Source organism: Miscanthus floridulus, unplaced genomic scaffold (genome assembly GCF_019320115.1).
Source record: "Miscanthus floridulus cultivar M001 unplaced genomic scaffold, ASM1932011v1 fs_748_1_2, whole genome shotgun sequence".
Classification (NCBI taxonomy): Eukaryota; Viridiplantae; Streptophyta; class Magnoliopsida; order Poales; family Poaceae; genus Miscanthus; species Miscanthus floridulus.
Genome location: NW_027097215.1, coordinates 2,267 through 65,306, shown reverse-complemented (window position 1 = coordinate 65,306; position 63,040 = coordinate 2,267). Strand labels below are relative to the sequence as shown.

General features: G+C 42.6%; 1 protein-coding gene and 2 pseudogenes across 1 annotated transcript; all 3 read left to right on the top strand.

Moving 5' to 3' along the window:
* The first annotated feature begins 7,286 nt into the window (after window positions 1–7,286).
* LOC136532959 (uncharacterized) lies at window positions 7,287–10,092 on the top strand (annotated as a pseudogene).
* A 33,233-nt stretch (window positions 10,093–43,325) lies between these two features.
* Window positions 43,326–46,003, top strand: LOC136532956 (receptor-like protein EIX2). The gene has a single exon (XM_066525532.1). The coding sequence runs from the start codon at window positions 43,326–43,328 to the stop codon at window positions 45,873–45,875; it is 2,550 nt and encodes an 849-aa protein (XP_066381629.1). The 3' UTR covers window positions 45,876–46,003.
* A 6,306-nt stretch (window positions 46,004–52,309) lies between these two features.
* LOC136532958 (uncharacterized) lies at window positions 52,310–55,115 on the top strand (annotated as a pseudogene).
* The last annotated feature ends 7,925 nt before the right edge of the window (window positions 55,116–63,040 follow it).

Genomic DNA, 63,040 nt, shown 5'->3' with positions numbered 1-63,040 from the left:
ATTCCAAATTACAGGTCACTTATGCATCCTATATATTATGCCTATATAGATGGAGGCCACTAGCAATCATAATTTGCTATAAAGCGCTTAGAACGTTGAGCCACGTACGTCAGCTTAAAATTAGTGCCGTCGGATTTCCATTAGTCTCTCAGTATTTGGCTTAATCTGGCCGTTTATCATGGGTCGGGATTCCACACTAGTTTATCTCTAGGAATCCCCTGCAACAGATAGGAAGCTGAATAGAAGACCTCCGGCTACTGATAGGAAGCTGAATAGAAGACGTTAAAATTAGTGCCGTGGCTTAATCTGACCGTTTATTATTGGGTCAGGATTAAGGATGAAAACGGACGGAATCGAACGGAGAACTCCTCAACCGTTTTCTACTTTTACATTTGAATACGAAAACGAAAACGAAAGCGGACAAACTGAACACGAAAACGAACACGAACTTACGGAATATCGAGAATTTCGAAAACGAAACAATTCGAGCGGAATTATATCGAACACGGTCGGTATACGAAAACTCAATACGGAATACCGACCTGTAGACCAAGTGCATGACTAAGTGCATACATGATCAAGTTCAAGTACATATAATAATTAACAAGTGCATATTATAGAAACATGAACTCGAACTGAGTCAGAATAATTTTATTAATCTTTTTAGAATAGATGTAGTATTTTATTTTAAAGATTTATTCAGATTTTTCTTTTGAGTAACAAAGATTTATTCGGCTGATGCAAAAACTATCAAATGATTGACTTTGCAGGTGGGGGTTAAACCGATGAGCTTGATGGGCTATGGCCCAGGTGGGCTTTCGTGTAGATGCTGCCGGTTTCCTGACATTTAGCACCATCTCATGAGGTGAAGAGAGACGAGGCTGAGCGCCGTCTATAAGAGAGGGCAGCTGGCCACCAGTAGAAAGAACACAGCTGCGTGGTGAACTACCTGTAATTGGGCTGTATGACTTGTGCAGTTGGCCAAATTCGGTTTTAAAACCGAATTTTCAATTCGGAATATTTCAAATTAAAAGTAGAAAAGTAGAAAACGGTCGGAAAAATGTCTAAACCGTTTTCTACTTTTACATTTGAAATACGAAACATCTGAAATGCGAAAGTGAAAACGGTAAAGTCGGACAAGAAAATGCGGATTCGATCGGATTAAATATAAAAAAACGATGCGGTTCGGTTCGGGATATTTCCGTTCCGTTTTCATCCTTAGTCAGGATTCCACACGAGTTTATCTCTAGGCGGCCCACGCTTCCTCTCCTGCAACTGATAGGAAGCTGAATAGAAGACGCTCTATCTTCCACGGAGCCACCCCAAGGCCAGCAGCTACCCGTCGTGCGCGCGCACCGATGACGGTTGCATCATCCTGCTGTTCCAGGATGACCAGGTGAGTGTGCTCCAGCCTCCAGCTGTGGTAAGGACTGAAGCACGGCTCTCCATCGTGGTCAACCAGGACCAGCTGGTGGTGATCACCATTGCCAGGGGCAAGAGCGTGATACACCCGGGTGGTGCAACTGGCACAGCCCGACGGGAACACGATGTCCATCGCGTCCTCTACAACCTGAGCAGCGACGCGGTCATCTTCCCCACGCACGCCAGCGCTGGTGAAGGCCAAGGCGGCCGCGGCCCGCGGGGACGTACCCAGGTTCATGTTCCAGGACTACATGAAGCTGCGTACAGCACAGGTTCGAGGGCAAGGAGCCAACTATAGTGTGTGTTTGGTTAGACGGTTGATGTCATTCGGCATGGATCCATCCGGAATGATGTGGAGCTATGCTTTTTCAGGGAATAAACTCGTTCTACAGATTGAGCTGCTACTTGTGGTCAACAGATGACGGACGGGATGAACCGGTAACTCAAAGCAACGCTACCGGAATCCTCAAATTTGCCTAGTGTTTTTGGGTTTGTCGAGTGTATTCCCTCGGGCACACAGCGAACAAGTTCTTTGCTGAGTGCCGCGACAAAAGCACTCGACAAAAAAAAACACTCGGCAAATAGGACGTTTTGCCGAGTGTCAAAAAAAAATACTCGGCAAAGAAATAAAATCTGTTTTCTGGAAAAGAAAAAGAAGAATTTTTTTTGCCGAGTGCTCAGATCTAGAACACTCTGACAAAAAAAAAAGAAGGAGAAGAAAAAAAATGAAAAAACAACTTTGCCGAGTGCCCGATCTGGAACACTCGTCAAACAAAAAAAAATTCCTTACTTAACCGCATCCCCAGCACCCCCACGCCTCCCGTCCCCACCCCTTCTCTCTCCTCCCTTCCCCTAACGCCCCCTCTCCACGCCGACGGCGCCGCCTCCCTCCCCCACCTTCTTCCCCGGCGCGGCCCCTCCCCTCCTGCTTCCCGACGCCGCCTCCCCACTGGCGAGATCCGGCCGGTCCCACCCCTCCTTCCCCTTCTTCTTCCCCGCCGGCGGCCGGCCCCTCCCCTCCCTCCCCTTCTTCTTCCCTGCCGGCGGCCGGGCCCTCCCCTCCCTCCCCTTCTTCTTCCCCGCCGGATCCGGCCCCTCCCCTCCCCTCCTCCCTTCTTCCACGCCATTGATCCGGGCCCTCTCTTCTTCCCCGCCCCTCCCTTCTTCTCCGGTTCCCCCCTCCCCTACCTTCTTCTCCGGCGTGGCCTCCCCACCGGCCTATGGACGTAACCATACCTGCCAGAATGTGCAGACCAGGTCAGTGTTCCAGGGTCGCAACAGGAGTTCATGACAATGGGAGACACGGGGCCAACAACTCTGAAATGGGAAAGACAAGGGAGTAAGCAATGTAGGAAGATGGAGCAGGACATTAACGTGGGCACAAATAACTGGGAACACAAATCAGAACAGGGGGGTTAATCACCAGAAACGCACAATTGAATTGGAGAATTGATCAGAGAATTAATCATCTTAGAACGCTCATCTGAAACCCCTCATCTACTTGGCACTGCGGTGCTAAACGGAGGACCCACAAAGGGCTGGGATCTGAAGGGAGGGAGACGCAGGGAACCATCTTTGTGGGGGCAGTGTGTGCTTGGCAGCGCCATTGATAGCGGGCAGCGCTGCTGGGCGGAGGTGGGCCGAGGCTGGTTGTGTGTGCTCCGAAGGAAGTTGAAGGGATGAAGGGATGGAGTCGCAGGAGTTGGGGCTGCTGATTGCTGGGCGTAGGTGGTGGGGGGCAGATGTTTCGATAAACATCAGACGGATGGAAAATAAAAGAGGACAGAGATCGGACGGCTGGAAAAGAAAGGTGACATAGAAGCACGAGAAGTGAGCTTTAGCTAACATTTATTGCTTAGTGAGTATGAACTATATAGATATATTAGATTAGATTAGATTAGATTAGGAGTTGGCCAACTTTTAAATGAGTCTAGAATCCAATGAGATTGGAATCGTGTGGATCACTTCTTCCTCCCTCATGACAAAGGCGATCTTGAAGATAAAAGTCCACGGTCCGGATCGTGGGGATCTACTTGCTTGGCACTATGAAAAATCAGGTATCTTCACAGTGCACAGTGCTTACCAGCTTGCTGTACATTTGAGGGACAGAGAAAATAATACCTGTTGCAGCAGCAGCGTGAACCCTTCAGGGAATAGATCTTTGTGGAAGTCAATCTGGAAGCTTAATGTACCACAGAAAATAAAAGTCTTTCTATGGCGAGTCGTGAACCATGGCTTGGCAACGAGGCTAAACAAATGGAAACGCTCCTTAGAAAAGGATAATATGTGTGAGTTGTGTGGGCTGCAGGTTGAATCTGAATTCCATGCCTTGGTGATGTGCCATCATGCAAGAAACCTGAGATCTGCTTTGAGAAAGATTTGGGCTTTGCCAAGTGAGGAGCTGCTATCCTATACTGGACCAGATTGGTTACTCCAATTTATGAGTCATGTTCCCAAGCAAATGGCGGAGCTGACGGCTATAATGTTATGGAGGACATGGTTTTTGAGAAATGAGGTGGTCCATGGTGCTAAACTAATTCCTGTGTCTGTATCTGTCAGTTTCCTACTAAACTATGCTGATTCTTTGCAATTAAGCCAGTGCAAGATTGTGAAGGAGGATATGAAAGGAAAAAAATATATCCTGTCAGAATCTTTACGAAGCAGGGTTGACATAGAAAAAAGAAAAGCTCGGCAATTATTAGAAAGATAGAAGCCTCCTGAACAAGGATGGGTTAAAGTTAATGTTGATGAAGCTTTTAACCAAGAAACTGGACGCGGTATTATCATGCAGGACAGTACAGGTATGGTTATAATTTGTGCTTGGAAAGCCATTTTTGATGGGATGAATGCTGAGGAGGTTGAGGCTTTAGCTTGGTTAGAAGGGGTGCGTCTAGCAGCGGAGTGGTCGCAGAGTAAAGCAATTATTGAATCTGACTGCTCAACGGTTGTTCTAGCTGCTTGTCGTCCAGGTGTGGATAAATCACAGTTTGCTTTTATTGTAAATGATATAAAATATTAGTCTAGTTTGCTAGCAGGGGTGAGTTTCCAATTTGTGAGGAGAGAGCAAAATGAAATCGCTCATGAACTCGCGCAGCTGGCGAAACGCACGTCACACTCTGCAGTGTGGCATGCGCAGGTTCCCCAATGCGTGAAGTCGTTGATTGCGAAAGAATGTAACCTGTTTCATGAGTAATCAATAGAGCTCTCTCCTTTTTCGCAAAAAAAAATGATTAGGTATTAGATTAGACTACATAGTCCGGTTGATACATAGTATAGCACTTAATACATAAAAATTAAGTAGGACTCCAAATCTACTTGGTACGATATTATTCCTAGACCTATTATATCTAGAATTCTATCCATATTGATAACTATCCATACTTCCAACATTCCCTCCACTACTACTGTAACAGTTTTCCTAGGCAGACAAAAACGATTTTCGGAGACAAGCAGTCAGTCCGCCTCCACTGCCACACCTGCGTAAACAATGATCTACAGAGGCGGTCACCTGCCCGTCTCCATTAATAAAATTTAAAAAAAACAGTGAGCCCGTCGATGAGGCCTGCCGAGCCCATCAACACGCCGCCGCCACCGCCGCTCGCCAAATCTGCGCGTCGTCATCGCTCGTCGCTTGATCCGCGCGTGCTATCGCCGGATCCACGAGCCATGCCTGCCGCTTTGGGCCCCAGTCCTGCGTGCTACCGCCGGAGGGGCTTCCCTCGACTGCTAGATGAGGAGCGCCTGTGTCGCCACCAGAGGAGTGCCACTAGCTGTCGCGCACATGCAACTCGCCGGCCACCACCTCCTTGCATAGGATCCCATGGCCTCCTCAATGGATCTGGCCATGGTCGCCATCCTCCTCGATGGATCCGGCCATGGTCGCCTCCGCGAGCGCCACCTAGGGACCAGGGGGACTCCACCCACCGACGCAAAGATATGGTGAGGGGAGAGGAGAGCGGGTGAAGGCTGGTGTGACGCTTGCAGATGAGGAAAACAGAGAGAGAGAGAGAGAGAGAGGAAGTGTGCTCTAGGGTTTCCATTTTTCATTATATACTCAGAGACTGGTAATGGGATGATATAAGGTCTGGAGATGGCTAGCGGGCTAGGCCTGATTTGCTGAGGCGAGCCCTATAAATGCTCACCTTCGAAAATCGATTTACAAAGGCGGACCTCTTAAGGTCTCTGGAAATGGGCCATTTTTAGAGGCGACATGTTAAGAGGTCCACCTCTATAAATCCATTTTCGGAGACGGGCAACTTTCGACCGTCTCTGTAAATAAAATAACCACCTCAGTAAATCGATTTTGTGAAACGGGCAACTTTTGGGTGTCTTCGTAAATAAAATGACCGCCTTCATAAACCATCAGCTATTTTAGGAGACACATAACCTTTGAAAATAACAGAGGTGTGTCTCCCAAAATCATTTTTGTTGTAGTGCCACTCGGTTGCAGCGGGAGAGAAGCAAACGACTACGACTGAATTTGAAGTCTTGTGCCACCGATTTCTTCGCTTTTCTAACAGCAACTATGCCTCTGAAAGATGGTCCGACACCTATGATGGTGCCTCTGCCCCTTTTTTGTGTTATCCCTTCTCTCTCCTCTATTCCCTCCCGCAGTCATAGCGGGAGTGTCATAGATGGCAATGATGACATGAATGCTTTGACAGGAGCGGATGCATAGTTGTCGATGTCGAGGTAGCCGATCATGTATAGTAGTTGAAATCGATGTAGCTGCACAGAGCGAAAGGCCAAAAAATTATGTAATATTGTAGACGGAGCTGCAGTCATATTAGAAGCATCTTGCACACATGTCAGAGGATGTCATTCTTGGTGTCTTGCATATGTCAGAGGACGTTGTCGAGGCATCTTGCATATATCAGAGGATGCCAGTGAATACGTGAGAGGACGTTGTTGAAGAATGTCTTGCATATATATGTCAGAGGACATTATAGTGTCTTGCATATGTCAAAGGACATTATTGTTGGGGAGTCTTACATATGTTAGAGGATATGATAGTCTTCCATGTGTTAGAGAACAAGGTATATTCCTGTAAGCATTGCCATCATTATTGACGTGTCTTGCAGAATTTCTGTTAGAGCACACGAGATGTCCATCTCATGGACGAAGTGGCGGCTCCGTGTTGATGAAGACCAATGGTGATGTAATAATATTGGCGATGAATCTCGACGAAGACTTGGGCCTGTTATCGATGTATTCCTATGCAGGGTTGATGTATGTACCACCCCTTCAATCTTCTCTTCTCTATTCTTAGGGAAAATTGGATCCTTACCATCAAAAGAACGCATCTTTAGATATATACCATTAAAAGATTCAATTTTAGATATCTAACATCAAAAGGTTACAACGTTACATCTATATACCATTTGTTACTGTTCCATTACTTTGCACGTTGGTTTGACTAGTTCATTTTTTACCATGTTCCGATTTTGCCCTTGGAAAAGAAAGAACGCATCTTCTTAGTTCATACTGGTGCCGCTTCGTCGTCTCCTGCGGTCTTCGGCTCTTCGTGGAGAAAAACAAGCGTCGCGGCACACTCCCTGCCGCCGTCGCGCTCCTGGCGACGAGTGCTTCCACGCACCTCCACAGCACTGCTCCCCGTGACGCATCTCCCAGCAGCCGCGGCTTTCCCGGCGGTGTGCTCCCCAACGTCGACTACCTCCTCGCCTCCCCAGTTGTGCTCTCGGCGACGCACCCTAGCGTCGACTGCCTCATCTGTGCCTCCCTAGCAGTGGGTATTCTCATCATCATCTTCTTCTTCTTCTTCCTGCTATTTTTTTGTTGTTGTTCTAAACCCTAAATTTCCCCTTTCTTACACTGCTGAAAAATTGACCTGAAAATTGAGTTGTATGGATCCTGCTAAGGTTCCAGAAGGGTAACGACCTCTTTCTCTCCTTCCAAAACTCTAAAATTTGCAGCTATTATCACCTTAGGGTTTGGTAGTATAGTGAGCACATGACATAGGACTTTGCAAAGGGAATAAAATTAGTGATGCTAGAATTGTTGCTCGTTGATGTTGCAGGATTGATCCAAAGAGTGCGTGTAGAGTAGAGATCAATGTCAATGGTTACTTCACTGTGCGGGGTGGTAGAAAGGAGTATAATCGGGGCAGGACAGTAAGCTGGGTTGTTGATTCAGAAAAGTACACAATCATTGATCTGGAGAAAGATTTTGCTCCGTATTTTACATGGGACAGCGATCAACAGGCCAACTTCTGGGTAGTAACGGGGAATACTATGACATCCAAGTTGTCTTCAGATGTTCAGCTTCTTGATTTGTTAAGGGCATCAGAAATAGTGAAATTGTTTATGGTAGTGGGTACACGCGAGCAAAATATTACAGAGGAGGAGATGCCTGCTGTAGTTCACATAGGAGATGATGTGATTCCTACTGCAATGAACATAGGAGAGGAGGTGAACCCTACTGCAGTTGATAGTGATTTGGATGTACTAGATGGAGAGTTTACATGGGCAGAAGCACCTCAATATGGGGAAACAACAGGAGGGCCACAAATCCCCGAAGAGGAAGAGAAGGAGCATTTCATGACTGTTGGGTGTGATCCTACTGGAGATGATCTGGCTGGAGCAGATGAGGAGTGGAGGTATTTCAAGACTATTTCAGATGATGAGGTGCAGAAAAGAAAGAGGGCAAGAACTATTCTGGAAATTAGAGAATTTGATACTGAAACTGTTCTTGATGATGAGGCTACCATTCGTAATGATTTTTTTGTGCCTCATACATCACATGATAAGGAGAATCCAATCATTAAGGTGGGAGACACATTTATTGACAAGGATGCTTTTGTTTACAATATCAAACAATATGCCATCAAAAATCAGTTTGAGACTAGGCTTGAACATAGTGACAAAGAAAGGTATAGAGCAAGGTGTGCAGATAATAATTGCAATTGGAGAGTGTATGCAAAGAAACTACATGGCAGCAACACATTCATGGTGGTCAAGCTCTCCGGATTCGATGAGCACACTTGTCCCAATACAAGTAGTGGACGAGAGGCTTCAACAGCTTGGATATCTGAAAAGCTGAAAGATATTGTAAAGGAGGATCCCACTCTGCCTACAAAGAAATTACAGAGAAGACTAGAGAAACACTACGATATTGAATTGTCATATTTTAAAGTGTGGTCTGGAAAGAAGTCTGCAATGGATGATCTTCATGGTACTTGGGAGGACACCTTTGACATGCTATGGAGGTTCAAAGAAGCACTTGAAGAATGTTGCCCGGGAAGCATTGTTGAGATTGATTGCAAGAAGATTAATGGAGAAATGTACTTCTCAAGGATGTTTGTAGCAATTAGAGCATGTATTGATGGATTTCTCACTGGTTGCAGGCCATACCTTGGGGTTGATTCCACTCACCTAACTGGGAAGTATAAAGGGCAGCTAGCTGCAGCAACTGCAGTTGATGGACATAACTGGATGTATCCAGTTGCATATGGGATCTTTGGAAAAGAGACAAATTCCAATTGGACATGGTTCATGGCGCAGCTAAAAAGAGTAGTTGGAACACCCCCTGGGTTAACAATCCACACTGATGCATGTAAGGGGCTAGCATATGCTGTCAACAAAGTCTTTAAAGGTGACGCAGAGCATCGGGAATGTTTTAGGCACCTCATGGCTAATTTCAGAAAAAAATTCAAGGGTGACGTGCTCAAGTTTATGTGGCCTTGTGCATGGGCATGTACAGATCGTAGGTATGATACACTAATGGAGAAAATTGCAACAACTAGTCCTAAAGCAATTCCCTTTCTAAATACACATCATAAGCTGAAATGGAGCAGGTCCAAATTCTCCAAAGAATGCAAGGTTGATTATGTGAACAATAACATCTCTGAATGTTTCAACAATTAGATTAAAGATGACAAAGACCTTCCAGTTGCCGATCTGATGGATAAGATAAGGGAGAAAATAATGGGGAAGATTTACACAAGGCAAGTGATTGCTAGTAGACTGGAAGGATATATCCTTCCAAGTGTGTTACATGAGTTGAACATGAAGAGTCGTGGACTGCACTATGAAATCCAGAAGAGTGGTGCAATGTCAGGTGAGATACCAGGAATAACTAAAGAGGGGAAGAGTTGGAGAGTTGCTGTTGACATCCAGCAAATAACTTGTGGTTGTGGACAATGGCAGATTCTGGAAAACCCTGCACTCATGCAATAGCTCTATTTGGAAAAGTAAGGCAGCTTAACATTGAAAACTTTGTGGATGACTACTATTCACTAGAGAGGTTCAAGGCAGCCTACCACTTTGTGGTCACCCCAATGGGTGACAAGACTCAATGGCCAAAATTTGATCCTGGGTTTAAAATGATTCCTCCAAAGCTAGAAAGACCTGCTGGTAGACCAAGGAAGAAAAGAATTAAGGCTAGTGGAGAGGCAGGGAAAAGAGGCCCATATCAATGCAAAAGGTGTTTTCAGTTTGGACACATAGAGAAAGGTTGTAATGCTACTCAAGCTGAATTAGAACAAGAGCTTCCACCACCTCGTCCAAAAAATTCCAAAAGGAAAAGGTATTGTAAATTGTAAATTTGTAATATAAATGGTTGATACATGCTGAAATATGTTCCCAGCCTAACTTGTTTTGTGCCTCCTAGGAAATCCAAGTCTGAAATTGAGTCATCTGCTAATGATCCACAAGTGACTCCCAGACCAAGTGCAACAACAGCTAGCCTAGGTCCTATAACAAGAAGCATGTCTTCTCTTTCTCCAACTAGCCCAGGTCCTACAACAAGAAGCATGTCTTCTCTTTCTCCAACTAGTTCGTGTCCAAGAAGGATGGCATCCATCTCACCAGGAGGAATTAATAGGAGGATTATTATTAGCTAGAAAATGGTTGTGTTGAGTGTGTCAACACATGGTTGTGTTAAGTGTGGACATGGTTGCGTTGGCTGTGGTCTTTTGTGCAGCTCCATAGGTCTAACTTTTGCTGGAGCATCAACATGGCTGTGTTGGCTATGGTCTTTTGTGAACTCCATGAGTCTAACTTTTGTTGCCAACTACAAAAATCTGGTTGTATGCAACATAATGTTATATTATTGAAATGACAACCATATGAGATAATGGCCTTTTGTTAATACCACTCAAAAGTTGTGTTTATATGTTGCTGAGATGTTGTGTTTTTATCCTACTGAATTTTATTTACACATGCTCTCATAGACTGCAGCAAGATGGCCCCTAATATGCAAGGGCAAAATGGTCAGATATAACTTGGAGTTAACAGAACTAGTGAGCTACCAACGTCAATCATGTTTTAATGGTACATATCTAAAACTGAATCTTTTGATGGTATATATCTAAAGATGCGTTCTTTTGATGGTAAGGATCCAATTTTCCCCTATTCTTACCAATGATTATGCTAGCTATTTTTCAAGTTTACTCCGTTGCTTGTTTTGCAACAAATGCATTTGGAATGTATAGATTGTATGTCTTCGATTAGTGCCGACAACCTTTCTAAATTGTTTTACAATAATTTAGGACGTCGTCCTTGGGTTTTTTTTACTTCCTCCATCCCCAAATGAATCAATCCCTAAAATCCGTCAAAGTCAAACTATCTTAAGTTTGACTAACTTCATTGAACATGACCACACAAATGAAGATCAAATAAAGAAGCGACCCACTGGTCCTCTCTGTAAACTTAATCCATGCATCTTATCTTATCTTACTATTACTAATTAGAGGCCCCAATGGAGGCACCACATTAATTCTCACCAGACGCGCTAAGAAAAAAGATAAATCCTATAATCTCACAATAATCAGAAACATCTGGCCTTTGATTTGGTAGACTCTAATCATCATCACGAATAATGGCCATTGGATCTGTAATTTATTCAAAAATTACCCACCACTGCCATTATGAAAAATATATAAAGTAACCCCCTAATTTTGCATGTAAATTACCCACCTCTGCCATTACAAAAGATAATTCAAAATTACCCCCTAAATTTGCGTTTAAATTACCCACATTGGCCATTATGAAACCTAATTTAAAATAACCACCTAACATTACGTCTAAATTATCCAACTTTGTCATTAAGAAAGATAATTTAATCCTCGAACTTTGTATCTAAATTACCCACGAATACAATTATTAAAGATAATTTAAAATAACTCCTAAAGATTTTATAAATTATCTACCTTTATCTTTATGAAATATAACGCAAAGTAATATTCTAAGTTTGCATTTAACATATCCATATATGTCATTATGAAAGATAATATAAGGTATTTCTTACCTTAGTCATTATAAAAAAATAAACAAAATTCTTTGAATGTACACATAAATAGTAATCATGAAATAAAATAATTATGATGCATATATATATTTCTAATTCACAGACTTCTATAATCGTGAAATAAAATAATTATGATGCTATATTCCACCATGTACATCAATATCCATGAAGTACGATGCATATATATATTTCTAATTCACAGACTTCTATAATCGTGAAATAAAATAATTATGATGCTATATTCCACCATGTAATCAAATAGACATGTCTAAATTATGATAAATAATTATTTTAACAACTTATGAAACATGGAAAAAATGTTCACTTAACAAACCACGTCGAAATAACACTTTATATTTATACTCCTTGATAATAAATTTTATTAATTATTATTCTAAATATGTTTATATATTTTTACTAAAACATTATGTCATATCAATATTATTAATTTAATTTTATGCACTATGATACATAAATAATAATACACACAATTTATCCTATGATATAACAAATTCAACATGTTTAGTATCGGAATGCAAGCCGAGTTTCAACTTACGTGGAAAACAATACTACTAGGACCTAGACTCTTTTTAATAAACAATTGAATAAAAGATAAGGAATACTAGAATTGCTAACTAACATGTGAAAAATCGCAACAACTTGATTAAAAGTTAAAAGATAAACTATAGATTTACTATTTCACAAAAAGGGTTGTAACAAGAGTTTATATATCTTAAGACTAGATTTTGACTAAATACATATTACACTAGAGAAAAAAAATATAAATACTAGAAATTCTAACTACAGGTCCCACTGGAGCCTGCATGTTAATCATCATAAGACTTGATAAGAAAACAATAGATCCTAGAAATTCTCATAAAAATCATAAACATCTTACCATTAATTAGGTTAACCTAATCACCACTAATAATAATAATAATAGCTATTGGATCTATTCTATTTTCTAAATAATTATTCACTTTTGCTAATGTGTAAAGCAATATAAACTAACTCATGACTCTAATTTATATTGTCCACATATGTCGTTAAGAAAAATGATCTAAAGTAGACTTAAATTTGCATTACCGATGTTGTAACACCCCGATGTTACATTGTAATGTTTTGCTTAAACATTTCGTAAGCCTCTGGAATTATGTGCATATGTGTATGACATAAAGTATACCTCGATGTTCGGCACTTGAAACATTCGTACGAAACATGAGTCCGTGGTTACGTTTCATATAATATTGTGTAATCGCATTGTTCTGGGATCTAAAAGGGCTAAAGAACGTTTGGCTAGCGGCAATAAAACTAGGTGTGGTCGGACAAGGATAGCAGGCTAGTACCTCGAGTAGGCTGGGTTTGGATTCCGATGCAGAACCGTTCGTTTCAACGTCGTTCGCGTAAGTTTCAGAGGTGGTCGACGATGCCACTTTTGGCAAACTCTGTGGAACGATTCGCTTAAGAAGTAGCGTGATGTAATGACTGCAGTCGATAGCTTAATGAACCTTCTTGTGCATCGAGCAATTAGTTTAGCGATTGGAGCATTGCGTACAAGGTTTCTCACTGCTTTAAAAAGCATGCAAGACACCTGGCTTAGCCCTAGGCGCGGTCACCACCCGCTGTTGGCTTTCCAGCACCCACTGCCGCGCCCGGCTGCGCCCCACTGCTCCGTGCACGCGCACGGCCTGCGCGTCCTGGCCGCCCGCCCCGCTGCTGCTCGCCTGCCGCCACAGCTGGCTCGCCCTGCACGCCGAGGCACAGGCCACGTCTCCTTGCCGCCAGGACGTGACGCGCACGTCCTGCTCCGCACTGCCTTGGCCGAGAGCGCGTCGGGCCCACGCTACACACCGCCCGTCACCACGCCGGTTCTACGCCGTTGACATCGCTTTGGCTGCTTATGCGCTGGACGACAGTCTGCCCGCTGTCACCTCGCGTCGCACTCGCACTGTGTCCCTTGTCGGACGCTGCCCGCTGCATTGCCATGCCATTGCCTCGTCGGCTTGCTGCCACGCCATGCTGACTAGCACCTAGAGCCACGCCCTGCTGCTCCCCATGGGTGTGCACGTCAGTAATTGCATTGACGACCACCGTAGGTCCGAGCCAAGCTGCGCCATGACCTCCCTTATCTCCACTGTCTCCTTGGCCGCCAAGGCAATTCTCTTCAATTCGCCTTAACCGTAGCAGTAGACTCCAATTCGTCTTAGGCTCGGCTTCGTTAGGTATCTGGCTACGTCCCGTCCCCACCTTACTATGTATGTCCTTGCACAGGGCCAGAATTTCGTAATTCCGCGTCACTAGCTCCATAAGGCCGGGCGGACGCCCTCCAACGGCGAGTCAGCCACACAGTGCATTTCGTAGCGATTCAGTGCACCCACAGTCTCGCCGTATCCTCCTAAGCACCCCACGCACCTCAGCCGTAGCATCGCAGCAGGCCAGCCCCCACCGCCGCGGTAGTGCCACCATCGGGCACCGTCGCACCGCCGCAAGCGCACGTGGTCAGCTCTGTTCAGACCACCTCCGACCGAACCATCAATGTGAAGGTATCCGTGGGAACTCCCTGGTGCTCGCTAGCTCGTGTGCTGGCCTTGCCGTTGCTATTGCTTATGGGAACGCGCCCGCCTTTGCAGGTCAAGGGCCACCGTTGGGGAGGGAGTTCGTGACTGCGCCTCTGCTCGCCGTGTCGCCTCCAGTAGCTTCTACTTGTCGTCAAGGTACCTATCGACCCCTTATGTAGGCAGTAGAGGTTCGGGTGAGGCCGGCGTGATCACTCAGTGCCCGCGCCGTCGCGCCGGTGCGCGCCCTGGGGGCTAGGGACTTAGTCGCGGTGAAGATGTAGAAATGGGAGGGTGTAGCTGTAAAACGGTAAACTGAGGTAATAGTGCTCTGGTGCTTGCGGAGATTACCGAGTGCATCGGGGGTGTCCGTGCATATTTGCCGACGCGCACAGGCCTTTCCCCGTCGCGGGCTGTTGGCCGGCTGGGCCACGCCTCCACGTGGGCAGCGCGGCAGCCTACTGTCGTGCGCGAGCGGGATGGCGCGCTGGGCCGAGCCGCGCGCTTGTGGGCCAACGTAAGAGGATTTGGTTTTCTTATTTTCCTGAGAATAGAAATGTTTATTTATTTTCCGTTATGAACCCAACTTTGATAAATCGTAGTAAATTGCATGGTTGTCCAAAAATAGTAAAACTAAGTTTGTTAGGTTCGCAAAAATACCATCTATCAGTTAGTGTAGTTAGGTCATAGCTAGCTGTTATGATTATAGGCTCATAAATTCTAATTAGAAGACTTAGCATTATGTAGATTAATGTTTGTAGGAATTCTTGTGGCAAATCAGTAATAGTTTTAGCTTTAGAAATTTTACAGTATGTTCACTAGGATATTATGTACTTGCTGTAAAATTGGTAGCCATCGAGCGAGTTGCTTAATAGCGTAGTTATTATCCTTGCTGTAATGTATGTATCGTAAATTGGCATCAGGAGTAGGAATATTCGTAGTCGCTGTAAGAATGTATGTCACGATCATACTTGTTAGTGGTGCTGGTACGTAGCTTAGACTTTAGTGAGTAGATATCACTTAGCAGTTTAATAGAGGTACTTTTGCATTGAGAGTTGTTGTTGCCGCAGTGTTAATCATTGCATCATCATTTCATGTAGATCACGAATAGGTAGACTTTGTACCCGCCTGCGAGCCAGAGTACGACGAGGTGATCGAGGAGTACGAGGAGGAGCTCTTCGCACAGGAGGGAGCCCAGGAGCCTGTTGGTATTGACCTTACTGACCTGGCACCTGCCCAAGGCAAGCCCCGGTGCATAACCTCTATTTTTAAATGATCACTGAATATATTTATATGATATGCATTTACGTTACAGGCATTTTATGGAAACTACATGCATAAATATATCCACCAAGAGTCCTACTAGTATAGGTCGAGTAGCTGCTATGCTCAGGAGGTCGGTAGTGTGAGTAACCTGCCGTTACTCGCAAATAGGTGATTAAACTATGATATCATGATGAAATAATGGAAAGGAAAATGGTGACCAGACAGGGATGTGGATTTGGTACTGGTGGGTGTGAGGGGTTGTGTCCTGCGGCCATAGGGCATAGCCCGGTTACACTTTTTCTCTATCTGTGTCGATTAAGGACGGGTCGTTGCATATGACTCTAGGCAAGTCACAGACTATTGTCCCGAGCACATACTTGGGTATGGGCACAGGGAAGACTTGCTGCTCTCTTGTCGTGGATCCGGCTCTTTCCGGACCGACTGATGGGAAGAGGAGGTCGTGGAGGTCCTTGCACCGCACTGAGTCCAGGACTCAGGGGCAGGGGTTTGGAGTCCAAGTTTGGACGGGGACCTAGACACCCGGGACAGGAGAGTGGTGGGTTAGTCCTGCTTGTGCCTGGGGTACAAGCGGGGTGTGTGTCTTCAGGGCACCCAGCTGGGCACATTGATTTGCGAATCGTCGGGTTATCCGGTACGGCTTGTCTGCGGTTTAGCACCGTAGTAAGAACTAGAAGTGAAAAAAGGAGAAGGAACAGTATGGATTGCTCAACTCTTGCTTGAAAGTAGAACAGGTGCTTATATAGATTGTCTAGATAAAAACTTAATACGGCTGATGATAATAATGTATCAATAAGGACTAACTATTAGTATTGCTTTTTGCTAAAAGAAAATCAGTAACCATAGAGCCTAGCATATTCCTTGGAGTCGGGAAAGTATTCCCACTGGTCGGATAAATCTTGCGAGTACATTGTATACTCAAGGTTTATTTACCCCTGTTGCAGGTGATGCTTGAGTACCTTGTGTGGAGGATTCTTCTGGTGGGCTCAGACGGAATCCTCGTTATCTTATCGTTAGATGTTATCTTTTAATATTCCGCTGTTTATCGTTCCGCACTCTGTATTTGGTATTGTAATAATGTACTTTTTAAGAAACTCTAATGTATGAAATGGACTTGTGTTGTAACTCGTTCTCATTGTTGGATCCTTGGGAAAAATGTGGATCTTTCGGGTTCTCCCTCGGGGTGTGCCCGACGAACACCGCTCGCTGTAGTTGCTTTCGGGGTGCTTAGTGTCTGGTGGAAGACGAGCGCCTCCGTAAGTACACTATTTCGGGCGGTTCTGCCACAAATGTTCTCTTTTTATGATCCATAATTTACATAACTCAACTTTCGTCTCATTATTAGAAAAATTAATTACCCCCACAAATATAAATCTAAATTATCAACATCTCCTATTACAAAAAATTATTTAGATAACAAACAGAGCATATATATATTTCTACATTACCCACCTCTATCAATATTAGTATAGCAAGATTTGATTAGAGTAAATATATGTGTCGTGCCAACATTCATGAGTAATAAAATATATATGTTATGTTTCATCCCATAAAAAATAATTTCTTAACAACTCATGTACTAATGATACTAACAAATTATTTAAAAACATATAACCATAACTATAATTTATATAGACGGTTACTTTAGATATATTTCTGTATTTTTACTAAAATGTTTGACATGTCCATATTGATAGTATAACCATAACTCCAAATATGATTCCTTGATAGGAAAATTTAATCATCTTGAGAAGTAGAGAGCACTGGTGCTATATTTTCCTAACCCTTTAAGAATACTTTAGAATAAAATGTCAATCAATATAAGGTATAAGTATTAAAATTCTCTTGAGGTTAGCATAGCTACCCCTGTTTGAGATCTCATTTCAAGTTCTATGATTTATCTTAAGTGATATGGTAGATGTTTCAAATAATGGCTTATGCTATTGTAGTACTTAAGAACATACTCTATGGCCTGAAATCCTTATTTTAAAAAGTGTAAAACGGAGAGTTAATGAAAGATACAATAAGAACAATAGTTTCAACTTAACTTGAGAAAAAAAATCCATAGAAGTTGATAAGAATAAAATTTGAAAAATCAAAATTTAGATTTATGGCTTCATAAGATACATGATGCAACAAGAGCCACCATGATTAATGATAAGGTTTCAAAGTAACTGCATATTTAAAATATATAGGAGGTGTCATGCAAAGGAAAAATATGAATATATGGATAATATATATATATATATATATATATATATATATATATATATATATATATATTAGTTCCTTGAAAAAAATAGTAGTTAATAAGTTTATGATAACTAGATAAGACTACAGAGTATCTACTATGTATATTATGTTAGAAAATAAACAAAGATAAAAACATACAGTTTAATATAAGTAATTCTTTATTAATCTGATATACTCCCTCTATTACAAATTACAAGACATCTTGAGTTTTCTAAATACATACTTTTGTTGTACACTTAGATGTATTGCCCAGATACATAGTAAGAAAGATATATCTAGAAAAATCAAAATATCTTATAATTTAGAACGAAGAAATTATTAAACAGTATCTACTACTTATATCTCATAAAATTCTAACCCGTGCGATAGCATGGGTTGATGGACCAGTACATATAATTACGGGAGATTCAAGAACATACAACTCATGAGATTTGGACTTAAAACTGCATACATACTCTGGGCAGAGGATTGCAATGCTGGGTGTTCTCGATCGGGCACCTTCTAGTTCGCTTCATCAGCGCGTGCACCACCGCGTTTAGCCGCTGCTCGGCGAACAATGGCCAGGCCACCATCGTTTTCACGGCATGCAACACAGCCCATGCAGCATAGCCCATCAACGTTTCCACGGCATGTAGCACAGCCCATTAACGGTCTTGAGCGGTGGGATGCTGTGCAGCACGACTGCATAGAATTTTTTTCCGTGGCAGAAAAAAAATTATATGCAGTCGTACTGCACAGTACCTCCATGCAGCACCGCTCCATTGCCATCCATTCATCCTCATCGATGGTGGATATTAATCGCCTTGATATTTTCAACACAGGTATAAATGATTGTCTTCCAGACTGGTTTTGCGGGACCGTTTCAAAGACCATTTATTTGGACATCTCCAACAATTAAATCCACGGAAGGTTGCCAGCAAATATGGAACACATGTTCGTACAACAACTCTTACTTGGTTCAAACCAATTAACTGGTCCAATTCCTCCCATGCCAATTAGCCTGACCATGTTGGACTTGTCAAGAAACCTTTTTTTCATTAGGACCTTTGCAGTAAATCTTGAAGCTCCTTACCAGTGATTATGCTTGCTATTTTTCTAGTTTACACCATTGCTTGTTTTCCAACAAGTGCATTTGTAATGTATTGTATGTCTTCGTTTAGTGCCGACAACCTTTCTAAAAAGTTTTGCAATGATTTACGGCATCATCCTTGGGTTTTTTGTACTGTTTATTTTTGCAATGTTTTACACTACCCTAGATCGACACATCATTGCCGGTTCAAAACCCCCTTTCACTGCCAGATTTTGAATCGTCACAACCAAATTGACAGTGATGGAGGGTTCACATCACTATCGGTTTTTTAAGCAGCAGTGATAATGAACTTCACTGCTTGTTCATTACCCAAGCTGGCAGTGTTCTGTTGAGCCAACACTGCCGATTCGTGGTACCAACCGATAGTGTTGAGGAAAACAACATAGTCGGTTCATCACCCGAGCAGGCAGTGTTGTTCCTGTGATCACTTCCAGTTCAGGGCTCCAACCGGTAGTGTTGATTTGGGCAACACTGCCGGCTCAGTACTTGAGCCAGCAGTGCTATTCCTATCATCACTGCCAGTTTTTTGGTGAACAAAAAATAAAAATTAGAGACTTAATCATGAACAATAATTATAGCTCCAAACAATAAGTTTGGTCATCAAAATTGAAATCAGTAGCCCTATTGAAAAAAAAAACTCTACACTAGTCCATACAAAACTAAAGCATTACATATATCCAATCATCAAAACCACCATGTAATTTGCTAGGAATTATAATGTGTTCATACAGACACCAACCATTTGGAAGATGGATTCACCATGATTTGAATGCCTTCCTAAAGATCCAATTGAAAATTGCTCTCTAAATGGAGAAATGACTAGAATGAGAAGCAATCGAGCCATCAAAACAATTGAAAAACTACAATTTCAAAGGAGTGGATGATTGTTACTAACCTTAAAGCAAGAAGATCATGCCCATGCTTGAAAATCCAAGACCTTCATTGAGCATTTTGGTGAAGAATAGCCGCAACAATGGAGGGAGAGTTGGGGAACGACACCTCCTTGGCCGAGTGTGCTCGGGATGGGAGGAAGGAGGGAGAAGGACGTAGGCTTTGTAGTGTGCACAACACCACTGCTGGTTCAAACCAAAAGCCGATAGTGATAGCACAACACCATTGTCGGTTCAAGCCACGAACCGACAGTGACACTGTCAGTTCTAGCCACCAACCGGTAATGATATTGACCTTCACTACCGGTTTTTGGGGACCCATAATCATTTTCCGATTTGAAGCTAACCGGTACTGAAGAGTTATCACTACCAATTCACTAGCAACCGGCAGTAATGGACCAGCAGTGAAGGTTGAATCTGTAGTAGAGTCAGGCTGTCATCCTTGATCTTTTCTACCTAGAAGAATAATACATTATTTTGGCGGTAAAATAATCTATGACAACACATGTTCTATGGACATATTCAAACGATTAACATGACCGACACAAATGAAGATCAAATAAACATCGTGAATCTCTCAAAACCATCACATGTAAGAAGTGAGCGCACTGGTTCTTTCTAGTAACTTAAGCCGTGCATACATATCTTACTTCTTACTATTGCTGATTAGAGATCTCAGCGGAGGCACCGTATTAATTCTCACAAGATACGCTACGAAAAGAGAAAAATTCAAGAAATTCATCTGGCCTTTAATTTGATAGACTCTATTCATCATCACCAATAATCAGAAATGTCTTGAACCCTCCACATGTAGTAAGAAGCAAGTGCACTGGTCCTTTCTAGAAACCTAATCCATGCATGCATACATATAATTAACTAATTAAGGGAGGTTCAACAGCATGGACACTGAACAATGAAAAAAAACTTGACCCGCAGGGGTAAGACAGCCCCGGGCATTATGTTTAAGAAAAACACCTTCTCACATAGGTCGAAAAAACTTGACCCGTAGCAATACCGTAGCACGGAGCCGTTTTGGATTTCGAGGCAGAAAATGAACTGAGAAGAGGAGCCGGTGGAGCCACGATTTCGAGCTTCTCCGGCTCCGTGCTACAGTGTCAGAGCCGGAGCCGGGAGAAGCCCCTCCAAACGGGCTCTTAGACTACCTCTTGGAAGCTCTCACAACCATTGAAGTGTCACCATTTTGTAACTCCTACTACCTTGGGCTCAAGAGCACAATTCATCACCCTCGACTAGACATAGAGCCAGTATAAATCTCGAGTCCCTCTAGTGCTAAGCCATTCAAACATATGCACAATCACAAATTTACTAGTCGACGGTATGAAACACCGACAAGAATTGACTGCATTGACCTTGTGCGTTTCGCCATGTCATACTACACGCTGCACATTGGGATGGTACAATGTGTCATCTATATACAAGTGATCTTGATTTTGTGGTTATCTTTTGTCTGCGTGCTAGCATAACGTATCGTGTTGCTTAACATCGGGAGCATGCATCGGTGGACACCCAACAAGGACACGAGGTTGCGTTTTGGCAACTGACACCACAAGATGGCTGCCACGCCTTTGGGAAATTGTCTTTCTTGCTTGATCATTTGATTAATATATTTATGATTGCATATTTTGTGCTTGTTATGTGATATTTACCTTTTCTATACTAGCATAGGCTCAACGTTCTAAACGCTTGGTAGGATACGGTTAATAGAGAGCACTAGAAAAAGACAAGTGCACAACTACACATCATATTGGACTAGTTTATTATTATTTTTATTGTAAATCAAGTAGAGGCCTAGGTCATGGTTTTAGAGACTTAATATCTCCCTGTCCTCGTATGCCTCCCCGGTACCAACGACTCTCGATTCCCTTCACGGCAGAAGAGAAGAGGAAGATAAGAAGTGGTGATGGAAGAAGAAGAGGAAGAGGTTGCGAGTCCAGATGCTAGCTCCACCCATGTTTACCACATCAAAGGAAACAAACTTTAAATATATTCCATTTCATAATGGGTCTAAAATGATGTGGTTCTTTCATATCATAAATATTACTGTTTGGTTTTGTAAAAGTTGTTTATCAAACATAGGAGATTAGAAATTGTACTAGAGATGTATCATTTCCTATATATATTGTGACATACTCAGATAACTCCCCATTTCCCATTCCATAATTCATTGCTCCTTTTCGACACTGCGATGTATATGAAATCAATGTTGGTTGTTATAATCTATCTTGACCCACAACGGTGTAGGTACTTTTCTCTCCACATTATTAATTAATTAACATGCCATTTTACTATTTTTCTGTACTGTCTGTGAGAGCCACACAAAAAGCACATGCCATCCCGCATGCTCCGCTACAGGACCATAGGCACATCCAACGCCTCCCAACGCCTCCTAAGTTGAGAGGATTAGGACTTCAAATAAAATAGTGGCAATTCCTTTTTCGTAGTTATTTTTTTAATCAAGGGTAAAACGGTAAATCCATAATTATAAAAATAATGTTTTGAGTAGCATAGTTGGGATGTATGATTCAATAACTAGTTAGATGAAAATCTTCTTTTTAATTAAAAAAGAAATTTTTCTAGGGTTCCATCGTCGCCACATTCGCGCGCCGCCGTCCGCACGTCCCATTCGATCGCCCAGCATCGATCCACACTCTGACGCCTCCTCGGGCCTGGCCGCCGTGGGGCGCTGCTCTCGTCGTGCTGCAGCTGGCTGAGGAAGAGCTGGTAGAGGCTCAGGAGATCTGGTAGAGGCTCAGGACGAGTGTGCCGCCATTGCTGTCCAGGACGTAAATTTCGTAGGCCACGGCCGAACGCCGAGCAGCAGCAGCAAGTACTAGGCGCAGCAGGCAGAAGACTACCACCTCCAGCTCCACCTCGCGCTTCGCCTCTGTTTCTGGGTCTGCACATTGCCCCCCCCCCCCCCCCCCCCCCACCTGTTATCATCGATGCCTGAAACATTATCAGTCCTGGTGATACTATGAGTCTTTCTGAACTGTTTTAAACTTTGGATCTCTGAATATCGATTTACTAAGCTTCTGTTAGATGCTACCATCAGTGTTAAATAGTTGGAAGTTATAAACTTCATCTTAGTTGACTGATTATTGTAGTATAAAAAAGACTCAACTCTTGTCCAATGTTTTTTTCAGGATATCGCTCAGGAGCCAATATGTGTGATGGTTTAGTAGATAGATTTACTACTGCTCATTCTATTCTCTGAGGATATCGCTGTTGCTTGAAAATCAAGGCAGGGTACTTGCCTTCAACTTGATGAAGGTCACCTCCAATAAAGCGAATTGAGCATTCTTCTGACAAAAAAGCTAGAATGTCAAGTAGATGTGGAGTCCATAGATCTTAATGTCTGAAATGAATTGGAGCAATGTTTACTTTGTTAAATTTGTTTGACTGGTGATAGACATTAGGATTACCAAATTGTTCCTGCTTTGTTCTGCCTATGATTGATGGGTGAAATAATAACTTCTGAATTTTGGTGCTTTGTTCAATGATTTTTTTTTATACATGTTCAATGATTATTTATTCTTGTTGCTCATTCCTTGTACCCACCAAAAGTCCAAAACAGTAAGGTGGTAAATTCTGCTTCACCTGCATTGCATAAGTGTTGAGTGAGGAATTCACCATCTTTTTTTTATTTTTGTTGGACCTTTTTTTAGCAGGCACTCGATGTTGGATTTTTTTAGAGATGATTTTTCAGGGAGTGCCATTGGATCTGGCCATCGCTAATGCACACGGGGAACACCATCCTCTCAAGACTTTGCATTCAGCAGCAAGAATAGGGCATGTGAGGTGGTCACTACACTGTTAAATAAGGATGCAGGGATTGGTTTCAGAACAGATAAGAAGGGACAAACAGCTCTACACATGGCTTCAAAAGGCCAAAAGTTTGGCACAGCTTTTATTTTGGTCGATGATCGGCGCCAATTATATGCTTTTAGTCATGGAGAGGAAGGCAAGATGCGGTGCTGCTGCTTTGCACATTGGGCCGGCCCAAAATTAGATAGCTGTCCGGTGTTCTCCTATTCTCATGCACGTGAATGTGAGCTTCATTTTTTTTCTTCCAAAAATCCTATGTGTAGTGTAGTTCTATACTACTCACATGGAAATAAAAAAAATTATTTCAAATTCTATTCTATAAGCTGGCGTGGCATGCTGACTATACGTTAGACGTGGATCCAACATATGTCAATTAATCAATCATTATTTATATAATATTTATCATGAAAATATAAATTATATAAAATAATTTACATCAGCCAAAAATAAATTAAAGTATTAAAATAATTTACAACAACAAATATATTAGGTTTAAACTAAAATAGAAAATAGTAAAATTAATTTAGTATTTATGTATCATTAATAATATTAAAATTCCTATAGTATTAAAAGTTTTCTCTATTAAAAAAGTTACTTCTAATTTTAGTATTATTTTAAAAGTTTTAATAATATATTATAAAAGTAACTTTTCTATGTTATTAATACTATAATACTATTACTTTTAATAGTAGTATTATAGTATTAGAACTTTTAATAATAGTATTATAGTATTAAAAGGTTTAATAATAATGTTATATTATTAATAACAGAGACAAGTTACTTCTATGATATTACTATTAAAACTTTTAAAATAATACAAAAATTAGAAGTAACTTTTAATAGAGAAAACTTTTAATACTATACGTAACTTTTAATATTATTATACTTGGAGAGGGATGACACCACTTGTCAAGTTTAGAGACCTACGGTGATCACCTTGAAAGCGCATGGACCGGGACGACACCGCCAGCCAAGTTTAGGGACTTGCAGTGATTACCATAAAAGTTTAGGGACCTGTATGACATCGTCTGCCAAGTTTAGGAACCCACAGATATCACTTTAGAAGTTGAGGGACCTAGATGACACCGCCGGCCAAGTTCAGGGACTGGCGGTGAATTTTGCTCTTTCCTTTGGATAAAAGTTTAGTCCTATCAAATCAAATCTTTGATACTAATTTGTAGTATTAAATATAGACTAATTACAAAACTAATTGCGTAGTTTGAGACTAAATTGCGAGATGAATCTATTAAACCTAATTAGTCCATAATAATTTGACATTGTGGTGCTACATTAAACACATGCTAATCATAGATTAATTAGGTTTAATAGATTCATCATGCTAATTAGTTTACTCTTGTACGATTAGTTTTATAATTAGCTCATGTTTAATTCTCCCTGTTAGCATCAAACAACCGATGTGACATGGACCAAACTTTACTCCCTGAATCCATTGCTGTTGTTTCCAAAGAATCTTTGGTCTTTTTTGGGTTTATTATTAAGGGAAGGAACGAAGTTGTTTCGGTTTTTCGGTGAAGTGTCAAGTTCGCTGGTGGGTTTGTATTTGCCGTCTAGTAGATTCGATTCTAGAGCGAGACGGTGGTCCTTGAGACCTTAAACACGGCAGGACCTGGATTGCTTGCAGGATAGATGACCAGGAAGGAAACCGACGACGACTCCTGTACCAGTCATGTTTCTACTACTTTCTATAGTGCGACAAAAGCATCGTCTTGACGTTGATGAGTTGACCAGGGTGAAGAAGGGTGCACTTGATCGGTTCCACACACACGCATGACATGTCTATTCCAACTTGCGACCCTTTTTTGGTAAAATACTAGATAACTGTCCGTGGTTTATTATCATCAAGCGAAAAGGAACGAAGTTGTTTCCTTTTTTCGGTAAAGTGTTGTCAAGTTCGTTGGTGGGTGGGGTTGCTTTTGTCCCGGCCCCCCCACTTGCCAATTTGCTAGAGTTGAATTGCTTCCTCGGCACCATGTTATGGAGTTATATACATGCGCGCGAAGATGAGATCGATGGCAGTGACAGTGTGAGCACCAGAACGAACTTCCAGCCGCCGTCTTTTTACCACATATTGCTACGTGCGAAATAAACCTGCTACTTAGTCGTCGTTGCTGCGGTTTCCAAAGAATCTTTGCTCTTTCTTTGGTTTATTATCATCAAGCGAAGGAACGAACTTGTTTCCTTTTTTCGGTAAAGTGTTGTCAAGTTCGTTGGTGGGTGGGGTTGCTTTTGTCCCGCCCCCCCCCCCCCCCCCCCCCCCCCCCCCACTTGCCAATTTGCTAGAGTTGAATTGCTTCCTCGGCAACATGTTATGGAGTTATATACATGCGCGCGAAGATGAGATCGATGGCAGTGACAGTGTGAGCACCAGAACGAACTTCCAGCCGCCGTCTTTTTACCACATATTGCTACGTTCGAAATAAACCTGCTACTTAGTCGTCGTTGCTGCGGTTTCCAAAGAATCTTTGCTCTTTCTTTGGTTTATTATCATCAAGCGAAGGAACGAAGGTGTTTCCTTTTTTCGGTAAAGTGTTGTCAAGTTCGTTGGTGGGTGGGGTTGCTTTTGTCCCGGCGCCCCCCCCCCCCCCCCCCCCCCCCCCCACACCCACCCACCACCACCACTTGCCAATTTGCCGTCCAGATGCCGAGATGCGAGACGGTGGTCCTTTGATCCATCCATGTCCAGTGGCCCATTGGATATGTAGCTGCGGCCAATACAAACTGGCCAAACACGGCTGGACCTGGACTGCTAGCTAGCTAGATGACCAGGAAGGAAACCGACGTACGACTCCTGTACCCAGTCATGTTTCTGCTACTTTCTATAGTGCGAGAAAAGCATCGTCTTGACGTTGACGATTGACCGGGGTGAAGAAGGGTGCACTCGATCGGTTCCACACACATGCATGACATGTCTATTCCAACTTGCGACCCTCTTGTGTTTTGATAAAATACTAGATAAATGTCCGTGCACTGTATGGCTTCCCTTTTTATAGGCGAAGGGAAAGCGCATGTTACAGAGGAGGAAAAGGAGAAGAACGAAAAAGAAGAAGCTTCCAGGGCTGCCGGGTCCTTCTTCTCCTTCATGCGGGTCCCACCGATCATGTAGATGTCAACAGGGACGGTTCCATGTCGCGGCCCTGTTCGTCACTTGCGCCATGCACAGGCGTCATCTGCCGGTCATGGCGCTCCACTCCGTCCCGGCGGATGTCGTGGTGAACTGATGCGCCTATCAGCGTCCGTACGAGGATTAGGCAGAACAACACCCACTACTAGAGAACAGACTTTAGAACGATGTCCCAATTTGGCATTAGCCTCGGCATTTTTTGCCCCTAGGACTAAAGGACCCTTTAGTCCCGGTTGGTAATACGAACCGGGACCAAAGGTCCCTGCCCAACGGTCGTCCGCGGGGCAGGGGCCTTTAGTCCCGGCTGGGACTAAAGCTTTTAGTCCCGGTTTGGGTGATGCCCCGGGAATAAAGATTAATCTTTAGTCCCGGTTTGGACCCCTAACCGGGACTAATAATCCCGGCCTATAATTCAGCTCATTTCTTCCTCCCCGAGCCCGAGCCATTCCATTCAAACTCACTGCCTCTGTTTTTCAGCTTGCTGTTGTTCTTGCTCTCTCCCCCTCCATTGGTGTTGCTCTTCGATTTTGGAGGTAACAAACTTAATCCTCTTATGTTTTATCAGTAGCTTATCTCATTTTGCGATGTAGATGCATGTGCAACTTTATATGTTGGACTTTATTATGATTTTATATGTGCAACTTAGAAAATTGTAGAAAATCCGTACTAGTTGAACTTACGGACCGTGTTCAAGTCGGCGAGTATGTTCTCTGCCGAGCGGTAACGGACGTCAAGGAGGAGCTTTGATTCTACAAGGGAGAGCGGCAACGGTCGTGGAAGACCGTGTTCCCTTTCTCGTAGAATCGGAGCTCTTCCTTGGCCTAGTACGGTGCCGTCCGGTGGAGAAATGCTCGCCGAGTTGATCACGTAAGCAAGGTCAACTAGTACGGATGGTTATTTATTGAAACATGTTTTTGAGCGATAATTTGATGGATATTTGATAACTTCAGACCTACAAATGTCATCTACAAATGTTACTATCCTCGGCAACCTAAACGTCCGCGAGCTCGCCGATATCGAGCAGGTCACTTAGAATTATTTTTTCCATGAAATGAACTACTTAGAAATCATGCCTTTTTTTAGAATTAAATTTTCCATGAAATAAAAAACTTAGTAAATAGTTAGAAAATTATAGAAAATCCGTACTAGTTGAACTTGCGGACTGTGTTCAGCTCGGCCAACATGTTCTCTGCCGAGTGGTAACGGACGTCAAGGAGGAACTTTGATGCTACGAGGGAGAGCTACAACGGTCGTGGAAGACCGTGTTCCCTTTCTCGTAGAATCGGAGCTCTTCCTCGGCCAAGTACGGTGCTGTCCGGTGGAGAAATGTTGGCCGAGATGATCACGTAAGCAAGGTCAACTAGTACGGGTGGTTATTTATTGAAACATGTGAAATCCGTACTAGTTTTGTTTAAATATATCATTTTAGAAAATATGAAATTTACACTAGTTTGCAAAAATAAGTATAGAAAGTAGATGACAACTGGTACCGGATCATCGGCCTCTTGTTCGGTTGCGAAACGACTGAGGCCAGAACTCCCTCTCATTATCTGCGGCAAGTGTAAGCAGAAGATTGTGATGGAGTACCGAGTCAAGAGACAGGGACCCAACAAGGGCCGTGTTTTCTACAAGTGCCCGGATCGCGATGTGAGTTTCTTACGCATTTTATCTTTATGGCTAATTGACCTGCTTTTCTTGAATATTTTTGACTAAATATTTTTTGGCTTTAATTACAGTGGGAGGGCAATGGATGCGATGGTTGGTACTGGGAGGAAGATTATGCTACATACGTGCAGAATTTGGGTGCGCTTGAGGTAGCGGCTGCTGCTGATGAGGCAGTGAGCCAGCAGGAGAAGCTTATTGATATTCAACAGAAGAATGATTTGTCTGTTTTAGTTGCGTACGATCACGAAATAATTATGTTACTGAAGTGCATTGTAGTTTTAGTTTGTTTAGTGATAGTTGGGATTGCTTACGTTGTAGCCAGAGTTAGTTAATTAATCAACCGTGTGTGTGTCATTTATGTTGTGTAATAAAATACTAAATTATGTTCAAGGTTTTCATAATTTGTCGTGTAATACAGATTATGTCACGCCATTGGATGTACAATGCCGATCGCCGCTCCCAAGACTTTATTGAGGGCTTGCACTATTTCTTAGGTGTGGCCGAGGCAAATAAGCGGGATAGTTTCATGTGCTGTCCATGTGCCCTATGTAAGAATTTAAAAGAATATTCAAGCTCAATGAGTCTTCATTCACATTTGCTTAAGTCAGGTTTCATGTCAAACTATATATGTTGGACTAAGCATGGACAAAGCGGGGTCATGATGGAAGAAGGTGAAGGAGAAGATTTAGACATTGATGACATTATTGCTCAGTATGGTGCCTTTGATGATACTACAATGGGGGGAGATGAAGAAGAGGTAGCGGTAGAAGATGATCTCGGTGATGCTCTTGGCGATGCCATTCGTGATGCACAACAAGAATGGGAAAGTGAAAAAGAGAAAGTTAAGTTCGAGCGCATGCTTGAGGATCATAGGAAGTTGCTATACCCGACGGCCGAAGAGGGGCAAAAAAAGCTGGGTACAACACTGGAATTGCTACAATAGAAGGCAAAGAATGGTATATCCGACAAGGCATTTGGGAATTTATTGAACCTCATAAAGAAGATGCTTCCGAAGCCAAATGAATTACCCACCACTACGTACGAAGCAAAAAAGGTTGTCTGCCCATTGGGATTAAAAATCCAGAAGATACATGCATGTCCTAATGACTGCATCCTCTACCATAGCAATGAATACGAGAATTTGGATGAATGCCCGGTATGTAAAGCATCACGGTATAAGATCAGGCGCGATGATCCTGGTGACGTCGAGGGTGAACAACGTCCTAGAAAGAAAATCCCTGCCAAGGTTATGTGGTATGCTCCTATAATACCACGCTTAAAACGTTTGTTCAGAAATAAAGACCATGCAAAGTTGTTGCGGTGGTATAAAGAAGACCGTAAGGTAGACAATATGCTGAGACACCCAGCTGATGGGTCCCAGTGGAGAGCGATAGACAGGGAATTTCCAGAGTTTGCAAATGAGGCTAGAAACTTAAGGTTCGCCTTAAGTACAGATGGTATGAATCCTTTTGGAGAGCAGAGCACTAGTCATAGCACTTGGCCAGTTACTCTATGTATCTACAACCTTCCTCCATGGTTATGTATGAAGCGGAAGTTCATTATGATGCCGATCCTCATCCAAGGTCCGAGGCAACCTAGCAACGATATTGATGTCTATCTGAAGCCATTAGTTGAAGAACTTCTAGTTTTATGGAACAAACCAGGTGTACGTGTCTGGGATGAGTACAAACAAGAACACTTTGACCTACGAGCAATGTTGTTCGTAATAATCAATGATTGGCCTGCTTTAAGTAATCTTTCAGGTCAGACAAACAAAGGATATAATGCATGCACACATTGTTTTGATGACCTTGACAGTATATATTTGAAAAGATGTCGAAAGGTCGTGTACCTTGGCCATCGTCGATTCCTTCCGTTGAATCACCAAGTAAGAAAGAAAGGGAAGCATTTTAAAGGTAAGCCAGACCATCGGAAGAAGCCTTATAACCGAACCGGGGAAGATGTACTCGCAATGGTCAAGGATGTGAAAGTAGTATTTGGAAAGGGACAAGGCAGTGAATCTATTCTCAAAGATGCTAAAGGGACACGCACCCATGTGGAAGAAGAAGTCCATCTTTTGGGAGCTACCCTATTGGCAAGTCCTAGAGGTCCGCCACGCAATCGACGTGATGCACCTAACAAAGAATCTTTGTGTGAACCTGTTAGGATTCATGGGTGTGTACGGGAAGCCAAAGGATTCACTTGAAGCACGCCAAGACTTGCAGGGCATGAAAGAACGAGACAATCTTCATCCAGAGAAGACAGATGATGGACGTCATTACTTAAGTCCTGCTAGCTACACGCTTAGCAAAGAAGAGAGGGACAACATGTTCGAATGTCTAAGCAGCATCAAGGTCCCATCGGGATTCTCCTCCAATATAAAGGGTATAATAAATATGCCAGATAAGAAATTCTTAAACTTAAAGTCCCATGACTGCCACGTGCTTATGACGCAATTGCTTCCAGTTGCTTTAAGAGGAATTCTACCTCCACATGTACGTCTAGCCACCGTGAAGCTATGTGCATTCCTCAATGCAATTTCTCAGAAGGCAATCAATCCAGTGGAACTAGCTACTCTACAGAATGATGTGGTTCAATGTCTTGTCAGCTTTGAGTTGGTGTTCCCTCCATCCTTCTTTAATATCATGACACACATCCTAGTTCATTTGGTGAAGGAGATTAGTATTCTTGGACCTGTGTTCTTACATAACATGTTCCCCTTCGAGAGGTTTATGGGAGTCTTGAAGAAATATGTGAAAGTCCGTTCTAAGCCTGAACGGAAGCATCGCCCAGGGCTATGGAACAGAGGAGGTCATTGAGTTCTGTGTTGACTTTATTCCTGACCTTGCCCCGATTGGTGTTCCCGAATCACGACACGAGGGGCGACTCAGTGGTAAAGGAACTTTAGGGAAGAAAACATATATCGGCATGGAAGACGATTATTTCAATAAAGCACACTACACAGTTCTTCAGAACTCGTCATTGGTGCATCCGTACATCGAGATACATAAGGAGTTCTTACAATCCAAATTTTCAGGGAAGACTGAAGCTTGGATTAGGCGTCAGCACATGGAAAGTTTCAGTGGTTGGTTGCGAAAAGAATGTCAAGGCGATGACAATATTGATGAGCAACTGTATTTGTTGGCTAGGCAGCCATCGTGGCATATCCTCACGTACCAAGGGTACGAGATAAATGGGAATACATTTTACACAGTTGCCCAAGATAAAAGGAGCACCAATCAAAATAGTGGTGTTCGCATAGATGGAACAGATCCAAATGGGAATATACAAACATATTATGGCCGCATAGAAGAGATATGGGAACTAGACTACGCACCTAATTTTAAAGTCCCTTTGTTCCGGTGCCAATGGGTGAAGCTGACCGGAGGAGGGGTAACAGTCGACAAAGAGTATGGAATGACAACAGTGGACCTCAACAATATTGGGTACAAAGAGGAACCATTCGTCCTTGCTGCCGATGTGAGTCAGGTGTTCTATGTGAAAGACATGTCTACAAAATCAAAGAGAGGAAAAAACGAAGACATCAACTCAATGATCAATGAGCCAAAGCGCCACATAATTCTTTCTGGGAAAATAAATATAGTGGGAATTGAAGACAAGTCAGACATGTCAGAAGATTACGAAAGAAATGTCCGAATTCCACCCTTCATAGTGAAGAAAGATCCAAGCATCATGTTAAATGATGAAGACACTCCATGGTTACGACAAGATCATAACCAAGGGTCATACGTCAAGAAGAAATTCACTAGTTATGCCCGCATGATACAACGATGCATGTTTAATATATTATGTTTTAGAGACGGATATTATGTAATATGTTATGACTTTGACTCTAGTATTATGAACTCTAAATGACTTCAAATTGAAAAGTTTTGAATACCAAGTTTGTTAAACTCAAAAAGATCTACAATTGTTGTTTTGGTCAACTTTCCATTTGAGAAAGTTTGGATGGTTCAAATTTGTCATTTTTAAATTTCGACGCCTACAAACTAGTTTTCGGGACCCTAGATTGTCTCAAATTGAAAAGTTTTGAATACCGAGTTTGTTAAGCTCATCAATATATACAATCCTTATATAGGCCATTTTTTTATTTGAGAAAGCTTGAACAAAATGTAGTTCAAATTTCACAAGTGTGTGACATAGTTTTAGAAAGTATATATGAGATTCAAGAAGTTGTGACTAGTGTTTGATAAAAATTTCTCAAATGGGAAAATGAGCTATGTAACAATTGTAGATCTTTCTGAGATGATCAAACTTGGTATTCAGAGTTTTTTCATCTGAGGTCATTTAGTGTCTCATTTGAGCAAGTTTGACCAAGTCAAATTTGGTCAAATAAAAAAACAACACTTTGACTCTAGTATTATGAACTCTAAATGACTTCAAATTGAAAAGTTTTGAATACCAAGTTTGTTAAACTCAAAAAGATCTACAATTGTTGTTTTGGTCAACTTTCCATTTGAGAAAGTTTGGATGGTTCAAATTTGTGATTTTTAAATTTCGACGCCTACAAACTAGTTTTCGGGACCCTAGATTGTCTCAAATTGAAAAGTTTTGAATACCGAGTTTGTTAAGCTCATCAATATATACAATCCTTATATAGGCCATTTTTTCATTTGAGAAAGCTGTAGAACAAAAAATACTACATTTTCTCTATTTTATAGGTTCAACAAAAAATTCCTGTCAATTTTGGTCAAAAACCGAGAAAAAATTGAAACATTGACGTTACAATAATGTGATAATAAATTTCCTATCGAATAATATTAGTTTTATTAATTTTAAGTTAGAAATATATTTTTGCATTAACAAAATACTTAGTATTAGTAACATTTATATTCTATATTCATAAAAGAAATTAAAAACTTTAGGTTACAAAATTTTCCTATTTACAATAAATAATTAGTTAATCAATAGTATTTTTTAAAATAAATATTGCAAAGTATTAAAGTTGCTATGGAATTAATTGATTAACCTAGTATTAAACAAAAACAAAATCCTAGGCCTTTCCAATTACGCTGGCGGGTTGGCAAATTTTTCAGGGCTTCAGTCCCGGCCCAGACCAAGAATCGGGACTAAAGGGTGGGCGGCAATTTAGGTGCCCGCCAAAAAATACCTTTAGTCCCGGCTAGCAACACGAGCCGGGACTAAAGGACATTTAGTCCCGGCTGGTAAGACCAACCGGGACTAAAGGGTTGGACCCTTTAGTCCCGGTTGGTATTACCAGCCGGGACTAAATGTCCTTTAGTCCCGGCTCGTGTTGCCAGCCGGGACTAAAGGGTCGCAGGCTATATATATCGAACGTCTGTTCTGTTCATCTTCGATCTCGCCTCCGTCGCTCAGCCGCCCGCCTGGCCGCGCCATCCGCCGTCGTCGAGCTCGTCTCTGCCGCGCCGCCGTCGTCGTCTACCCCCGCCCGGCCGCGCCATTCTCCAGGCCTGCATCGCCGCATCCCGTCTCCGCCGCCGCACCCGACCCCACCTTCCGTCGCCAACGCTTCCCGCGCGCCCACGCCGTACGGCCTCCGTCGATCGAACTCGATATGATCTGCGCTGCTCTCGATCGGCTTTTTTTTTAGATTTTTTTTTACAAAGTCTCGGCTGTATGTTAGATTAAAATAAGTACATGTAGTTTATTGTTAGTTTTTTAGTTATTTTTAGATAGTTTTTGATATATTAGATTTAAATGTATTAAAATTTAATTAGTATTTTATTTAGATAGTTTTTTTAGATAGTTTTTTATTATAGTTTTTGATATATGTTAGATTAAAATGTATTATCTTACTAGTTTATCTAATTTCATGTTAGATTTATTTAATTGGATTTAGTAATTATATATTCTATCTCTCTATATATATTATATCTAGAGATAGATTCTATATGTATACATATGTACTTAATTATTTCTATATGTATATATACATGTACTTATTTTCATGTGTTGAGAGAGAGAAAATTGTATCTAGAGAGACATTCTATGTGTATCACATGCATATCTAGAGATATAGATCGACATATGCACTTATTTCTATGTGTTGAGAGAGAGAGAAAATATATTGTATCATTCTATGTGTATATATATACATGTACTTATTTCCATGTTGATGAAATATTATGTGTTATTATATTTAATTGGATTTAGTAATTCTATATGTGTTATCACATGTACTTATATTATGTACCATAGTAATTCTATCTATGTGTTATCTTGAAGATACAAATGGCTGCTCCGAATGATAACTTGAGTGATGACATAATGGCGGATATTATCAACGCCGGCACCAATGTGGATGTAGATGACACGAGTCAGTACTTTGCTGATTATGAGGATATCCTGAATATGCCGGTGGTTGAAGATCAACAAATTGTCGCGCAAGAAAATACTGGCGAGGTATATTCGATTATCTATCATCTCTTATAGATGCATGCGTACGTATATTTGTTGTTAATCGTTGTGTTTGTACTCATGTAGCCGGTCTCTGGATCTACATCAACCACCAACAAAAGTAGGAAAGTCCGAGGGCCAAAAAAGCCATTAGAGGGCCGTTTCATAATATCAGAATTCGACACCGACACCGGCAAACCATTGGGACCACATGCTCAGACATATGTCAATCAATGTGGGTTCGTTGTAAGGGATAGGATCCCAGTTAGTGCTCGTGAATGGAAGCAGAAGATATCCGCTCCTAATGTTAGTTTTGTATCTGATCGTGACAAGAACCTAGCTTGGAGTGATATCACTCAACATTTCACATTACAAGCAGATGATGCTTTGAAGGAGCTAGTGAGGGATTGGACAATGAAGAAGATGGCAACATTGTTCCAGAGTTGGAAGAAGACATTGTATAAAAAGTTTATCTTGAAGAATGCTACGCCGAATTTCAATGCTAAGGCGTTTGTCAAGTTGGAGTCCCATTGGGATGCCTTCGTAGAATACAAGACATCCCAAGACAGTGAGGAACGTGTGATGAGGAATCGGCAGAATGCCCGACAGAAGCAATACCATCATCGCATGGGATCAGGTGGTTATAAGAGTGCTATTCCCAAGTGGCAGAACCTAGAAGCAGAGATTACTGCCAAGGGAATCATACCTGAAACAATAGAGAAGAACTGGCCTCAACGCGCGAAGAATTGGTTCTACGCTCATGGGGGAAGCCTAGACCTAGACACTGGCAAGCTAATTTTCGGCCAAAAAATTGAGAGAGCAACACAGAGACTAGCTCGTGCTAGGGAAGAAGCTGATAGTGGTGTTTTCAAGCCCAACAGAGAGAAGGATGAATTGACATATGCACTAGAGAATCCCGAACACGGTGGTCGAACAAGAGGCTATGGGGCGGTTCCGTGGCTACACGCATTCCCAGCAGACAAGGATACCTACAGAAGCCGCCAAAGAAAGAAGGATGAGGAGGCAGAACGAATCCGTGCATTGGAGCAATTTGTTGACTGAGTCACGACAAGCATTGCTTGAATCACGTGAACGAGAAAAATCTCTTGAGGCAAGAATGCAGGAGGAGATCAAGAGGCAAGTGCAGCTAGCAATGAGTCAAATGCAATCGCAATCAACGCCGGGAGTCACCATTAGCCCCGTTGGTCAGATGAAAAGTAGTTGTGCTTCTACGGAGCTGCCAGTTATTCAAGACGACGCTGGGTTGCGCTTCCCTGTTGATGACATTACTGAGCCTCTAACAACATGTGAGCTGCACATTCCAGATGGTAATAATGCATCAATCATGGTGGCTGTCGGGGTTGTATCTCCAATAGACCGAACGAAGACACCAAGAATCCATGGGTCAGTTATTCAACCTGGATATGCTAGCGTCTCGGTCGATAGAGTGCTCAAAGGTTACAGCAATGTTCCTCTTGACATTGAAGGCGGTGATGGGGAGAAGACACTAGGGGAAGCAGAAAAGACATTTATTCAATGGCGCAAACGCTTCATCATCATTCCTGGGGCGCCACCGCTTCCCCTACCTCACCCTAGGTACGAATGAAAGTGAATGAAATATTATTTTCCATTAATTTTCTATTGGCTTAAAAAATAATTGACACACAACTTGTTTTTGTAGCAGGGTCTCCCCCCAGCCTAGCCTAATCATTCATTCCCCATCTCATCACAGCGTCGCGGGGGGCGAGACGACTTCATCCCCACGGCGATCGCCAACTCCTACACCGGCCCCATCGCCTCCACGACGATCTCCAACTCCTACACCGGCCCCACCGCCTCCACAACGATCTCCAACGCCTCCACGCCGGTCTCCACCAACACCGGCCACATCGCCTCCACGCCGGTCTCCAACACCGCCCCCACCCCCTCCACAGCGACGCACTACAAAGACGTCTAAGGTCCCGGCGGCAAAGAAGACCCCGAGAAAAAGAGTTATTTCTCAAGAAATACTTTCTGAAAAAACTGATGAGCAAATAGCAGCTGAAGAAGACAAAAAAGTGAAAGATTTTTTTATAGATACCAAAAAGAAGAGTCAAGCGAAGCTTAAGGAGAAGCCGTACTTTTACCTACCACGAGAGGAGCTGAGGCAGAAGGTCGAAGCTCACAAGAAAAAGATGATTGAACTTCGTAAGCCTTCGCCACTATCAGACTATGACCGCTCCCTCGTGAAGTCACATGATGCAGATAAGAAAAGGAAAAGAGCATCAGGGAAGGATGTCCCACAGCTCGGACAACAGAAGCAACCAATGCAAAATCTTGTTGTTGCTAATCAATATGGTTCCAACATAGAAGTCTATCGACCAGACAACTCTGGAGAAGTGTCGGTTCAAGCCCTTAATGCTTTTTTTCAAGATACTGGTTTAACCTTGGATCAATTGACGGGCAAAGCTCCAATCCAGAACCTGGAAGTTGATACCTGGAAGACTTATAAATATGGCAAAAGTCTGTACAACCCTGCGGCTCTGAATGAATTGGGTACGCAAATGTACTTGCTCAACAAGTGGTACATGCAGGCGTGTGGCAGGGGTGAGCAGTGGATCTTTGTCAGATTTAGAGACCATCATTACTTCCATGGCGATGACATCTTACATATTAGTTTCGAAGAATTGCATCAACTATACCACATGGACGCTCTGGACAAATCAATCATTAGCTCCTTTTGTTTGTAAGTGATTCTTACTTTTATTTAATAAACTCACTTCCATGCGTACATGTATATAATTATCCTCACATGTAACTTATATTTATATACAGATTCCAGATGTCAGAGCTCCAAAGAATACAAGACACCAGTGTTGGCTTCATTGATCCTTATATCGTATTCAAAACCGGTATTATTGTCAAGGAGCGATGGGTATCTGAAGCACAGGAGAATATCATGATGTTCTTCGTGAAGCAGCACGACAAGACAACAATACTTTTCCCGTACAACTTTGAGTAAGTGTTAATAATAATGTAGTCTACACATTTTATGTAATATCAATACAACTTATATGCATGTACGTGTGTGTATAAACCAATGCAGTTTTCACTGGATACTCATTGTCATTGAGTTAAACTCAAGTCGGTTACTAATCTTTGACTCGTTGAGAAAAGAACGGGCACTATACCAAGATATGATAGACATTATCCAGGGGTAATTTCGATCTCTCGCGCACAACTATTATTGAATAGACTTTGCCATAATTTATTAACGATCGTACATTATTGGTCGCACAGGGTTTGGAAAGAGTTTATTCGGCAACATCGTAAGGATTGCAAGGCACCACTTAATGTAGTTGAAATACCAGTAAGTTGTACTATATACACTTCCCCACGTGTTTAATTACTATATCGTACTTCAATTTACGTGTGAGATGATGAGAATAATCTTCTTCTCGTACAGTGGTGTTTGCGGCAGGAACCAGGTAATAACTTGTGTGGATACTACGTTTGTGAATTTATCACTGCGCACATAAGAAGAACTCCTAAAGATGTCCTCAGAGTACGTATATATCAATTTTTATTTATTTTTAAATGAATATATATACATATATGTGTATTAATACTTTTCCTTTTATTTCAAATGCAAGACTAATGGTTGAAACGAAGGGTCATGCAAAAAGACCATCTGAAAGCAGTTCAAGAGTCAATAGCAGGATATCTTCTAGAAAAAGTGCTAAATCCCAACGGCGAGTTCTACTTTGATCTTAAGGAATAAATGATGTAAATTAAATGTTTATTGATATCGTTATTTTCGAGAACAAGATTATGAAAGTGTTGTATATATACATATATATATATATCTATAATATATATAGTTTCATACTTTATTCGAATATAATAATGCTCAAGATGAGAATTAGATGTAATTATACGCATGCGTGTATTTATATTAGCAGCGTAGAATACGTACATAAAAACATATTATATATTAAACAAATACGTGTAACTGAACTGAAAACAAATTAAACAAAAAAAAAGAAAAAGAAAAGGAACCTTTAGTCCCGGTTGGGGTTACCAACCGGGACTAAAGGGTGAACCGTTAGTCCCGGTTGGTGTTACCAACCGGGACTAAAGGATGCGCCAGGTTCGCTCGGCTGGAGGGCCTTTAGTCCCGGTTGGTGTTACCAACCGGGACTAAAGGTCCCTCTTTAGTCCCGGCTCGATGACCCGGGACTGAAGGTTCCACCTTTAGTCCCGGGATCGTTGTCCCGGCGCGGTAACCGGGACTAAAGGCTGTTACCGCCCGGGACAACAAGTCCATTCTGTAGTAGTGACCGGCACGTCCGACACTGTTTTTGATGTGAATCCCTAGGTGTGGCCCCTCATAGCCACGGGTTACATCGAGGCGTGGTAGCCTCTTGCCTGACGTCAGAGCTTTGACCCAGCCCATACGGTTGGACCTGAAGTGGTTGGCAGCGGTATGGGTCCCCATCGGACGAGACGTAATCCATGTCCTCGAGGCCGGGCGAGACAGAAACCGCGTCCTTGCGGTCGGGCGAGACGGAGCCTGCACCCAAGGGGTCGGGCGAGACAGAGTCCGCGGCCTTGGTGTCACGGGCAAGACGAACCTAGCAGCCTCGAGGTCGGGCGAGACGGAGCCCGCAGCCTCGAAGTCGGGCGAGACGGAGCCCGCGGCCTCGGGCGAGACAGAACCCGCGTCCTTGGGGTCGGGCGAGACGGAGCCCGCGTCCTTAGGGTCGGGCGAGACGGAACCCGTGTCCTTGGGATTGGGCGAGACGGAGCCCGCACCCAAGGGTTCGGAAGAGACGGAGCCCGCGGTCTTAAGGTCGGGCGAGACCTTTTAATACGTCTCGAGCCATGCGGAGAAATTAGCATGTGCGCTAACTTCCTTGCTTTTGGTATCCTTAATATCGATACCCGACAATATTAAAATGTGACCCCTATAATGATTACTTACTTTGAAGAAATTTTAAAGGCTAAGAAGATATAGCTACATGTGATCTGCACTAACCTCCCCCACTTCAAAAGGTGTTTGAATTTTCATATAAAAAATTATATGTACACTAATAGTTATATTATTAATGTATATTTTCGAAACATTTTAGTTAATACTTCCTCCAGAAAAATCCTAGCATTTACTATAAAAATGTTCAATATGAAAATGCTTTATCCTAATGAGCGAAATTTGTATCTTCAAAAGAAAATATTCCATCTGAAATAAAAAACAATCAGATTTATGAGAAAAATATTTCATCTAATACATAAAAACTTCTTGCTTCTAAAAAATGTAGCTTAAGTAATTTTTTTCTAGAAATGGATCTATTCTGTTAGATAAATGTGAAAGATGTTCCGTTGATAAACGGTTGTAGGCTTGTAGCTTCAAGGCATAAGCAGGGTTGTTGTGACTTGGGTCGACGTAATCCCAGTCCACAGCTTCCCTAAACTGGCCACTTGCTAGAGTTGAATTCCTTCCTCGGCAACATGCTATGGCACGCAAAGAAAAGAAAGCTCCTTCCTCAAGTCTCGTCGTGGTTCTCGGCGCGCGAAGATGAGATCGATGGCAGTGACAGTGTGAGCACCAGAACGAACTTCCAGCCGCCGTCTTTTTACCACATATTGCTACGTGCGAAATAAACCTGCTACTTAGTCGTCGTTGCTGCGGTTTCCAAAGAATCTTTGCGCTTTCTTTGGTGGGTGGGGTTGCTTTTGTCCCCCCCCCCCCCCCCCCCCCCCCCCGTCCAGATGCCGAGATGCGAGACGGCTACAAACTGGCCAAACACGGCTGGACCTGGACTGCTAGCTCCGGGGTGAAGAAGGGTGCACTCGATCGGTTCCACACACATGCATGACATGTCTATTCCAACTTGCAACCCTTTTTTGATAAAATACTAGATAAATGTTCGTGCACTGTATGGTTTTCATGAAGAAGACTTCCACGACTGCCGGGTCCTTCTTCTCCTTCATACGGGTCCCGCCGCTTCTGTAGATGTCAACTAGGATGGCTCCATGTCGCGGCCCTGCTCGTCACTGACGCCATACGTAGGCGTCATCTGCCAGTCATGGCGCTCTACTCCATCCCGACGGACGTCGTGGTGAACTGATGCGCCTGTCAGCGTCTGTACGAGGATTAGGCAGAACAACACTGGCACGTCCGACACTGTTCTTGATGTAAGCTGCTGCAAATCAACATTCATATGTACCTTGTAAGATGCATAAATTAAAACATTTGGTCTCATAATTCTGGGGAATCTTAACATGAAAGCTGCAAAAAGATTCCCTGTTCTTCTCTGCTCCTCAATGTCTAGAATAGTGCAGAGCAATAAAATCAAGCAGCAAATGTAACTTAAATAGCAAGATCATTATGGCAAAATCCTACTGATTGTTCGACTCCTGAGAGCGTCTTCTCCAGCACTGCCTCCTTAAGCCACCGCCTAATGCATACAACACCAGGCAATCAGAACTGAATCAGAACTCAAACACATTTCTCACCAAAAGCAGCCTCTGCCATAATGACACGTTCCTGCGTCCAAGCATGTCGAGATCGTGAAACTCATGTAGCTTATTTGCAATCAGCGCGGATATATCCGGGTTGCATAGATCTGCCGTGGAGAGTGTCTGACAAAGCGAGGACGTAACACGAGAATGAGCCATGACAATAGCCAATTCCCCATTGGATTTGAGCAGATGCATTAGGATGCATTCAGTCAGGACAAGCAGAGATTGATTTATCTAAGCCAAACTAAAGTACTACGGGAACAGTGAGACTAGCTATGTTCAATATACAAAGCAGACAGGAACATGAATGTGATTCAGCACCCTGTCTGTCATTGCAAAAGTGACTGAGCACTGTTTCCATCCCCAAACAAACATAAGAATATAAGAAACCACCCTCTGTCATTCGAGAAATCACATGTGTCCCCCAAACAGAAAAAAGCTAGAAATAGAAAAAACTATGATTAAGCATCAGGAACAGATATATGATTGTTAATCATTGCAAAAATAGACAGATCAACAGATACTAATTACTTTCATACACTGCTGCAAAACACAGTAGTTCTAGGAACAGAAATAGAGCAATCTATGACCTGAATTTTATATTGAGCATGGTGATGGCCACCTGCACTAGACAATAACTTGTGGCATGAAATAATCACCTACCATATGCAATGAAAGGTCTTATCTCAAAATTTTTCATTTTGACAATACTATGTGGCTGCTACATGTAAGGTAGACTACATATTACCCTCAATGTTGCAGTCTTGCAAGGTGCGAACTGCAGTAGCAAACAACATGGCGAGCAGCTATTGCTGTACAGCCCTTCACAATCATGGCACTCAGATCTGTAATATTGGGACAATGGGTTCAGAAAAAGGATGCGAAGCACTGAACCAAATTACATTGGGCATGTTTTCAGGATTTGTGGTCAAATCCACTAGGCCACTGGAACCAATGGACATCAGCTTACTACAGAACTACATTAGATGCATCATCCTCTAATTTCTCTAAAGGTTAATCACTAAAGCTTCTAGTACTGAACCACAAAAATAAAATAGCAGATCTGTGGGCTTTTAGATATACACATAACAATACTCAAATTAGGCCCTGCACGCAATAAGAGAAGAACAAGATTAATTCTAATTGGTACCTTCCTGGAGGGTTGTTGCGAGCTTGTCAGCAGGAGAAGGGACGGAGGCAGAGGCCAGCTCTCTGTCGATGTAGATAGAGCCGGAGAAGGATGCCGGTTGAGGGAGACAGATCAGAGGAAGTCGCTGTCCTCATCGTCGTCCTGGATCTCCAGTGGCAGGAACTCGTCGTCGTCTTCGTTGCCGTCCTCGTTTCTGGCGAGTTCGATGGTGAAATAATTCCAGCGGGGGAGAAGGGCAGGGCAGGCGGCGTGCGAGGAAGAGAGCGAGAGGACTGAGGGCGAGGGCACGAAAGGCAGTTCCTATTGGCGTGGGGTGACCAGGGTGAACCCTTGGCCGGCGCGACGCCCGTGCGAGGGCGGCGGCAGCTAGAGCGAGGGAGAGAGCAGGGCGGCGGCGGCGGCTAGGACGAGGGAGATAGAGAGCTAGGTGCGTGCGAGAGACCGGCGAGTTCGGCGTGTGTCACGTGGGGGTGGGGGGTGGGGGTGGGGGGAGGGGGAAGGCCGTGCGAAATGACCATAATACCTTGAACGAATAAAATCAATAAAAATACCTATTTTGTGTAGGTATCAGGAAGCGTCAGCAAGCATTAGGAAGCATTTCCAACCAGATGAAAAATAATTCGGAAATCACAAACTTATTAAACACCTTCGCTGTAGCAAGAAATTGCCCTTCACTAGCCAAATATGCGTTCAACAAACAGCTCTCTAGCATTGTAGCCGTGGTAGACTCACAGCAAGGACCTCCTGCGCCGTTGTGCATGCACTGCCTTTTAAAGGCGCAACAACCCGGCTAGATCCAGACACAACTTCATATTCAAGGATCCACTCTCAAGCACATAGCCGATCTGTGCTCAACACCACCATGCCTCACCTGGCTGCCAAGTTGATGCTCCTCATCGTCGCATCCTTCCGCTTCTTCCTCTACTCGCAGGCCGCAACGCAGCAGCTTCAACGAGCCAGCAGTGCCAATGATACCGCAGGCTGCGTGCCACGCGAGCAGGATGCCCTCCTGGCGTTCAAGCAAGGCATCACCAACGACAGTAGCAACCTCCTCGCCTCGTGGCGGCAAGACCAGGATTGCTGCGGATGGACCGGTGTCACCTGTAACAACCAAACAGGCCATGTTGTCGAGCTTGATCTCAACAGCTTCCTTTTGGTTGGACAGATAAGTTCGTCCTTGCTTTCTTTGGGTTATTTGGAGCACCTCGACCTTGGCACAAATTTCCTTCAGGGGCCCAACGCTAGTGTGTTCCCGGAGTTCTTGTGTTCTATGAACAACTTGAGACATCTTGACCTCTCCTACATTCCTTTCTCGGGTAGAGTGCCTCCCCTGCTCAGCAACCTTTCCAACTTGGAATACCTCGACCTGTCCTTTACATCGTTCTTCGGTAGAATCCCTCATCAGCTCGGGAACCTTACAAAATTGCGACATCTTGACCTCAGTTGGATGTATAATAGTACATACTCAACAGATGTCTCATGGCTAAGTCGCCTACATATGTTGGAGTATGTTGACATGAGCAACATAACTCTCAGCACAGTAACTGATTTTCCTGATGTGGCCAACATGATTCCAACTCTGAAGCACATCATTTTAATGAATTGTTCACTTCCAAGTGCAAATCAGTCGATCGCAAACCTAAACCTGACCAAACTTGAGGAGCTTGTCCTCAACCGGAACTACTTCGGCCATCCAATCTCATCATGCTGGTTTTGGAATGTTACAAGCATTAAGTCACTCTCCCTAGATGAAACATATCTGTATGGTTCCTTCCCTGATGCACTAGGAAGAATGTTTTCGCTCCAACACCTAGATTTTTCTTACAATGGAAATGCAGCCACAATGACAGTGGACCTAAAAAATCTCTGCCAACTGGAATCTCTATACCTCGCCAGGAGTCTATCATCTGGTAACATAACAGAGTTTCTAGAGAAGTCACCAAAGTGTTCTGCTAGCAAATTGTATGCCTTGAGTTTGCCAAGCAATAATATGACAGGAATGCTTCCAAACACTATGGACGACATGACCAGCTTAAATGGCCTTATCCTTACTAACAACAGTATTAGTGGTTCAATACCACTCAGTATTCGGAATTGTACTAGTTTGGAATACCTCCATTTGAGTTCCAATCAATTCAGTGGGCAGATACCATTACTGCCGAGAAGCCTCAGGGTATTTGAAGTCACCAGAAACATCTTTTCCGGGAATTTGCCACTGGAATTTGGAGCTCCAAATCTTGAAAGATTAATTCTATCCTTCAATTACATTAGCGGTCAAGTTCCTGGATCTATTTGTAGGTCACGAAACATGAAATTCTTGGATTTATCACACAATCTTTTCAAGGGAGAACTACCTCACTGTTCTGATATGCCAAACTTAAGTTTCCTGCTCGTAAGTAACAACAGCTTCTGTGGAAAGTTCCCTGCATGGCTCCAAAGCCTCTCATCCCTGGTTTTCCTAGACCTTTCCTGGAACAGGTTTAATGGGCCACTACCAAGGTGGATTGGACATTTGGTGAGCTTACGTATTTTACTCCTAAGCCATAACATGTTCGATGGAGAGATTCCAGTCAATATCACAGATCTTAAAGGACTGCAATACCTGAACTTAGCAGCCAACAATATGTCAGGGCCAATTCCAAAAACTTTGTCAAACCTAATTGGAATGACTATAAAACATAGTCCTGGACCTAATGATGATTCAGACACATCCTTGGCATTTGATGAGTCTCAAGATACATTTTCCCTGGTGACGAAGCATGAAGTGCTCAAGTATGGAGCACATGGGCTAGTTGATGTGGCTGGAATTGATTTGTCATTGAACCACTTAGCAGGAGGAATTCCAGATGAAATAGCCTCTCTTAGTTTGCTGACGAATATAAATTTGTCATCAAATCACTTAAGAGGAAAAATCCCAAAGAATATTGGATCTATGAAATCGTTGGAATCACTTGACGTCTCAAGAAACAACCTCTCTGGTGAAATCCCACCAAGCCTCTCAGATTTAACATATCTAAGTTACCTGGATGTTTCGTATAACAATCTTACTGGAACTATCCCATCTGGTCGTCAACTTGACACCCTTTACACTGAAAATCCTTCTATGTACTACGGAAACAGCGGTCTTTGCGGTCCTCCTCTGCAGAGGAATTGTTCAGGGAATGGCACACCAGAGCATGGGCATGGCAATAATCAGCAAGAAAGTGAAAAAGATTCCGATTCAGCGTTCTTTTACTATGGACTTGGGTCAGGGTTTGAGATGGTCTTATTGGTTCTGTTCTGTGTTCTATTATTCAAGAAGTCATGGAGAATTGCTTATTTCCTTCTTGTTGATTTGGTGTACGACAAAGCATTCGTCTTTCTGGTTGTCACATGGAGTAGGCTAGCAAGGAGGAACACCAGTAGGAATTAATAAGTGTGCGCATCTGCGAAGGAACATCCTGTATATAGTAAATAAAGTTGAAGAAGCATTGTTAGGCTTGTGACCCTTTGTTTTTGGTGGAGCCGTTATACAAATTAATGGTAAATGTCTTCAAATTATCGTAGAATAAGCAAGTGACAGTAGTTTGTATTAGATAGAAGAACTTCTATGCAGTTTCTTAATACCATGCAATACTATATCTGTCTATTAAAAAGGAGCCATACCAAATTAAATTCAGAAATTGTGTCTTTCTGCCACTTGTCAGTTGTCACTGCTAGCTCCGCCCACTAACCCGACCAAGGTAGTAGCTTGAGTGTTGTGACTTTAATTTGTTTCATATCCAGGTCAAAAAGAAGGAAAATAATTGATTTGATTATTAGCAGTTGACTAGGGTTCCCCAGATAAAGGACACTCTCCCGACACTGATAGGCGGAAGAAACTGGTGCACCCACTAATGCAAAAAAGGACATATAGTCCCGGTTGAGAAACCCCTTCAATCCCAGTTTCTCAACTGACCCGGACTACGAATTCAAGACTAGGTCAGAGAACCAGGACTAAAGGGGCCTTTAGCCCACGCCCAGAGGCTGACCGGTAAAGATAACAACAAAGGTCTAGAAAACATTACAAATGTTTAGTGTTACGTAGAAATGATGTATAAATAAAAATAAACTCTATCATTATTATTCTAATTAAAAAACCACAAATTTTTCTATTTATTATTGAACCACAAAATGAGCTACATTAGCAATAAAAGATGAGAGGGTGAAGCTGCTAACCTTCACAACCTAGACTGGATGGAGAAATGAAGATCTTCTCAAATAGCCGAGAGCAAGAACGGAGCAAAAGACATGAGCTTCAATAATTGTACTGGATGGCTCAGGCTAGAGACCAAGGAAGCTTGTCTTAAAATCCGGCTTGTTCGGCTTCTTTTTTTCAGCCAGAACAGTATTTTTCTCTCACAATAATTTAGCCGGAACAGTGTTTTGACTTATTTTTTTTTAGCCAAATTCAGCCGAGCGAACGGGGCCATAGCGTGGACATTTAGGCCCCGTTTGGCTTACCTTAAATTCGGCTTGTTCGACTTCTTTTTTCAGCCGGAACAGTGTTTTTCTCTCACAACATTTACAGCCAGAACAGTGTTTTTCAGCCAAGTTTCAGCAAGCCGAACGGGGCCTTAGTCCCGGTTGGTGGTGCATTCTGGGACTAAAGGTCACCCACCAAAGGCCCCTCCTGTGGCGCTAGCCGTTGGACTTGGGACTACATTAGTCCCGGTCCCAACTCTGGCCCGAAATAAAGCCCAAAACCGAAGATCTGTTCTCCACTATTGACACAATGACACATATAATGATAAAATTAATAATCCATGTAGTACGAGGAAGGATTTATGGGCTACTACTACTCGCGAACTAGTAAGTGCGCGTGAAGAGATGGATGATGTTCCTCCACATCTATCAATATCATCCGTCACTCCGCTGCCGCACCACGCACGCCACACGCTTCTCTTGCCAGCTCTCTCTCTCTCTCTCTCTCTCTCTCTCTCTCTCTCTCTCCCTCTCTCTCTCTCTCTCCTGCTTTGATTGGCGGTTGATCCTATGCCCGGGTACACACAGAAAAAGCGACTTGGACGGCGTCCCCGTAACCTGTCCCTGTATTAGAGATGCTATACCTAATATATATATATATATATATATATATATATATATACACACACACTACTGCTAGCCGGTAGTGAACCAGTGTGTTAATAAGTTAATTTAGGGCAGCCCCCAGTGCAAGAAACTACCAACAGTTTCTACATCGTAGGATACCGTATCATAAAACTATCCTTTCCAATGCAAGATTTCATCCTAGTGTCCTTATAAAAAAAATGACCAATCATTCACCGTGTTCCTCTCTCTCGTCTCTGGATCCTTTGTGCAAAAACCACACAGCGGTCCCTGAGTTTGCCCCCCGAGCAGAGCTCGACGCGCGGTGGTAGACGAGGAGCACAACGTGGTCGTAGAGGAGGTGCGCGCGGCGCCGTAAAGGAGGAGCGTGGCTCGCAGATCACCGCATTGGGTGACTTGCCCTTCCGCCCTTCTTCACTAGGGCCGCTGCCAGTAGAAGAGATCCGTGATGCCGTAGACGGTGGGGGAGGCTGAGTCACCGGAGACAGAGAGTGTGGACGCAGAGGAGGAGGACGCGGCGACGGTGGCCGGCATCGAGGGCCGCACGGGGAGGCGGGCATCGAGCGGCTGCACGGGGGAGGACGGGAGCAGTGCGGGATGATGGGAGGATTGCTGGGCGTAGGTGGTGGGGGGCAGATGTTTCGATAAACATCAGACGGATGGAAAATAAAAGAGGACAGAGATCGGACGGCTGGAAAAGAAAGGTGACATAGAAGCACGAGAAGTGAGCTTTAGCTAACATTTATTGCTTAGTGAGTATGAACTATATAGATATATTAGATTAGATTAGATTAGATTAGGAGTTGGCCAACTTTTAAATGAGTCTAGAATCCAATGAGATTGGAATCGTGTGGATCACTTCTTCCTCCCTCATGACAAAGGCGATCTTGAAGATAAAAGTCCACGGTCCGGATCGTGGGGATCTACTTGCTTGGCACTATGAAAAATCAGGTATCTTCACAGTGCACAGTGCTTACCAGCTTGCTGTACATTTGAGGGACAGAGAAAATAATACCTGTTGCAGCAGCAGCGTGAACCCTTCAGGGAATAGATCTTTGTGGAAGTCAATCTGGAAGCTTAATGTACCACAGAAAATAAAAGTCTTTCTATGGCGAGTCGTGAACCATGGCTTGGCAACGAGGCTAAACAAATGGAAACGCTCCTTAGAAAAGGATAATATGTGTGAGTTGTGTGGGCTGCAGGTTGAATCTGAATTCCATGCCTTGGTGATGTGCCATCATGCAAGAAACCTGAGATCTGCTTTGAGAAAGATTTGGGCTTTGCCAAGTGAGGAGCTGCTATCCTATACTGGACCAGATTGGTTACTCCAATTTATGAGTCATGTTCCCAAGCAAATGGCGGAGCTGACGGCTATAATGTTATGGAGGACATGGTTTTTGAGAAATGAGGTGGTCCATGGTGCTAAACTAATTCCTGTGTCTGTATCTGTCAGTTTCCTACTAAACTATGCTGATTCTTTGCAATTAAGCCAGTGCAAGATTGTGAAGGAGGATATGAAAGGAAAAAAATATATCCTGTCAGAATCTTTACGAAGCAGGGTTGACATAGAAAAAAGAAAAGCTCGGCAATTATTAGAAAGATAGAAGCCTCCTGAACAAGGATGGGTTAAAGTTAATGTTGATGAAGCTTTTAACCAAGAAACTGGACGCGGTATTATCATGCAGGACAGTACAGGTATGGTTATAATTTGTGCTTGGAAAGCCATTTTTGATGGGATGAATGCTGAGGAGGTTGAGGCTTTAGCTTGGTTAGAAGGGGTGCGTCTAGCAGCGGAGTGGTCGCAGAGTAAAGCAATTATTGAATCTGACTGCTCAACGGTTGTTCTAGCTGCTTGTCGTCCAGGTGTGGATAAATCACAGTTTGCTTTTATTGTAAATGATATAAAATATTAGTCTAGTTTGCTAGCAGGGGTGAGTTTCCAATTTGTGAGGAGAGAGCAAAATGAAATCGCTCATGAACTCGCGCAGCTGGCGAAACGCACGTCACACTCTGCAGTGTGGCATGCGCAGGTTCCCCAATGCGTGAAGTCGTTGATTGCGAAAGAATGTAACCTGTTTCATGAGTAATCAATAGAGCTCTCTCCTTTTTCGCAAAAAAAAATGATTAGGTATTAGATTAGACTACATAGTCCGGTTGATACATAGTATAGCACTTAATACATAAAAATTAAGTAGGACTCCAAATCTACTTGGTACGATATTATTCCTAGACCTATTATATCTAGAATTCTATCCATATTGATAACTATCCATACTTCCAACATTCCCTCCACTACTACTGTAACAGTTTTCCTAGGCAGACAAAAACGATTTTCGGAGACAAGCAGTCAGTCCGCCTCCACTGCCACACCTGCGTAAACAATGATCTACAGAGGCGGTCACCTGCCCGTCTCCATTAATAAAATTTAAAAAAAACAGTGAGCCCGTCGATGAGGCCTGCCGAGCCCATCAACACGCCGCCGCCACCGCCGCTCGCCAAATCTGCGCGTCGTCATCGCTCGTCGCTTGATCCGCGCGTGCTATCGCCGGATCCACGAGCCATGCCTGCCGCTTTGGGCCCCAGTCCTGCGTGCTACCGCCGGAGGGGCTTCCCTCGACTGCTAGATGAGGAGCGCCTGTGTCGCCACCAGAGGAGTGCCACTAGCTGTCGCGCACATGCAACTCGCCGGCCACCACCTCCTTGCATAGGATCCCATGGCCTCCTCAATGGATCTGGCCATGGTCGCCATCCTCCTCGATGGATCCGGCCATGGTCGCCTCCGCGAGCGCCACCTAGGGACCAGGGGGACTCCACCCACCGACGCAAAGATATGGTGAGGGGAGAGGAGAGCGGGTGAAGGCTGGTGTGACGCTTGCAGATGAGGAAAACAGAGAGAGAGAGAGAGAGAGAGGAAGTGTGCTCTAGGGTTTCCATTTTTCATTATATACTCAGAGACTGGTAATGGGATGATATAAGGTCTGGAGATGGCTAGCGGGCTAGGCCTGATTTGCTGAGGCGAGCCCTATAAATGCTCACCTTCGAAAATCGATTTACAAAGGCGGACCTCTTAAGGTCTCTGGAAATGGGCCATTTTTAGAGGCGACATGTTAAGAGGTCCACCTCTATAAATCCATTTTCGGAGACGGGCAACTTTCGACCGTCTCTGTAAATAAAATAACCACCTCAGTAAATCGATTTTGTGAAACGGGCAACTTTTGGGTGTCTTCGTAAATAAAATGACCGCCTTCATAAACCATCAGCTATTTTAGGAGACACATAACCTTTGAAAATAACAGAGGTGTGTCTCCCAAAATCATTTTTGTTGTAGTGCCACTCGGTTGCAGCGGGAGAGAAGCAAACGACTACGACTGAATTTGAAGTCTTGTGCCACCGATTTCTTCGCTTTTCTAACAGCAACTATGCCTCTGAAAGATGGTCCGACACCTATGATGGTGCCTCTGCCCCTTTTTTGTGTTATCCCTTCTCTCTCCTCTATTCCCTCCCGCAGTCATAGCGGGAGTGTCATAGATGGCAATGATGACATGAATGCTTTGACAGGAGCGGATGCATAGTTGTCGATGTCGAGGTAGCCGATCATGTATAGTAGTTGAAATCGATGTAGCTGCACAGAGCGAAAGGCCAAAAAATTATGTAATATTGTAGACGGAGCTGCAGTCATATTAGAAGCATCTTGCACACATGTCAGAGGATGTCATTCTTGGTGTCTTGCATATGTCAGAGGACGTTGTCGAGGCATCTTGCATATATCAGAGGATGCCAGTGAATACGTGAGAGGACGTTGTTGAAGAATGTCTTGCATATATATGTCAGAGGACATTATAGTGTCTTGCATATGTCAAAGGACATTATTGTTGGGGAGTCTTACATATGTTAGAGGATATGATAGTCTTCCATGTGTTAGAGAACAAGGTATATTCCTGTAAGCATTGCCATCATTATTGACGTGTCTTGCAGAATTTCTGTTAGAGCACACGAGATGTCCATCTCATGGACGAAGTGGCGGCTCCGTGTTGATGAAGACCAATGGTGATGTAATAATATTGGCGATGAATCTCGACGAAGACTTGGGCCTGTTATCGATGTATTCCTATGCAGGGTTGATGTATGTACCACCCCTTCAATCTTCTCTTCTCTATTCTTAGGGAAAATTGGATCCTTACCATCAAAAGAACGCATCTTTAGATATATACCATTAAAAGATTCAATTTTAGATATCTAACATCAAAAGGTTACAACGTTACATCTATATACCATTTGTTACTGTTCCATTACTTTGCACGTTGGTTTGACTAGTTCATTTTTTACCATGTTCCGATTTTGCCCTTGGAAAAGAAAGAACGCATCTTCTTAGTTCATACTGGTGCCGCTTCGTCGTCTCCTGCGGTCTTCGGCTCTTCGTGGAGAAAAACAAGCGTCGCGGCACACTCCCTGCCGCCGTCGCGCTCCTGGCGACGAGTGCTTCCACGCACCTCCACAGCACTGCTCCCCGTGACGCATCTCCCAGCAGCCGCGGCTTTCCCGGCGGTGTGCTCCCCAACGTCGACTACCTCCTCGCCTCCCCAGTTGTGCTCTCGGCGACGCACCCTAGCGTCGACTGCCTCATCTGTGCCTCCCTAGCAGTGGGTATTCTCATCATCATCTTCTTCTTCTTCTTCCTGCTATTTTTTTGTTGTTGTTCTAAACCCTAAATTTCCCCTTTCTTACACTGCTGAAAAATTGACCTGAAAATTGAGTTGTATGGATCCTGCTAAGGTTCCAGAAGGGTAACGACCTCTTTCTCTCCTTCCAAAACTCTAAAATTTGCAGCTATTATCACCTTAGGGTTTGGTAGTATAGTGAGCACATGACATAGGACTTTGCAAAGGGAATAAAATTAGTGATGCTAGAATTGTTGCTCGTTGATGTTGCAGGATTGATCCAAAGAGTGCGTGTAGAGTAGAGATCAATGTCAATGGTTACTTCACTGTGCGGGGTGGTAGAAAGGAGTATAATCGGGGCAGGACAGTAAGCTGGGTTGTTGATTCAGAAAAGTACACAATCATTGATCTGGAGAAAGATTTTGCTCCGTATTTTACATGGGACAGCGATCAACAGGCCAACTTCTGGGTAGTAACGGGGAATACTATGACATCCAAGTTGTCTTCAGATGTTCAGCTTCTTGATTTGTTAAGGGCATCAGAAATAGTGAAATTGTTTATGGTAGTGGGTACACGCGAGCAAAATATTACAGAGGAGGAGATGCCTGCTGTAGTTCACATAGGAGATGATGTGATTCCTACTGCAATGAACATAGGAGAGGAGGTGAACCCTACTGCAGTTGATAGTGATTTGGATGTACTAGATGGAGAGTTTACATGGGCAGAAGCACCTCAATATGGGGAAACAACAGGAGGGCCACAAATCCCCGAAGAGGAAGAGAAGGAGCATTTCATGACTGTTGGGTGTGATCCTACTGGAGATGATCTGGCTGGAGCAGATGAGGAGTGGAGGTATTTCAAGACTATTTCAGATGATGAGGTGCAGAAAAGAAAGAGGGCAAGAACTATTCTGGAAATTAGAGAATTTGATACTGAAACTGTTCTTGATGATGAGGCTACCATTCGTAATGATTTTTTTGTGCCTCATACATCACATGATAAGGAGAATCCAATCATTAAGGTGGGAGACACATTTATTGACAAGGATGCTTTTGTTTACAATATCAAACAATATGCCATCAAAAATCAGTTTGAGACTAGGCTTGAACATAGTGACAAAGAAAGGTATAGAGCAAGGTGTGCAGATAATAATTGCAATTGGAGAGTGTATGCAAAGAAACTACATGGCAGCAACACATTCATGGTGGTCAAGCTCTCCGGATTCGATGAGCACACTTGTCCCAATACAAGTAGTGGACGAGAGGCTTCAACAGCTTGGATATCTGAAAAGCTGAAAGATATTGTAAAGGAGGATCCCACTCTGCCTACAAAGAAATTACAGAGAAGACTAGAGAAACACTACGATATTGAATTGTCATATTTTAAAGTGTGGTCTGGAAAGAAGTCTGCAATGGATGATCTTCATGGTACTTGGGAGGACACCTTTGACATGCTATGGAGGTTCAAAGAAGCACTTGAAGAATGTTGCCCGGGAAGCATTGTTGAGATTGATTGCAAGAAGATTAATGGAGAAATGTACTTCTCAAGGATGTTTGTAGCAATTAGAGCATGTATTGATGGATTTCTCACTGGTTGCAGGCCATACCTTGGGGTTGATTCCACTCACCTAACTGGGAAGTATAAAGGGCAGCTAGCTGCAGCAACTGCAGTTGATGGACATAACTGGATGTATCCAGTTGCATATGGGATCTTTGGAAAAGAGACAAATTCCAATTGGACATGGTTCATGGCGCAGCTAAAAAGAGTAGTTGGAACACCCCCTGGGTTAACAATCCACACTGATGCATGTAAGGGGCTAGCATATGCTGTCAACAAAGTCTTTAAAGGTGACGCAGAGCATCGGGAATGTTTTAGGCACCTCATGGCTAATTTCAGAAAAAAATTCAAGGGTGACGTGCTCAAGTTTATGTGGCCTTGTGCATGGGCATGTACAGATCGTAGGTATGATACACTAATGGAGAAAATTGCAACAACTAGTCCTAAAGCAATTCCCTTTCTAAATACACATCATAAGCTGAAATGGAGCAGGTCCAAATTCTCCAAAGAATGCAAGGTTGATTATGTGAACAATAACATCTCTGAATGTTTCAACAATTAGATTAAAGATGACAAAGACCTTCCAGTTGCCGATCTGATGGATAAGATAAGGGAGAAAATAATGGGGAAGATTTACACAAGGCAAGTGATTGCTAGTAGACTGGAAGGATATATCCTTCCAAGTGTGTTACATGAGTTGAACATGAAGAGTCGTGGACTGCACTATGAAATCCAGAAGAGTGGTGCAATGTCAGGTGAGATACCAGGAATAACTAAAGAGGGGAAGAGTTGGAGAGTTGCTGTTGACATCCAGCAAATAACTTGTGGTTGTGGACAATGGCAGATTCTGGAAAACCCTGCACTCATGCAATAGCTCTATTTGGAAAAGTAAGGCAGCTTAACATTGAAAACTTTGTGGATGACTACTATTCACTAGAGAGGTTCAAGGCAGCCTACCACTTTGTGGTCACCCCAATGGGTGACAAGACTCAATGGCCAAAATTTGATCCTGGGTTTAAAATGATTCCTCCAAAGCTAGAAAGACCTGCTGGTAGACCAAGGAAGAAAAGAATTAAGGCTAGTGGAGAGGCAGGGAAAAGAGGCCCATATCAATGCAAAAGGTGTTTTCAGTTTGGACACATAGAGAAAGGTTGTAATGCTACTCAAGCTGAATTAGAACAAGAGCTTCCACCACCTCGTCCAAAAAATTCCAAAAGGAAAAGGTATTGTAAATTGTAAATTTGTAATATAAATGGTTGATACATGCTGAAATATGTTCCCAGCCTAACTTGTTTTGTGCCTCCTAGGAAATCCAAGTCTGAAATTGAGTCATCTGCTAATGATCCACAAGTGACTCCCAGACCAAGTGCAACAACAGCTAGCCTAGGTCCTATAACAAGAAGCATGTCTTCTCTTTCTCCAACTAGCCCAGGTCCTACAACAAGAAGCATGTCTTCTCTTTCTCCAACTAGTTCGTGTCCAAGAAGGATGGCATCCATCTCACCAGGAGGAATTAATAGGAGGATTATTATTAGCTAGAAAATGGTTGTGTTGAGTGTGTCAACACATGGTTGTGTTAAGTGTGGACATGGTTGCGTTGGCTGTGGTCTTTTGTGCAGCTCCATAGGTCTAACTTTTGCTGGAGCATCAACATGGCTGTGTTGGCTATGGTCTTTTGTGAACTCCATGAGTCTAACTTTTGTTGCCAACTACAAAAATCTGGTTGTATGCAACATAATGTTATATTATTGAAATGACAACCATATGAGATAATGGCCTTTTGTTAATACCACTCAAAAGTTGTGTTTATATGTTGCTGAGATGTTGTGTTTTTATCCTACTGAATTTTATTTACACATGCTCTCATAGACTGCAGCAAGATGGCCCCTAATATGCAAGGGCAAAATGGTCAGATATAACTTGGAGTTAACAGAACTAGTGAGCTACCAACGTCAATCATGTTTTAATGGTACATATCTAAAACTGAATCTTTTGATGGTATATATCTAAAGATGCGTTCTTTTGATGGTAAGGATCCAATTTTCCCCTATTCTTACCAATGATTATGCTAGCTATTTTTCAAGTTTACTCCGTTGCTTGTTTTGCAACAAATGCATTTGGAATGTATAGATTGTATGTCTTCGATTAGTGCCGACAACCTTTCTAAATTGTTTTACAATAATTTAGGACGTCGTCCTTGGGTTTTTTTTACTTCCTCCATCCCCAAATGAATCAATCCCTAAAATCCGTCAAAGTCAAACTATCTTAAGTTTGACTAACTTCATTGAACATGACCACACAAATGAAGATCAAATAAAGAAGCGACCCACTGGTCCTCTCTGTAAACTTAATCCATGCATCTTATCTTATCTTACTATTACTAATTAGAGGCCCCAATGGAGGCACCACATTAATTCTCACCAGACGCGCTAAGAAAAAAGATAAATCCTATAATCTCACAATAATCAGAAACATCTGGCCTTTGATTTGGTAGACTCTAATCATCATCACGAATAATGGCCATTGGATCTGTAATTTATTCAAAAATTACCCACCACTGCCATTATGAAAAATATATAAAGTAACCCCCTAATTTTGCATGTAAATTACCCACCTCTGCCATTACAAAAGATAATTCAAAATTACCCCCTAAATTTGCGTTTAAATTACCCACATTGGCCATTATGAAACCTAATTTAAAATAACCACCTAACATTACGTCTAAATTATCCAACTTTGTCATTAAGAAAGATAATTTAATCCTCGAACTTTGTATCTAAATTACCCACGAATACAATTATTAAAGATAATTTAAAATAACTCCTAAAGATTTTATAAATTATCTACCTTTATCTTTATGAAATATAACGCAAAGTAATATTCTAAGTTTGCATTTAACATATCCATATATGTCATTATGAAAGATAATATAAGGTATTTCTTACCTTAGTCATTATAAAAAAATAAACAAAATTCTTTGAATGTACACATAAATAGTAATCATGAAATAAAATAATTATGATGCATATATATATTTCTAATTCACAGACTTCTATAATCGTGAAATAAAATAATTATGATGCTATATTCCACCATGTACATCAATATCCATGAAGTACGATGCATATATATATTTCTAATTCACAGACTTCTATAATCGTGAAATAAAATAATTATGATGCTATATTCCACCATGTAATCAAATAGACATGTCTAAATTATGATAAATAATTATTTTAACAACTTATGAAACATGGAAAAAATGTTCACTTAACAAACCACGTCGAAATAACACTTTATATTTATACTCCTTGATAATAAATTTTATTAATTATTATTCTAAATATGTTTATATATTTTTACTAAAACATTATGTCATATCAATATTATTAATTTAATTTTATGCACTATGATACATAAATAATAATACACACAATTTATCCTATGATATAACAAATTCAACATGTTTAGTATCGGAATGCAAGCCGAGTTTCAACTTACGTGGAAAACAATACTACTAGGACCTAGACTCTTTTTAATAAACAATTGAATAAAAGATAAGGAATACTAGAATTGCTAACTAACATGTGAAAAATCGCAACAACTTGATTAAAAGTTAAAAGATAAACTATAGATTTACTATTTCACAAAAAGGGTTGTAACAAGAGTTTATATATCTTAAGACTAGATTTTGACTAAATACATATTACACTAGAGAAAAAAAATATAAATACTAGAAATTCTAACTACAGGTCCCACTGGAGCCTGCATGTTAATCATCATAAGACTTGATAAGAAAACAATAGATCCTAGAAATTCTCATAAAAATCATAAACATCTTACCATTAATTAGGTTAACCTAATCACCACTAATAATAATAATAATAGCTATTGGATCTATTCTATTTTCTAAATAATTATTCACTTTTGCTAATGTGTAAAGCAATATAAACTAACTCATGACTCTAATTTATATTGTCCACATATGTCGTTAAGAAAAATGATCTAAAGTAGACTTAAATTTGCATTACCGATGTTGTAACACCCCGATGTTACATTGTAATGTTTTGCTTAAACATTTCGTAAGCCTCTGGAATTATGTGCATATGTGTATGACATAAAGTATACCTCGATGTTCGGCACTTGAAACATTCGTACGAAACATGAGTCCGTGGTTACGTTTCATATAATATTGTGTAATCGCATTGTTCTGGGATCTAAAAGGGCTAAAGAACGTTTGGCTAGCGGCAATAAAACTAGGTGTGGTCGGACAAGGATAGCAGGCTAGTACCTCGAGTAGGCTGGGTTTGGATTCCGATGCAGAACCGTTCGTTTCAACGTCGTTCGCGTAAGTTTCAGAGGTGGTCGACGATGCCACTTTTGGCAAACTCTGTGGAACGATTCGCTTAAGAAGTAGCGTGATGTAATGACTGCAGTCGATAGCTTAATGAACCTTCTTGTGCATCGAGCAATTAGTTTAGCGATTGGAGCATTGCGTACAAGGTTTCTCACTGCTTTAAAAAGCATGCAAGACACCTGGCTTAGCCCTAGGCGCGGTCACCACCCGCTGTTGGCTTTCCAGCACCCACTGCCGCGCCCGGCTGCGCCCCACTGCTCCGTGCACGCGCACGGCCTGCGCGTCCTGGCCGCCCGCCCCGCTGCTGCTCGCCTGCCGCCACAGCTGGCTCGCCCTGCACGCCGAGGCACAGGCCACGTCTCCTTGCCGCCAGGACGTGACGCGCACGTCCTGCTCCGCACTGCCTTGGCCGAGAGCGCGTCGGGCCCACGCTACACACCGCCCGTCACCACGCCGGTTCTACGCCGTTGACATCGCTTTGGCTGCTTATGCGCTGGACGACAGTCTGCCCGCTGTCACCTCGCGTCGCACTCGCACTGTGTCCCTTGTCGGACGCTGCCCGCTGCATTGCCATGCCATTGCCTCGTCGGCTTGCTGCCACGCCATGCTGACTAGCACCTAGAGCCACGCCCTGCTGCTCCCCATGGGTGTGCACGTCAGTAATTGCATTGACGACCACCGTAGGTCCGAGCCAAGCTGCGCCATGACCTCCCTTATCTCCACTGTCTCCTTGGCCGCCAAGGCAATTCTCTTCAATTCGCCTTAACCGTAGCAGTAGACTCCAATTCGTCTTAGGCTCGGCTTCGTTAGGTATCTGGCTACGTCCCGTCCCCACCTTACTATGTATGTCCTTGCACAGGGCCAGAATTTCGTAATTCCGCGTCACTAGCTCCATAAGGCCGGGCGGACGCCCTCCAACGGCGAGTCAGCCACACAGTGCATTTCGTAGCGATTCAGTGCACCCACAGTCTCGCCGTATCCTCCTAAGCACCCCACGCACCTCAGCCGTAGCATCGCAGCAGGCCAGCCCCCACCGCCGCGGTAGTGCCACCATCGGGCACCGTCGCACCGCCGCAAGCGCACGTGGTCAGCTCTGTTCAGACCACCTCCGACCGAACCATCAATGTGAAGGTATCCGTGGGAACTCCCTGGTGCTCGCTAGCTCGTGTGCTGGCCTTGCCGTTGCTATTGCTTATGGGAACGCGCCCGCCTTTGCAGGTCAAGGGCCACCGTTGGGGAGGGAGTTCGTGACTGCGCCTCTGCTCGCCGTGTCGCCTCCAGTAGCTTCTACTTGTCGTCAAGGTACCTATCGACCCCTTATGTAGGCAGTAGAGGTTCGGGTGAGGCCGGCGTGATCACTCAGTGCCCGCGCCGTCGCGCCGGTGCGCGCCCTGGGGGCTAGGGACTTAGTCGCGGTGAAGATGTAGAAATGGGAGGGTGTAGCTGTAAAACGGTAAACTGAGGTAATAGTGCTCTGGTGCTTGCGGAGATTACCGAGTGCATCGGGGGTGTCCGTGCATATTTGCCGACGCGCACAGGCCTTTCCCCGTCGCGGGCTGTTGGCCGGCTGGGCCACGCCTCCACGTGGGCAGCGCGGCAGCCTACTGTCGTGCGCGAGCGGGATGGCGCGCTGGGCCGAGCCGCGCGCTTGTGGGCCAACGTAAGAGGATTTGGTTTTCTTATTTTCCTGAGAATAGAAATGTTTATTTATTTTCCGTTATGAACCCAACTTTGATAAATCGTAGTAAATTGCATGGTTGTCCAAAAATAGTAAAACTAAGTTTGTTAGGTTCGCAAAAATACCATCTATCAGTTAGTGTAGTTAGGTCATAGCTAGCTGTTATGATTATAGGCTCATAAATTCTAATTAGAAGACTTAGCATTATGTAGATTAATGTTTGTAGGAATTCTTGTGGCAAATCAGTAATAGTTTTAGCTTTAGAAATTTTACAGTATGTTCACTAGGATATTATGTACTTGCTGTAAAATTGGTAGCCATCGAGCGAGTTGCTTAATAGCGTAGTTATTATCCTTGCTGTAATGTATGTATCGTAAATTGGCATCAGGAGTAGGAATATTCGTAGTCGCTGTAAGAATGTATGTCACGATCATACTTGTTAGTGGTGCTGGTACGTAGCTTAGACTTTAGTGAGTAGATATCACTTAGCAGTTTAATAGAGGTACTTTTGCATTGAGAGTTGTTGTTGCCGCAGTGTTAATCATTGCATCATCATTTCATGTAGATCACGAATAGGTAGACTTTGTACCCGCCTGCGAGCCAGAGTACGACGAGGTGATCGAGGAGTACGAGGAGGAGCTCTTCGCACAGGAGGGAGCCCAGGAGCCTGTTGGTATTGACCTTACTGACCTGGCACCTGCCCAAGGCAAGCCCCGGTGCATAACCTCTATTTTTAAATGATCACTGAATATATTTATATGATATGCATTTACGTTACAGGCATTTTATGGAAACTACATGCATAAATATATCCACCAAGAGTCCTACTAGTATAGGTCGAGTAGCTGCTATGCTCAGGAGGTCGGTAGTGTGAGTAACCTGCCGTTACTCGCAAATAGGTGATTAAACTATGATATCATGATGAAATAATGGAAAGGAAAATGGTGACCAGACAGGGATGTGGATTTGGTACTGGTGGGTGTGAGGGGTTGTGTCCTGCGGCCATAGGGCATAGCCCGGTTACACTTTTTCTCTATCTGTGTCGATTAAGGACGGGTCGTTGCATATGACTCTAGGCAAGTCACAGACTATTGTCCCGAGCACATACTTGGGTATGGGCACAGGGAAGACTTGCTGCTCTCTTGTCGTGGATCCGGCTCTTTCCGGACCGACTGATGGGAAGAGGAGGTCGTGGAGGTCCTTGCACCGCACTGAGTCCAGGACTCAGGGGCAGGGGTTTGGAGTCCAAGTTTGGACGGGGACCTAGACACCCGGGACAGGAGAGTGGTGGGTTAGTCCTGCTTGTGCCTGGGGTACAAGCGGGGTGTGTGTCTTCAGGGCACCCAGCTGGGCACATTGATTTGCGAATCGTCGGGTTATCCGGTACGGCTTGTCTGCGGTTTAGCACCGTAGTAAGAACTAGAAGTGAAAAAAGGAGAAGGAACAGTATGGATTGCTCAACTCTTGCTTGAAAGTAGAACAGGTGCTTATATAGATTGTCTAGATAAAAACTTAATACGGCTGATGATAATAATGTATCAATAAGGACTAACTATTAGTATTGCTTTTTGCTAAAAGAAAATCAGTAACCATAGAGCCTAGCATATTCCTTGGAGTCGGGAAAGTATTCCCACTGGTCGGATAAATCTTGCGAGTACATTGTATACTCAAGGTTTATTTACCCCTGTTGCAGGTGATGCTTGAGTACCTTGTGTGGAGGATTCTTCTGGTGGGCTCAGACGGAATCCTCGTTATCTTATCGTTAGATGTTATCTTTTAATATTCCGCTGTTTATCGTTCCGCACTCTGTATTTGGTATTGTAATAATGTACTTTTTAAGAAACTCTAATGTATGAAATGGACTTGTGTTGTAACTCGTTCTCATTGTTGGATCCTTGGGAAAAATGTGGATCTTTCGGGTTCTCCCTCGGGGTGTGCCCGACGAACACCGCTCGCTGTAGTTGCTTTCGGGGTGCTTAGTGTCTGGTGGAAGACGAGCGCCTCCGTAAGTACACTATTTCGGGCGGTTCTGCCACAAATGTTCTCTTTTTATGATCCATAATTTACATAACTCAACTTTCGTCTCATTATTAGAAAAATTAATTACCCCCACAAATATAAATCTAAATTATCAACATCTCCTATTACAAAAAATTATTTAGATAACAAACAGAGCATATATATATTTCTACATTACCCACCTCTATCAATATTAGTATAGCAAGATTTGATTAGAGTAAATATATGTGTCGTGCCAACATTCATGAGTAATAAAATATATATGTTATGTTTCATCCCATAAAAAATAATTTCTTAACAACTCATGTACTAATGATACTAACAAATTATTTAAAAACATATAACCATAACTATAATTTATATAGACGGTTACTTTAGATATATTTCTGTATTTTTACTAAAATGTTTGACATGTCCATATTGATAGTATAACCATAACTCCAAATATGATTCCTTGATAGGAAAATTTAATCATCTTGAGAAGTAGAGAGCACTGGTGCTATATTTTCCTAACCCTTTAAGAATACTTTAGAATAAAATGTCAATCAATATAAGGTATAAGTATTAAAATTCTCTTGAGGTTAGCATAGCTACCCCTGTTTGAGATCTCATTTCAAGTTCTATGATTTATCTTAAGTGATATGGTAGATGTTTCAAATAATGGCTTATGCTATTGTAGTACTTAAGAACATACTCTATGGCCTGAAATCCTTATTTTAAAAAGTGTAAAACGGAGAGTTAATGAAAGATACAATAAGAACAATAGTTTCAACTTAACTTGAGAAAAAAAATCCATAGAAGTTGATAAGAATAAAATTTGAAAAATCAAAATTTAGATTTATGGCTTCATAAGATACATGATGCAACAAGAGCCACCATGATTAATGATAAGGTTTCAAAGTAACTGCATATTTAAAATATATAGGAGGTGTCATGCAAAGGAAAAATATGAATATATGGATAATATATATATATATATATATATATATATATATATATATATATATATATATTAGTTCCTTGAAAAAAATAGTAGTTAATAAGTTTATGATAACTAGATAAGACTACAGAGTATCTACTATGTATATTATGTTAGAAAATAAACAAAGATAAAAACATACAGTTTAATATAAGTAATTCTTTATTAATCTGATATACTCCCTCTATTACAAATTACAAGACATCTTGAGTTTTCTAAATACATACTTTTGTTGTACACT

Excerpts from the sequence above, each read along its gene's own strand:
- LOC136532956 (XM_066525532.1), top strand. The coding sequence starts at position 43,326 with ATGCCTCACCTGGCTGCCAAGTTGATGCTCCTCATCGTCGCATCCTTC.